The 72,089-nt window shown below is 37.2% G+C and overlaps 2 protein-coding genes across 3 annotated transcripts; both read left to right on the top strand.

Annotated features, from left to right (window-relative positions):
* The first annotated feature begins 48,565 nt into the window (after window positions 1–48,565).
* LOC105041960 (triacylglycerol lipase OBL1) lies at window positions 48,566–54,840 on the top strand. Of its 2 annotated transcripts, XM_010919035.3 has the most exons (5): window positions 48,566–48,968; window positions 50,978–51,207; window positions 52,056–52,089; window positions 53,659–54,278; window positions 54,452–54,840. In XM_010919035.3, the coding sequence occupies exons 1-5, from the start codon at window positions 48,632–48,634 to the stop codon at window positions 54,728–54,730; spliced, it is 1,500 nt and encodes a 499-aa protein (XP_010917337.1). In that variant the 5' UTR covers window positions 48,566–48,631; the 3' UTR covers window positions 54,731–54,840. The 2 variants fall into 2 exon arrangements, with proteins under 2 accessions (XP_010917337.1, XP_073110122.1); XM_073254021.1 differs by lacking the exon at window positions 50,978–51,207 and having other exon boundaries at window positions 53,621–54,278.
* Window positions 54,841–63,472: 8,632 nt separating this feature from the next.
* LIP1 (lipase) lies at window positions 63,473–68,920 on the top strand. The gene is given in 5 exon segments (NM_001317875.1): window positions 63,473–63,861; window positions 65,292–65,515; window positions 66,070–66,103; window positions 67,730–68,349; window positions 68,528–68,920. Coding segments are annotated over 5 exon segments (1,452 nt in total). The 5' UTR covers window positions 63,473–63,539; the 3' UTR covers window positions 68,780–68,920.
* The last annotated feature ends 3,169 nt before the right edge of the window (window positions 68,921–72,089 follow it).

Raw genomic sequence — 72,089 nt, 5'->3', positions numbered from 1 at the left:
GTTTCATGGATGTCTTTGCTGGATATAATCAAATCCGCATGGCATAAAAAGATGAAGAGCACACAGCTTTTGTGATCGACAAAGACATGTACTGCTATAAAGTAATGCCTTTTGGTCTGAAAAATACCGGCGCTATCTATCAACGGCTCGTCAATAAAATCTTCAAGACACAGATCGAACGAAACATGAAAGTATATGTGGACGACATGCTGGTGAAGAGTTTCCAAACTGTAGATCTTGTTCGAGACCTAGAGGAAGCTTTTGACATACTCTGACGGCATCAGATGAAATTAAATTTGACTAAGTGTGCATTTGGGATAACCTCCAAAAAATTCTTCAGATTTTTTGTTTCACAATTAGGAATCGAGGCTAATCTCGAAAAAATCAAAGCCATTATCAACATGAAGCATCCGAGTTTAAAGAAAGAGATACAGCAACTCAACGGAAGGATTACCATGCTCAGCCAATTTATTTTTAGGTCGGTCGAGGGATGCTTGCCATTCTTCAAAACTTTACAGCAGATGAAGGATTTCTCATAGTCGGATGAATGCCGACAATCCTTCGAAGATTTGAAATAATACTTGGCTTCTCCACCTTTGCTCACAAAACTAAGGATCGAAGACACATTGTATCTTGGCAACTTCAGCAGAAGCAGTTAGTTCAGTGCTCATCCAGGAGGATGAGAATCGAATCCATCGACCAGTCTACTACACCAGCAAAGTACTTCACAATGTCGAAGTCAGATACTCAAGGGTGGAGAAAATAATTTACGCCCTAATCATATCGGCGTAATGATTTCGTTCGTACTTCCAAGCCCATCCAATTGTAGTTCTGACAGATCAACTGCTGAAGGCAATCTTACATCGACTTGACACGTCAGGTCAGATGGCAAAGTGGGCAGTGAAGCTTGGAGAGTTCGACATTCCATATCGTCCACGACCATCCATGAAGGTGCAAGTCCTAGCCGATTTTATCACCGAATATACTATATTCGACAATAAGCCAGAAGATATAGATGAAAATATAATAAAAGAGGCTAGCACTCCTAAACCTGACTTAAAGTCGACTTGGGTGCTACACATTGATGGAGCATCTAATGCATAAGATAGTGGAGCTGGCCTCATACTCACGAATTTCGAAGGGATAGTCATCGAGTACGTCCTTCGATTCAACTTTAAAACCTTAAATAATCAAGCTGCATATGAAGCACTTTTGGCCAATTTGAAGATAGCCAAGGAGCTTGAGATTTACAGTTTGAAGGTCTTCACCGACTCACAACTGATCGCTGGATAGGTCAAAAGTGAATTTGAAGCCCGCGACCCATTATGATGAAGTATCTTTAGAAGATGAAAGATTTTACTGCAAGCTTGAAATATTTTGAGATCTTTCATATTTTCAGAATCGAAAATGCTCAGATCGATGTACTTTCATGACTGGCTACTATCTCTTTCAACTCACTAGGTCGGACATTTGTTGAATGCCTTGAACAGTCGAGTATTGATAAAATCGAGGAGGTATTGCAACTCACTATCGAACCAAGCTGGATGGATCCGATCGTTCAATACCTAACCGATGGGACCCTTCCTGCGGACTTCTCAGAGGCTAAACGACTCCGATGGATGGCCTCTCAATATGTAATAATAAATGGTCATCTTTACAAAAGATCTTTTTCTCTTCTCTTGCTGAAGTGTTTAGGACCTACAGATGCTGACTATGCACTTAGAGAAGTGCAAGAAGGGATATGCGAAAATCACTTGGGGGGCAAGTTTTTAGCTTATAAAGTTCTGCGATAAGGATATTATTGGCCCACCATGAAAAACACGCAGTTGAACTCATCCGAAGGTGTGAACCATGCCAAAAGTATGCAAATATACAACATCAACCGGCAAGTCAGTCGATGTCGATTGTAGCACCATGGCCCTTTATACAATGGGAGATTGATGTACTTGATCTTTTTCCCCTGGCATCTGGTCAGAGAAAATTCATAGTGATTGCCATCGACTACTTTAACCAAATGGATAGAAGTCGAACCTCTGATCCAAATCACTGAAAGCAAGATGGAAGATTTCATTCAAAAATTCATCATTTACAGATTTAGTTTGCCACACACCATCATCACCGACAATGGTCGATAATTTGACATCCAAAATTTTAGAGAATTTTGTGCGAAGTTTTATATTATGCACAAACTCACGTCGGTCGACCATCCACAGTCAAATGGTGAGGTGAAAGTAACCAACCGGACAATCCTATATGGGCTAAAAACCTGACTGAATGAAGCCAAAGATCTCTGGATAGAAGAATTATATCCGATCTTATGGGCGTATCGGACAACTCTCCACATACCAATTAGAGAATCCCCCTTTAACTTAGCTTATGGGACAGAAGTAATGCTATCGCTTGAGATCGGATTATCGTCCACAAGAGTGAAGCAATACAGTGAGTCGAGCAATTCTGAATGTCGGAGAGCTGACTTAGATCTCCTTCCAGAACTCCGATAGCAAGCTCAAGTTCGGATGGCTGCATATCGGCAAAGGATAGTCCGATATTACACTGCAAGAGTCAAGCTGAAGGTCTTTCGATTAGGAGATTTGATCTTAAGAAAAATAGAAGTCTCAAAACCCCTGGATCAAGAAAAATTATCCCATTGGGAAGGATTCTACAGAATATCAAAAACTTTTAGATTGGATACATATCGGCTAGAAACTCTCGAAGGATCGGTGATTCCTCGAACATGGAATGCCGACAATCTGAAGATGTATTATCAATAAAGGTGTCGATATGTACATTATTTAAAATACAATCAAAATTTTAGAATCACAAGTCTTTGACAAGTTTTATCAACTGCTGGCTATATGTCGGCTTCTATTGCCAAAGCCGAGCTATCTACTGTACTTTGACATGAAGTTTATCTCAGCCTCCACTATAAAAATCGAAGAATCAACTGCTTCAATGATGACTGTATTTCAGTTCTCATACAAAAATCGACATATCAACTGTAATCTCAACCGACATTGACCACACAGGCTTTCATCGCAAAAGCCGTAATACCGATTATATCTCGATTTTCAATGTCGGCTTTTTATTGTAAAAGCTGACCACAGTCGAAAGACTAATATGCTAATTTAGTCCTAATTAAGCAGAATGAAATGCCAAAATGATCAAGATCGGATTGGAATCATAGTGACTAGGCTACAGCCAGTCGAGGGATATTCGACTTGCCATCGATTATCAGATAATTCGACGTACAAGCTTGACTAAATATCGGGCACGGAATATTCGACTTACAATCATTATCCTAATTTCTATCAAGTACGTTAAAATGACTATACGACTAATGGATATCCTACAAGTCTTACGGAATGATCGGATCATCAATTAATGTTCGATGACTATTTTACATTGCAGACAATATTCCAGACGAACAAAGTTCAAACTTAGAAGAAAAATACTTTCATTCATTGCCAAAATAAGAAGTTATAAAATTGGACCAAAGCTCGATTACAGATATCTGATTACAAAACAAGAAAACAAAATACACTGACTAAACTTCATCATCATTCGTTTGCTCGGGTGTAGCATCGTCGACTGGAATGATTTCGAGCTCAGTCGGTGCCTCTTGTTGAGTTGAAGCAGCTTCTTCTTTAGCAACTCCGTCTTTCAATCTTGGAGGGATGATACTACTCAAGTCAAAGTTTGGATATAATTTTTCAATCGCATCTCGACCATCTTCATACCCGACGCAGTACGAAGTGAAGTCATTTTTTAGGATCTCTTTCCTGTATTCTTTCGAACCTTAAAAATTCTCAACTGCCCGACCCAATGCTTCTCTTGCCGACTCTACTTCTGCCTTGGCCAAATTGGTATTTGCTCGAGCAGAGGATAATTCTTCTTCGACCAGTGCCAACCTTTCCAGGCTGGCCCGATGACGTCCACATTTGGCTTCAAGTTCTTCGATGCATCCGTCTCACTCTAGTCGAAGTCAGTGGATAGAATGCTTCTTGCTCTTGACCTGTGATTCAAGAGCCAAAAAAGCCCCATGAGCCGATGCAAGTTCGGCCCCCGAGGATGCCAAGTCATCAGTTTGTCAGGAAACCTCTTGAAGTTTGGCTTTCCGCTCCACTGCCGACTTGAGTTGTTCAAGTGCAGCTGCTTTCTCAGCATCGGCGGCTGCCACTTTATTCTTTCACACACTGTGGATGTCAGCAAACTTCGTGTAGCCGACCTCTAGGTCAGACATGTTATGGATCAACTGCAGACAGAGGATAAGTCGGGTCCAGAAAAAAAAAAGAAAGAAAGTTTATCAAAGAGACTTACCCCGGTGATGGTCGGATAAAAGGACAAAAATATTTCGACCACCGACCGTTTCCTCTAATGCTCTCGATCGGCCAGAAGGAGAGTCACCTGGCACAATCATTTGGCCAGTACAGAATTAGCCAGGGCCGATTCATCGACGAGCACTTTGAGGTCGAAGTGCACCGTATGGCCCTCTGATGCTGCATCATCCACTGACGCCAACGGAGCTTTCCCCTAGTTTGTTGTCGGAGGTCCCATGTTTGAAAGTGAGGGGAAGCTTGAACTTGACTGCGTCCCAATTGAAGGAGCAACCGGTGCAGCCATAGATTGTTCGGGCTCTATTGCCTCAGCTCGAACCTCCTCAGGTGGTGGGACTACCAATGCTATTTCGGTAGCCCCCCTCACCATCCTTTCCTTGAACGATGCAGCAGGGAGCATTGTCAGAGCTGACAGTGCCAAGACTGGTTCGAAAATCGATGTCGATGGGGCATCGAGTTCCACGACTGATGTTGAAATGCTGACTGGAGCTAGTACTTGTGCCTCTTCGGTGGCCGCGAAGGCCCGACCTCAGATACTGTCCTTTTCTCGATAGTGTGCAGATGAATGTCGGCATTCGATACTCGTACCCTTTGCTGTATGGCTGCAATTACAATGGAGGTCAGTATAATTCAGCAAGTAAAAAAAAAGTCAGAAATAACCGACCAACTATCTATACCTAGACGAGGAATCGAACTAAGGCCGGCATCATAAAGGGCCTGTTCGGTTACAAGCTCTTTCTGCTTTGGCACCGATATATCCTTCAGTCGATGAAAGTCCTCCTAGTCATCGACTTCTATTCGGCTGTTGTCATTGGGACCGATTTGAGGATCGCCCCAACGAGAAGGAAAACCCCAAGAAAGAAAAGAAGAAGCAAGAAAAAACTGATTCTTCCATCGATGAATGGACGATAGAAGACTGATGATAAAGGAAAGACCTTTTCGAGGGTTGAAGAACCACCACCTTCGAGCCTTCAAATGAGGTCGGAGGATGAAGAAGGTCTGAAAAAGAGAAGGGTAGGGCATGGTCGGCAACATCCGACACAGCAAAGCAAAGCTAATTATCAGCCGGACCGAGTTCGATGCCAGCTGAGCCAGATAAAGTCTGTAATAATCCAAAATATTTCGAACAAACTTCGAAATTGAAAATCAATGATCCGTCCGAAGATCTTCGACGTAGAAGGCCATCTGGCCCAAAGGTGGGTTATTCACCCGACCATCGGTCCTAGGGGTGAAAAGTTGAAACTGCTCCGGGATATAAAACTGCTTTTGGAGCCATTCGACATTCGATCTCGAAAGTGAAGAGGACTCCACATCCGGACTCAACTGGGATTCATCAGTCTGATTCTCCGACCGATCTTCCCGAGAAAGAAAAGCTCTAGCCATGAGAACAACTCTAAAGAAAATAGAGACTTTAGAGGAAAGAAGAAAGGACTCAAAAGAAAGATGAAGTTGACCTGAAGGTTGGGAGTGATAACCTTGGACGTTGGGGCAACAATCCGACAGAGTCCCAACAGCAAAAGCAGTGAAAAATAAAAATTTGACTGAGAGTGACCCTATATATAGGATCCCTCAACGACCGAGATGGAGGTGGTCAAATCGAAGATCTACCAGATGACGATACGTGACAACATCTGGGCCGATCATTAATCAGACGGTTCGACGCACCTACTCCAGATTGAGCCACGTCACCTCTATCCGTGTGAACAATTCTGACCCAATAACTTTCGGACACGTGGAACAAATCTACTTGTCAGAATCATATCATCAGACGCCAAATCGACTTTTCAAAATAACACCTGACACTGACAACAGATACCGAATCATCCAGTCAGTGCGACAGATGATTGTACCTACCAACATGATAAAATAGCCGATCACCTATATCTCGAAGAAAATGACATCAAAATCAGGATTCGATGTGACAATAAATAACTCCCTTCGTCCAACGTGACAAACTTTGTGGTAATATACATGTCGACTCACCTTAGATTTAGGAGTGGGGGGCAACTGTTGGGATAAGTCAATCGACCCCCGACGCAGTGCAACCAATTACCGACTCTGACTCAATAATAGCCGACCAACCGGACATACAACTCCGACTCTACATTAACTGAATATGCAGTTTTGATTCTTCATCGATCAATTGAGCGAACCGCACCGACCTATGGCCAGCTGACCGACTAATGATTCGACTTTACCGATCGACAGCAGACGACTTAGACCATAGACATAACAGAACTACTAGCCGACGGTCCCTCATGGATTCTACCAACATATGGTCGGCCAATCTGCTCAACATACCATAACCATCACGAACGGTTATCGATCGCATATCACGGCGCGATCAGTGAGAATTTACAATCCACTACGTGATTATGGCCCGATGATTTAGCATCGTAAAATACAGGACCACATCCGATGGTTATGAAAATCTCATCTATAAAAAGGAGATAAGGGAAATAGGACTGGTAAGCTTACGCTGGGCCAAACCTCTGCTACTGTTTACATTCAACTGCTGTTCACCAACTTTTCTCTCTGACTTAGGCATCGGAGGGTCCCCACCGGATACAAATTCGGTTTGCGTGGATGCTGTTTTGCAGGTGTTCATTTCCAACGACAGGCGACGGAGAGTTGGCTGCAACAGTTTTGGTGGTAGGTCTGAACTTTTGCTGCATGATTGCAGTGATCATGCTCTAAACTGGAATGTCAAAATCGGCACCGAAAATGATGACCTTGGTCTTCCATGTTTGTTTATGGTAAATTTAATTTGATGGCTTGCTCAAGCCTGTAATGGTGCATTTGATGCTGAATTAACCGTAATTTGATAGTGTAGCGAACAGCGGTGTTTATTGACCTCTTTATGTAAGGTGCCGGTGGTATCTTTTGTGCAAAAAATTGATTGATCTTATTTTGTGGTGTGAACTGTTGGATTGCGCTTTGCACAGTTTGTAGAGCATGACGTCTACTTCATGATGTGTTTAGAAGGATATATAGAAGGGAGAGATTGGAGCATTTTGAATGCTGTGTAAAGTATGATCCAATAGTTCATGTTGTTAAAGAAGATCAATCATTCCTTCATGGAAAAGATACAACCCTAACCCCTCTCTCTCCATATATATACACACCTTCTCTTAAGCTTGACCTTGGGGTTAATCTACAGAGGGTAGACGCATCATCGTCGCTGTCATCGTTAATTTGGGTGAGAACAAGGGGTCAAAGAGTTAGCACCCCAACAAAAGAATTAGTACAAGCTAGCTCGTAAAACCATAGAAGAGGAAGTGAGGAACCAGAGAACCAGAAACCTGATTATTATCCAAGTGAACTTACGAGGCAGTCCAGTTCAATCAAGTTTGCTTGCAAATGTGAGGACTTTTTGTTTAAGCAAGACTCTGGATATAATGAGCACAATTTGATGACAGATTTCAGCATTCAAAGTTGTTATTTCTACGCTGTTGTCCATTATTTTCGACTATAAAAGTCGAAGATGGATGCTGGAATAGCTAATGTATACCTTATTGAATCGGTCCAAACTCCTACATTATCTGGACATATAATGGTCATACTGGAGATATCTGCAAAGTAGTAACTGAAACCCCAGTTCAGGGAGCTTTGACAGATTCAATATCCATACCCAAATTTAAAGACAACTCTTGATCGCTGAAAAAAATCAAAAAAATTTGTTTGGGCCTGAAGTCAGACCATGGAAGATTTCAGGCCTAGGTCAAACAGGCATCCACCCTCCAGGTTGTGAAGAATAATATTCGAAAGACGAGTTTGTGTGGAAAATTCTTTTCCATAAAAAATGATTAAATAAACAACTTCATCGAAGTCACAAAATTTTCAAGAGAGTTTAATTGGCCAGGAAAGAGCAACGAGTTTGAATATAAGCATCGACTACAAGAAATCTGATTTTTAATAATAAAATTTTAGCGATGAAATTTTTTTTATCATAAATAAGTATATTTTTATGATAAAAAAAATTCATTACCAAAAATTAAGTATTTATGACGAAAAAAATTTTATCATAAAAATTTAAATCTTTTGTGACGAAATTGTAATTTTCGTTGCTAGAAGTAAATTTTTAGCGACGAAATTTTTTTCGTCACTAGAGTTTTATTTTTTTGAGATGAAATAATTTTTTCATAGTCAAAAATAAAATTATTTGTGATGAAAAAAATTTTTATTGCTAAAAATTAGATTATTTGTGATAAAATAATTTTCGTTACAAAAAATATAGTTTTTGAGATAAATTTTTTATATTTGGCGACGAAAATATTTCATCGCTAAATGTTATTTTGTTGAAAAAAATTGAATATTTTGTGATGAAATTTTAATTTTCGTTGCTAGAAACATATTTTTAACGATGAAATTTTTTTTCGTTGCTAGAGTTTTATTTTTTTTGTGATGAAATAAATTTTTCATTATCAAAAATAAAATTATTTATGATGAAATAAATTTTTTATTGCTAAAAATTAATCATTTGTGATAAAAAAAATTTCATTGTAAAAAATTAGTTTTTGCTACAAAATTTTTTATTTTTGGCGACAAAATTATTTTGTCGCTAACGATTGTTTTGTTGGTAAAAAAAATTATTTTAGGATAAAATTTTGCCTCAAAATGTGAGAGAGACCCTTTCAGTGTCCCACGCCGCCAACATGCCCATCCCTCCCCGATCGCGCTCAACGTCGGCCGTCGTCCTCCCTCTCCAGTCGAGCACACCATTGATCGGTCGGCGTCCTCCCTCCACACCACCGTATCGGTCGAGTCGCCCTCTTGCTCTCACTCACCGCCGCCACTAGTCTTCTTCCTCCCTCCGTCCCCGATCGAGCTCGGCATCGGTCGTCGTCCTCGCTTCCCGATCGACTGCGCCATCGGTCGGGTTGAAGCCCTCCCCGATCGACGTCGTCCTTCCATACCATCGTGCCAGTCTCTCTCGCTTTCTCACGCCGCCACTGTCGGTCTTCTTCCTCCCTCCCCGATCGAGCTTTGCACTGACCGTCGTCCTCCCTCCCCGGTCGAGCACGCCATCAACTGATTTGAAGCCCTCCCCGATCGACATCCTGTCTCCATGCCATCGTGCCGGCCATCATCCTCCCTCCACGCCATCGTGCCGGCCATCGTCCTCCCTCTCCGGTCGAGCGTGCCACCGATCGGGTTGAAGCCCTCCCCGATCAAGTCCACCGTCATTGTCCTCCCCCCGCCACCACCGTCGTCTTCCACCCCAGTTTCTCCCTCTCCCTCTCTCACTTTCTCTCTCTCCCTTTCTCCCTCTCTTACGGTTGTTCCTTCCCCTAGGCCCGTCACCGTCGTTGCACCGCCGTCGCCACACCACCGTCGCCACACCACCGTCACCATCGTCCCTCTTTGAAGTCCATCGGGCTCTCTCTCTCTCTTACAATCCACTTGGTATATATGGCTCTCTGGCTCTCTCTTGCTGTGTCTCTCTCTCTCTCATAGTCCACCTATAGGTCACCGTCGTCGCCGTGCCACTGTCGCCGCCACCGCACCGCCATCACCATCGTCATCGCTGCATAGCCCACATCTGCTTATCTCGGTACCCATCTCTCTCTCTCTATCTCTCTTTGTGTGGGATTCATGGGAGAGTGGGAAGATCAGGCCAAAAAAATTAATTTTTATTTAATTTTTATAATTTTTTATTCTTTTTTTTTAATTGATTTTAGTCGTTAGGCATGATTATTTGTTGTTCTACTCTAAAGCATAAGATCTGAAAATAATTTAAAAATAAAAATAATTATAATAATAATATATTAATTATAGCATAACAAAATTATAAACTTTAAAATTTTTATTTGAGGATAGCATGCATAAACCAATATTTATCCTTTAATGAAAAAAAAATATTGGTGCTCTACACATTATCCTCGAATTGTCCTTGTAGACAGTTTGGGTACGTGAGTGAATTTTATATTGTATACTATGTACTTCTATATCGAAGAGTTTTGTCAGTATTTTCGATCATGTTCTCTGGATATATAGTATAATTTTAGTATTTGTGTATTTGGAGAACTGCGCCGAAATACTGTCGAAATTTTTTTGGTGTAGAAGACATGTATTGCAATATTAAATTCTTGCATTCGTGAATGGGATAGGACCATCATCCTATAAGTAGGGGATATAAGGCGTTAGTCAACTATTATGACATAAGATTGATTGTGTAGTTTGCATCATAAACATGTAGGTATGGATCATGGTTGGATGTCATTACGTGATAAGTTCTGTCTCGAGTATATTGTGGATGTGACGTCTTTCATGAATGTGGCGTCCAATCACACTAGAGAAGATGGAAAAGATCGTTGTCCATGTCGCCAATATAGGAATTTATTCTGATGTACCCTATTGGACATTCAAAATCATTTATACAAACACGGTATAGATGTGATTTACAAGAGATGGACTTGTCATGATGAAGATTTATCGACTAGCTCGAGCATGTTGCCCAGGAGTCCCACAAATCTGTCATTAGTAGGTGGATCATCCAAATGTAAAAGGCAAACACTCGGTGCAGAAAATAGAAAAATTTTGGAAGATCTCCATCCGAAGTTATTTGAAGCAAATATAGAAGCGGGAGCAGAACATCAGCATCCCATTCCGAGACAAGAAGCTGAAGAGGACAGTAACATGCCTGTGAATGATAGATTCGAGCGTCTATTAAGAGATGCACAAAGTGAAGTTTATCCTAGTTGTAAGAAGTACTCTCTGTTGTCCATTGTAATAAAGTTATTACATATGAAGACACTTAGTAAGTGGTCAAATAACTTGTTTAATTGGTTGCTTAAATTTTTGAAAGACCTACTGTCTGAGGGAGAGTTACTTCTGTCAAGTCATTATGAAGCTAAAAAATTATTGAAAGGACTCGGGTTGAGAGTCGATGACTTGGGCCTACGCTGTGAAAAGATACATGCATGTCCGAATGATTGTATTCTGTTTTGGAAGGATAAAAAAGATCTACAAGCATGCCCGATTTGTCATTCAAGCAGATGAAAAGAAAATCGTGGTAAGGATAAAAAGAAAAAGAAAATATCGTGCAAAGTTTTACGGTACTTTTCGATTACACCACGATTACGTCGATTGTTCATGTCAAGGCATACTGCCTGTGACATGCGATGGCATAAAGAGAAAAACAACATCGATGATGATGTCATGAGACATCCATTAGATGGAGATGTGTGGAAACATTTCGATCGTGAACATCCATGGTTTGCAGCTGATTCACGAAATATCAGACTAGGGTTGACAACAGACAGATTTAATCCATATGGTAATCTTAGCACTACATACAGTATGCGGCCTGTTATGGTGTTTCTTTATAATTTACCACCATGGAAGTGCATGGAATCACCTTTTAATCTGCTGGCTTTGTTGATCTTGGGTCCCTGTGCCTCTGGAAGAGACATCGACATATTTTTAGAGCCGTTGATTGAAGAGTTGCTATACTTATGGGAAGAAGAGTGCGAAACGTATGATCATGTTGCAGGAGGTATCTTTTGCATGCATGCGGCATTGCTTTGAATAGTTAATAATTTTTCTGTATATGGTGATATTTCTGGATGGTGTATAAAAGGATATAAAGCATGCCTAACTTGTAATGATGATATTACATCAGACCGTATTCGTGGAAAGATTTGTTTCACTAACCATTGATGTTTCTTGCCGGGTGATCATAGATGGAAGAGAAGTCTTAAGTTCAATGACAAGCATGAACGACGTGCCCAGCCAAGATTCTGGTCTACAGACAATATTTTAAATCAGCTACCTGACCCACAAGATGTCATATTTGGTAAGGGTCTGGCCAGCCAAGTAGGCGTGTGAACAAGTATCGAAAATTGGAGAAAATGGAGTAAGTTGTTCAATCTTCCATATTGAAAAATGCTTCTTCTTCGACACAATCTTGATGTCATGCACATTGAAAAGAATATATTTGATAATATATTTTATACCATCCTCAATATTGAAGGAAGAATGAAGGATACCATGAAGGCTTGTCTTGACCTGGAGGATATGCGGATTAGAAAGAAATTACATTTGATTCGACAGGGGGATTGGCTAGTGAAGCCATTGGCATGTTATGTACCGAACCGAAGAGGGAGAAATGCATTTTTCACATATTTAAGATAAGTGAGGTTTTTTGATGGATACGCCTCAAACTTGAAACGGTGCATCAAGTCGAACGTCGGGATGAAAAATGTGCTTCCACAACATGTGCTTCTACAACATGTGCTCCTAGTTGGTTTGCATGGATTATTGTCGGATAATGTGTGCGATGCATTATTTGATCTGAAAATTTATTTTCGGGACTTATATGCAAAGACATTGAGGTGAAGTTGGATCGACATATTAGGAAAGAAGATTATCATTACTTTCTGTCAGCTCGAGATGATATTCTCTCTCACCTTCTTTGATATCATAGTGCATCTTTCAGTTCATCTTCCACATGAGGCTAGACTGGATGGGCCAGTACATACAAGATAGATATATCCAATTGAAAGATAATTGCATGATATTATAATACTTATTATTTATTATTATATTTTTTTATTATATATGTATATCAATTGACAATTTATTAGATAGGGAGATGCGAGAATACAAGAGTGCCGTCGCTAACAAAGCATGGCCCGAAGGTTCAATAGTGGAGGCACACATTATGAATGAATGTCTGATATTTTGCTTTATGTACCTTTGGAGAGTAAAGACCAAATGTACGAGGCCACAACGGAATGTCGATGTTGACGACATTCTGACCGAAGGATTGTCCGTGTTCTCCAATGTTGCCCGACCATATGGTAAGAAAGATTTTCGAATGTTGACACCACAGAAAATGGACGACATGCATTGGTATATGCTAAACAATTGCGAGGAGGTGGAAGCGTACATGATGTGAGTATACACATTTAATTTTTTTTTGTTGATATATGCATGAATGTACGTACTTGAAGACTCTAAATTAAAATATACATGTTATTACTATATCACTTCAGTGAGCACGAAAGTGAGCTCTGAAGAATCAATCCTACATTAGCAGTGGCACGACATAGGAATCAATTCGCATTATGGTTTGACGAGTGGGTAAGTTATGTTAATGTTCATCATGATTTAAAGGTTCGTTTATATAGTATTTATTTTGTCAAACTTAATCTGCTTATTATTCTTTTAATTGTAGATAGCTCAGCTATGTATAGACAATCCTAATTGTATCAGTGATGACTTAGCCGCACTTGCATGAAAATCTGACAGATGTGTATCGATATATTCAGCATGCATAGTCAATGGTGTGCGGTTCTTAATGAAAAATCATGATCGTGATCGAACCACATAGAATTATGGAATAAGCATAGAGGGCGAGCACAAAGGTGAAATAATAGATTTTTTTTGGTGTTCTGTATGAGGTTATAGAGCTGAGATATAGTGGTCTTCGGCGGATCATGTTATTCAAGTATTGATGGTATGATTTAGGATGACACAGGCCAATTGTTATAGACCCTCAACTCGTCAGTGTCCACACTGGTCACGTATGGTACGAAAGTGATCCTTATATTTTTGCAAAGCAAGCGAGACTAGTGTAATATATTGATGATAAAAAATGAAAGAGCCTTGGCAAGTTGCAATAAGGGCTCAGTATAGATATTTGTTCGATCCCGCACTTTTCACATACTTGAATAATGAAGATCCAGAGAATGAAGTCCATGTAACTATTAAAAATGAAGCATATCAAATGCAAGCACCAGATAACATATTAGTGCCAGATGACACGGTCGACATAGGATAATTGCAAAGAGACGGCTGCGAACCTGAGGATGTTCCTATTGTTGGAACATCGGTAAGGGCATGGGCACGGGCACGATCCAACAATAATTTAGGATCACAATCATATGTGGATGATGACTTCATCAACGACGATGATGATAGCACTTCAGGGTCAATGCCTTCTATGAGTCCTGCTGAGGATGACTATATGGACACGAGTTCAGATTCTGAGAACAATAATTAATATGAATAAGTAATTCAATTTATTTTTTTGTTACATCATGTAATACTTGAATTTTTTTGATTACGTGCTGATTTAAATTATTTTAATCATTGTGGCATCATGGCTGGTCCTAGACGTGAACGTTCGTGGGGTAGACAACAGGCCCACTTGATGATACACATCTCACTTTAGCATTTTGCACGACAAGTCAGAGGATTTAGATGAGACTTAGCTACCCAAGTCCATAGAGCAGACCAGTGCTTAACCAGAGCCTGCTTAGTCGAAGGTCATGGCACAGCAGCATCATCCCCTGTAGGTACATCTCTATCAATTTATAAACTATGTATATTTTTTTATTACATACATCCATTGGTAGATGATATATGTTCATTTCATGAATTTTCATATGCAGGAATACAGCAGCGACGCACAGTGCGTGGTTCTAGTAGGGGCCTCATTTTGGAGAAATACATGCATACGCACAATGAAAAGCCGAAAGTACAAATATTTTAGGATCATTTGGTTGGCACAGAGGCTAGTATAGTCACAAACGAGATCAGTTTGTACATATGGAATTATTTTTCGTGGGCCATCGAAAGTTTCAAGCATGTAGCCCCTCGATACGGCGATGCCCTAGTCTCTCACATCAAGGTAAGAATTAACTTCAAACGTCTTACACATCATTACATGGTCCATTTTATTTTTTGTTATATAGATAATTCTTTATTATATAAATAATTCTATATATTTATTTTTTGTTATGATGAATGTTCATATGTGTAGGATAATATCGACTTTGAGGATTGCACCGACAAATAAGTGACGGCATGTATTCTCAAAATAGCTGCAAATAGATACAGAGATTGGTGATGTAGGCTTCATAAATACTGCAATAAGCTACAGGAGAAGGGGATTGACCCTATGACCCAGCCTTATAGAAATTGGGCTGGGTCTAGTGACGATTGGTGGTGGTTATGCGAGCATTTTGGGAGTGAGGTATTTCAGGTATGTTTAGTGTTTCAAGTTGTTTTGATATTGTTATGTCCTTTATTGGTGATAATTTTATGTATTTTGTAGCGACGATCGGAGGTGAATAAGGTAAATAGGAGTAAGATTGATTCTATTCACATGCAAGGAAGTACCTCTTTTGTACAGGGAATGAAGAGGATGGTATGTAACTACATTTGCAATTATACTTTATAAGTTCTTATTAAATATTTAAATTATTTTGATGTTCTTTTTTTTTTTTTAATTTGAATAGGGACTATTCGAGATTGACGCCTATGGTAAATGCTATTAAAACAAGAGTGACGAGTTTGTGACTGAGGAGGTGAGGCAGCATCATGTAAGTATCATTACTCTATATTTTGAATGCTTTTAAAGACTTTGAAATAAATTTATGATGTTATTTGGTCTATTGTGAAGGAAAAAAGGTTACAATTAAGAGAGCAGACGATGAGGGAGGTTGGATCTGACAGCGATACTAGATCACAGCAGGTTTGGTCGATGACAGATGATGCGATCCTGGATGCCATTCTCGAGCGACAGCTAGGATTTGGACATAGCATGCGATCAAAAAAATCTCGTAGTTCGTCGTCCGATCAGTCTGATGATGCCTCGATGCCAGAGGCAGTTAGGACATCGATGAGCATGATGCAGGATCAAATTACTTACTGGATGAATCGTAGTCAGATGCTTGAGAGAATAGTGGCTGCGATGGTGGGATGGCTCGATATCGATGCTTCCGAGTTAGCACCTCTACAGCCGCATGATGCCGCCTCTGCACAGGCATCGCGACACACATCAGGCCAGAGATCGATGCCTGGAGGAGGGAACGAGGCCAACGACACTGATGATACATAGTTTATAGTTTCTTTAAATTTTAAATAGTATATGAACTCATATTTTTATATATGACAATGATGGCTATGAAATTTATTGCTATTTAGAGTTACTATTTGAAATTTGAATGTTTTTATTGTGTTAATATATTTTTATGTAAAATATATTTGATTTGATGAAAATTTATATTTAAACAGGTGCTTTCATGATAAAAAAATAAAAAAAATATTTTATTTCATTCATAATTTAATTTAGTGATGAAATATTAATTTTATCGTAAAAAATAATTAAAAAATTTTGACAATCCTAAAATTTTATGATGAAATTTTTTATTTCATCGCTAAAATTGCAACAAAATAAATTTTCGTCGCTAAAAATAAATTTTTTCATCATAAATTTTATTTTTTTATTTTTTTTTAGTGATGGAATTTTTTTTTCATCGTAAAATTTGTGATGCATTTTTTTTTCATCGCAAAAATTACGACAAAATTTTTTTCATCGTAATTTTTGTGATGAATTTTTTTTTTCATCAAAAAAATTATGATGAATTTTTTTTTCATCGCAAAAATTACGACAATTTTTTTCATCACAAAAATTGTGATGAAATTTTTTTTTCATCGTAAAAATTATAATAAAATTTTTTATTTCATCGCATAAATTATGATGAAATTTAATGTTTCATCGCAAAAATTACGATGAAATTTAATATTTCATCGCTAAATTAGTGAAAATTTATTTTTATCGCTAAATTAGTGACGAAATTTTTTTTCGTCGCTAATTTTTGCGACGAAATATTATTTTTCGTCGCTAAAATTAAAAATAATAATAATAATAATTTCAAATGAGTAACAATTGATTTTTGACGATGAATATATTTTTCATCGTAATTTTAGCGACGAAAGTTTAAGCTTTTGCGATAAAAATATTTCGTCACTAATACTGTGAACTTTTCCGTCGTCCGGTTGATTACTTTTGACGACGAAATAAAGTTTTTTCGTTGCTAAGATCTTTTGCTATGAGATTTTCTCTACAAACTTTTAGCAATGAAAATTTTTGTTGCTAATAGTTTTAGTGATGAAAATTTTAACGATGAAAATTTTATCTTTAGCGATGAAAAAATTTCATAAAAAAAAAAATAAATTTCTTGTAGTTTAATTCTGCCATGGTTTCCAAGCACGTATGAATACGGAGGAAGAAGAATAGAAAGCTGCAGCTAAGTGCAAGAATTGTTACATTTGTACTTCTCCATGTTGGTTCATTGGACTGCGTTTGACAAATAAAAAGTTGTGGAAGAGAATGGTTGGCCCCCTTTGAGAAGATATAGAGGAGATTAGCTTTGCGTAGAGGTAATTAAGCTGCTTTTTTCCACTCAATGCCGTTTCATCAGTTTTACCAGCTTATTATATTGCCATTTTTAAGCTTTCAAGCTGGGTCCAAAAGCAGATAGATGGGTTAAAACAAGCATTTTTATGGAAAGATAAGGATAAAGTCAGCAGCTTCAATTGTTCAGTAAATTAAGAAATCATCTGTTAAGCCCAATTGAAACGTGTAACACAATGGATCGGGGAAATCTTTCTTTTGCATGAAATTAAGGACTTCCTTTCACATGAATCCACCGATGGATCATCTGCTAGTTGCTTCAAGATCTGTGCAGCAAAGGAATTATAGAGTTTGTAAGTGCTTTGAAAGCTCTGCAGTGGGTGATCCAATGGTGGATTCATGTAGAGGAAGGTGAATCCTTCTTTCATGCGAAATATACACCCCCGACCTGAATATAGCCGGCATGAATGCCTTCTTAGCAAAAATAGGCATGGAAATTCCTAATTAGAAAGAATGTACAACGGAAAACAAATCATATGTGAAGAAGACTGGGATTGAGAAGCAGAAAATCCCTTCTCACCCATTTGGAAAGATATTGGCAAGATTCTTGCAGCATTTTGGAACTGTACGTAGTTCAAACTGAACAGTAGAAACGCAATCAGATTCTAGGAGGATGGATGAATAAATGGCGACCCATTCATGGCAGCTCTTCCTCCAGTCTATGTCCACGCTATCTAGAAAATGGGACGTCTCTATTGGTCTTCCTTTGCAGAAAATTAACTGACGTGGACAAGCAGGATTATTTGTGTAGGTTACTCCAATTGGTGTGGCAAGATCGACCCTTTTGGTAATTCACCATCAACTAGTCCTTCTTAATGAGTTCTTTTTATCAGTTGCTGAATTTGGGTGGTATTCTTTATCTATGTTGGCAAAAAGAAATACCATGCTAATATTTGTAAATAGTAAAATATAAATAAATCTAAAGATCTTGATAGAATCTATTGATATTATAATAAGAAAAACAATACATTTTTTAGAATCGAGGTGTGGAGGAGCATTGCTCTAAAGAACATATTTCTCTCCCATTTGTAGATATTCGGTACTATTATCCTCAAGGTACATTAAACTTGGATTAGCTTGAATCCTCTCATCAAAAAGATGGTTGCATGAGGTTTGACCCAAAAGACTCCAATTATCCACTAAGAAAGTAAAAAGAGAAAAGAAATAGAGAGCGGACATATAGGAGAACCATCTTTATCGGCCGATGGCTTGTTGGTTATAGGCATCAACATGCCACAAACATGCACAATGCAGCCGATCGAGCCAAGCCAAGTCGAGCTTAGCAAGCATATATGTGATTATCAACACAAAACCTAAAAGTTAAGCTCTGAGCTACTGTACTTTATTATAAATATAAGTCTACCTGCACTGCATCCAATATGGGATTGTTCAAATTAATTAAGCCATGAGAGGTTTTAGGGTTTGAATCTTTTTTTTTTTTCCCTAAAATCACAGTTAAATTTCAGAAAAATAAAAATCACCTGTCAGTCCATTCAACAAGATGCTTTGGAAGTCAGCTGCACTAGATAAACATAACATCTTCATGCGATTGGGGCTTAAGAATCACACTCATATTGCTGAGATGTTGCGAAAGAAAAGTTGGGCAATTGCCTCAACTTCTTAATGTGTGCAATGCTACAAGGAAATCAGGATCACACCACTTTCTTAATTTCTCTTTTAGTAAAAGTATTTGGTTTACCATCATATCTTGTTTGAATATCAGGAGTCATTTACATCAAAAAAAAAAATCAGGAGTCATCCACATATTCTGTTATCTCTTTGGACAACTTGGAGATTACAAAGAGTGAAGAGGATCTGAAAGCGGGTTGGGATCAATTGGTGTCAACAATTTACTGTGAAGTTTGGCAAAGAAAGAAGATATTCCAGATTTTTTTTCTTGCTTGGTAGAGCTCCACTCGATTTCAAATCATGGAAAATACTGCACAATTCCAAAAACGAGCTGAGTCATGGAAAGATGGCAGCTTCGCTAGCTTCTCTCCTCCTCTGATTCCATTGTCTTTCTTTTTCTGTTCTGTTTTATTTTCTTTTGATTGTTTTCTCTTTCACTCTCTTCTTTCTCCTGTAAATTTTTTGATCTTGTAATAGATTTTCTGATGGAAGGGCCTTCGCCTCCCTCCATATTCTTTCTAAAAGAAACGTAGATAGGACACTAGTTCCAAGTCTGGGTATCGGCCATCATGTCCTGTCCATTTAGTAAAGTTGTAGAAAACTGAACGGAAGTGCAGAAAAGAACACTACTTTGGTTCCCGATATTTCCATTGATCATGACCAGTTGGTGAATGCAAGTGCCAACCTCATGCTCAAACACTGTCTGTGTCGTGGCTAATTCTTATCTTCATTATTTGCTCCTAGTGGAAGTGTCATGTCGGGTTAATTTGAGTGGAAACTGGTCCTAAGATTGTGTATGCTTTATAGATTTTAGCTTAGCCATCCAAGGTGTGGTGTGGGTATGGCAAACAAGTGTGCATCACGTTGATAACCCTTTTGTTTAGGGGAAGAGATCAAAGTAGATCCAAATGCTAAGGCCTTGTTCCCTCGTAACAGGGCCAAACAACCTGCTTTGGTCGCCAAGCCAATGTGGAAGTCACTACAACATGTGATACGAGGTGACAAGAGAGCGATATACCCACCGGATTGATGAAGTAACAAATTTTGTGGGTGACATTCACCTATCGCCAAGCATGTAGAATGTGGGGAAATTCGGGTGCAATAATTGGAATATAGTTACCTTTTTTTTTGCGTCTAAGAGACGTGTGTGGTCACGCTCACAAGTCATTTTTTTTTTTCCCCTTCAGTCTAGTATCTTGCACAATGGAATGGATACTTCTCAAAGAAATTACTGGCGACAAAACTAAAAGTTACCAAAAAAAAAAAATAATGCGCATGCATCAAACACAGCAATACTCAATTTTGGAACATTGAGTGCCATCCGGCATTTGATTACTATAGAAGGTAATGTTCCATAAATAAGGAGGTTTGATTCCTTGTATTTAAAGTGGGTTTGGAATAGAAGTGTACGAGTTTTTAATTGATTGAAGTTTGAGCTGAAAATTTAATGATCCAAATTTATATCATATCCAAATACTATAAAAAAAATAGACTATTAGCGATAGCTACTGCCATCATTAATAGTCATTTTGCCGTCCATATGGCACGCGGTACCATTATTAGAGACGGTAAATTCGCCGTAGCTAATAATAAAAATTAGCGATAGTATTAGCAATAAAAAATCATCGCTAATAATTTAATTTTTTTTAATTAAAATGTTAAAAAATTATTGACTGTCTCTACTGCCGTCGCTAATAATTTTTATTTTTTAAAAAAATTCATAATTAAATATTTTAAAACTTATTTTAATCATATTAATGAGAAATAATATTTTTTAAAATCAGTTATAAATAAAATAATAATTATTTAACACAATTATAAATATAAAATTAATTATATTATATTAAAAATATAAATTATATAATTTTATAAATTTATACTACTTTACAAGTATCAAAATTATATACATATCAAAAAAAAAAAATCATATAAGATCTTCTTCATTATCCTCCTCATCCTCCTGCTCCTGTACGTCCTCTCCAGCAGCTGATAGATGAGAGCTGGATATCCCAACATCCTGTAATAAAAAAATAAAATATTATTAATAAATTTTGATATGAAAGCATATATATCAATATGAAGACGTATATTTCAATACATTACTTCGATTCTCGAACAGATTGTTTTTACATATTCCATTTGATAATACGGAGTTATAGATACCCTTGGTCCATCGTTTGGATGGTTAGATTGAATTTTTATCCCCTATATTTTCTTTCCAGACTCAAGTCTAAATATGTGAAACTTCTAAATATAAAAATTTAAAACAGATAAAAAAATTATTAATAGACTTACCTACTGTAATGACTGTGACAACAAGACCAGCTGATCGTGCAAATGTAGATCTCAGAGAATCTCAATGACCGTTTCATGGATGGCATCTCAAAAGCTTTGAGGTTGCTGGCTCCAAAGCCTTTAGACGACCTCTTTTACATGTCTGTTAGCCCACGTCTGGGTCGTCGAGCCCTAAGAGAAGTATCGAGCTACTGGAGGGTTGAAGCTGTGGCCGAATCTTATGATCTAGCTGCTACTCACTCCTGTAGTGACCATAAGCCATCCCTCAAGGTCAAGGAGGGGCTGAGAGGATGGGTCTTCATCGTACCGCGATACGACATACTCTGTATAATCCACCTATATAGTTTAAAAATTCATTAGCCCATATATATCAGTATATATAAAAGTTTAATAAATAATATTTTAAGTTATTACCGTAATCTATCAAGATCGAAGATCTAAGTAATCACCAGTCCTCCTAGACTGGTGTGTGGCCTCTCATATCTGTAGTTGCTCTGGTGTACGATCCAGCTGCCATATCTATAATAAATAAATAATAAAATTAAATTAATTAAAATATATATGATTAATTTAATATAAAATTAATTTAAGTATAAAATTTTTATCAATCTATTAGCTACGACATATGTGCCAATGGAGCCGTCAGTGTGCTTGATCGAATGCTGCTGGGCGGACCGATTTTGTCGTGCCCTTTGTCACCTACCAAAGTACTCCTCAGTATTCCATTGGTTGTAGAAGGCCTCCCATATGTCCGTCCACATCCAGTGATCTATGTAAGATTTTCAGTCTGATGGTGACTTGGAACTAGAGTGCTCTATAATGGACTGCTGAAGGCTGTACAGCTTAACCTAGAACCTTCGCGTGGCCACCTCTTCGAAGGTCCGATGGCCAGTCTTCTCATCCTGGAGAGTCTCGAATCGATAGTATCTTACAAGTAGAAGCAACCATGTATTAATAAATAGAATATAAATCTCCTATGAATTTAAAAATTAAACATCTTTGACTTATCAAGAACATCTTTCAGGCTGCATCACGAGCCTCCGATGGCCAATTGAAGAACTCGTACACCAATCCCAGTATCAATCATCGAATGATCCCAATAACCACATGAGACATCTCAGACTCGATAAATATACTGCAAAATTGATTTTGAATAACAAGTGTTAATATCTAAAATGGCTAAATTTTAAATATATTTATTTAAGATATAGTACTTACGAGCGATTCTGAATGTGGATGAGCTTTCTATTCTCTGACTGAGTTGAAGGTGCCACAAGCTGGGTGGATCCTCTAGCACGCCGCTGAATTTGAGAGACGGATGCTGCTCCGTGTGAGTGTGGGGTCACTAGTGACCCCACGTCGTCTGAATTTAAGAGTATTAAGATATCATAAAGAATATTATATTCGATAATAAAAGATAAAATATACTACAAGAAAATAACTTTTTTATGATGAAATTATTTACGATAAAAATATTTTCATCATCAATAATACTATTTATAAATAAAAATATTCACATAAATAATTTAATATTTATGATGAAAAAAATTTTCATCGTAAATAGTCACGTATCAGTGATGAAAAAAATTTTCATCTTAAATATAAATTATTTGCAATGAATATTTTTATCGTAAATAATATATCATTTATTTTAATTTAAACTTTTCAATATTAGTGATGAAAATATTTACGATGAAAAACTTTATTTTATTATCAATAAGTTTATTTGCAATGCAAATATTATTGTCGTCAATATTTGAAAAAAAATAAAAAAATTAAAAAAATTAAAAAAATATTAATTATTTATGATAAAATTTTTTCATCATAAATAATTAAATTTTATCATAAATACTTAATTATTTATGATAAAAATATTTTCATCATCAATATTTAAAAAAATTAAAAATTTTTAAAAAAATAGAAATTACTTATTATTTATGATGAAAATTTTAAAAAATAAAAATTTTAAAAAAATAAAAATTACTTATTATTTATGATAAAAAAATTTATTATAAATAATTAAGTGGTTACGATGAAAAAATATTTATGTCATAAATATTTGATTATTTATGATGAAAATGATTTCATCGTCAATATTTAAAAAATTAAAAATTTAAAAAAATTATGAAATTTAAATTTTTGATTTTGTGTAAGGCAACTGCATCTATTTTTTATAGTAGCTGTATACATCTTTTGTCTTTTATATAGTAAAGAAGTAAATATGAGTTATGATCCAGACCAAACTTTTTGTATGAAAAAATTATATGAAAGTTTGTGATATTCACGAAGTAGAATGAATAGATCTTTTTGAATAAAATGAATTATACATTTATTTGCGACGTAAAATTTATCTGTTCATCGTTGTCGTTGTTACTAGTGATATCAATGAATTTTTTTGATGGAGTGTTTGCCTTAAGCTGCATGAAAGGATCCTCCTTTCATACAGAAACCATGTAGTTGAGCAGCGCATTCCAGCATGACTTTCATGATCTCGAAAGGTACCATACTTTTCACATTGATCGATGCTCAAATGTATCTCTGTAGAAATTTCAATTATGAGAAGACAAACAATACGAGCACTCATTTTTCTAACAATGCAAAGCATAAATATGAGCTTATGTTTTATAACACAACTTGCACTACTCACAGGTCTGCTTTGATTCTGATTAATTGCTCTTTGATGCTCACACAATTCCTCTTGAATTTCTCAAACTCGATCTTCACATGTAATATATGAGCTTCTGGACCTCTAATTTTTTATTCCTATCCTATTCTCCAAATTTCAATCTTGATGGATTTCTCTCACGATCTCAAAATTATTACGATATTCTCATACTTCAACTTTCAGAACAAAAACTCTAAGAAGAAGACGGGCTCCTTGGAGATCGAAGATCTCAAAACTATCGATCTCCTATAGTACCCATTCCATTACGAAAGTCGAAGAGCTGTTCTTATAACAATTATTAACGATGTAAATTAAATTTTTTATGATAATTATATTTTTTATATAATTTTTTAGAGAAAAAAAATTTTTTGAAGAAAAAATCATAAATTAACTATTTATATAATTTTTTTTATTAATAAAAAATTAATATTTTTGATGAAATTATTTTGAAAAATTTTTTTAGACCAAAAATTTTTAAATTAAAAAAAATTAATTTTATTTTTCATCATGAATATTTTTTTAATATCATTTTTTTGTTAAATTTTTTGGATGAAAAATTTTCTTCATGAAAAAATTCTAAAATTAATTTTTTATAAAATTATTATTGGTAATATTTTTTTAGACTAAAAAAATTTGGGAGTAATTTTTTTTAATTATTAGCAACGTAAACCAAATTTTCATCCCAAATAGTCTTTATTTTTTTTAAAATTTTTTTATAAAAATTTATTTGTGATGTAAATTTATTTTCCATCGACAATCATGTTTAAAAAATATTATTTTAATCAATTTTTGTGAAGAAAAATTTGATAATGAAATTTTTTTTATTAGCGATGAGAAAATTTTCATCAGTAAAATTATTTTTAAAATACTTTTTTTTATTTTTTGAAGAAAAAATTGTTAGAGGAAATTTTTTTTTGGGTGGTATTTATTAGCGACGAAAAATATATTTTCATCGCTAATACCCTTATTAATGATGCATATTTTTATTTCCATCACCAATAATTTATTTCATGAATTTTTTGGATGAAATTTTTTTAGAGAAAAAAATTTTTTAGTGAAAAATTTTTGGATGGGCCTTATTGATGATGAAAATTATTTTTTCATCACGAATAAGCATGTTAGCGATGAAAATTTTTATCGTTAATAGTTGTTCATTTATTACAGGTCAAGTCGACATCGCGTTCTTTCGCACGAAACCCTCTCCCTCTCCGAGCTCTTCCCCTCCCTCTTTGAGCTCTCCCTCTCCGAGCTCTCCGAGCTTCCACCTACCGGCTCTGCCGTCGCTTTCTGGGCTTCGTTGTCGCTTCTATCGATCGTCATTGATGACTCTTCTTCCCCCTCAAGTACAATCTGCCATCGCTTTCCACTTTTTTTTTGGTTCATCGGGCCATCAATGAGTGATGTTCGGTGGGGGGGAGGGGGGAGGGGGCGGGGAGGGGGTCCGATCATGCGGAAGGGGGGACCATGGGGTGCGAAGGGGTGATGCCGATGGGGGTGGGGGGAGCCGTGGGGTTCGTCGGGGTGGGGAGGAGTGGGGGGGATGGGTCATAGGGGTCCGTTTGGCGATGATGGGTGCATGCACTGAGCTGAGGGTTGGGGGGAATAGCACCGGGGTTGGGGGGACGGCGGTGTCTCGGAGGAGGTTCGGATGCCGTGGGATTAGGGGGACGATGGCACGGAGGGTCGAGTGCCCAAAGGGCGGAGGGGGTTGTAGGGGGCTTGGGGGCCAGAGGGTGGAGAGGGTTTCATGGGGTGGGGGTGGGCAGCCGAGGGCGACACGAGGGCTGGGGGGTCGGAGGGCGAAGGGGGTGGCACGACGGGTGGGGCGAGGCCGTGGGTGGCACGCTGGAGGGGGTGGGTGTGGGTCAGCCGGTGATGGAGGGAGGTCGGTCGGGGAGGGGAGGGAGGAAGGGAAGGGAGAAACGAGGGGGAAAAAAGAAAAAAAAAAAAGAAAAAAATGAAAAAAGTAATAAAATATTAATCAAATATTTTATTATTTAATTAATAATAAAATATTTTTTCTTCTTATAATTTGATGCATATTTTTTTTTGCTTGTTACAATTTAATGTATATTTTTTTATAATTTAATGCATATAAAATATTATGATTATGATTTAATATTTTAGCTAGGATTAGTCGAATCTTTTAGTAAATTTTTAATGTACATGAACTGTCCCATCCAGGATCCAGATTGGGATCCAGTTCAGATCCAGATCATGATCCGAATTGGATCGAGGTCAGGATCTAGGTCGAGATTCCGATCCGAATTGGGATCCAGATCATAACAAGATTAGATTTGGATTGGGATCCAATCCAGGTTGGGATTATGATACGGAGTGTGTCACGTTCTGCTCGACGTATCTTGACGATATCGAAACAAGATTCAATCATACAGATCGTAATGCAGACTGTGAATGGGGTGATAATGAACCGACACTGTCCATATTTAAGTAAACAATTCGACCCATTGGTGGAAGAAGATATGAATTTACGGACGTGAATGAGCTATCCAAGGCCAGTTCTATATTTTAAATAATTATGAAGAAATTAAAGATTTTATTAAGTACCATCTTAGCATACTGTTTAATATTCTAAATAATTTTTTTATGTCGATATAAAATTAAAAATCATGACTTGTTGCAGTGAGCACAAGAGTATACTATCCAGAGAGAATAATACGGATGTTGATGATCGACATAGAAGAAAATTTGCAAAATAATTTGGAGATCTTGTAAGTTATATTAGTAATACATTATTTTTAATAATTATAAAAATAATTATTTAAATCAATATAATTTTTTATGTTATGGTGTAGATGAAATATAAGTATTTCAATAAAGAAGAGGATGCGACCGATGAGTTGTATGATTTAGCATGTGACCCCGATCGAAGGGTTAACCACTACGTATTCTATATCATTGGAAGAATGAGATTTCACATAAGGAAGTTTGAGATGCAATGACGAACTCAGAATAGTGAAATTGCTACGATAGGATATGAAGGAGAAGAAAAGATTGAATATTATGGTGTACTGGTGATATCATAGAACTGAAGTATGGGTCCAGTAATTCTGTATTCTTATTTCAGTGTGAATGGTGGGATATTAGTAATAAAAAGATCGATATTCATATTGATCTATATTTTATTAGTGTAAATTTTGCACGAACATGATACCAGAATGAGCTGTATATATTAGCAACTCAAGCGAAACTTGTAATATATTTGAAGGATCTAAAGTATCGAGGTAATTGACATGTCGTACAAAAAATAACACCTAGAGATGTATATGACGTGCTAATCCGACTAGAGATGGATAAAAATTCAGATTTACATAAAGAAGAAGCTTTTCAAGAGGAAGAACAAATATTAATCGAGCTTCTTGTTGATGAAAAACTTATAACAGCTCCTTTGAATAGGGCTGATCTGCTGTCCAACGAAGTTTAGACTAATTTTATATTTAATCTTGATGCATTAGAGGGTGATGATCCATTCATAAATGACGATGAGATAGAAGATGATACATTAGTCGATTATTGTGATTCGGAGGAGGACCTACACATCGAAGAAGATACGAATATTGATGAGTAGATCTATATTCTTTGTTGAATCTTCTCTTACAATAATGATATATGATATAATTCTATTCATTAGAATGTAATTTATTTTTTACTATTATTGTTCAATATTGTATTCATTTATATATTAAGAATTGCAGGTGTAGCACCAAGAGACAGACGATGATGTTCGCATTCGCAGCTTACCCCTGAGGTTGAGGTGCCTTCATCCATTTTCACTGCCGCACCAGCAAAGTCACCAGAGGGTCCTGCATCGGCAGGTCCCAGTGAGGCAGATCCGAGTGAGGTAGATCCGAGTGGTATTATTATATTTTTTATATAATAAAATTTAAATTTTTTATTTGGATAGCTATCATACTAATGATTAATTTATTATTATTTTAAGCTAGTCTCCACTAGTGGTGAGGTGAGGGCGAGGTCCATCGAAGAACCTCGCTCTAGAGTATTGGAGATGCGAGCACCCAGGACAGTGTCTCCGTATTAAGATACCATCCGACTATACCAGGCCCACTAGGGGATGGTGCGAGCTGTGGCAAACTAAGCTGGGCATCATATGCTGCAGCTATGCCCCCGTAATACTTTTTGATTGGCATCATATTATACGGGCTCAGAGAGAGATTTTCTACATCCAGTTATAGGTAAAATAAATTATACTGTGAATATTTAATTAGCACGATATTCTTCTCATATTTGTTATTGACAGGGTGTATTTGATATTGTTGATTTTGAGGAGGATCGCATGTGGCGAGCTATGGATGCTCATTTTGTTGAAAAATGTATCTCAAAGTTAATCATCAGTCTGTTGACAGTTGTGCTATTTGATACAATTGTATATGAATTAATAAAATATTTATTTAATAATTTTCATTATATGCTTGTACATCTTCTATATCGAACTTTTGTGTTATGATGAAAGTCCTTAGAACTATTTTAAATCGATAAAGGAGGATTTATTGTTTAGTTCTTAAATGAGTTCGCGACCAAATGATATGCTATTACTAAGACGATAGACATATCAAGTGTAGGTCATTGTGTGCCATATAGATTGGTTGTCCTCTTAACCAAGGAGCGTGGAGATATTAGTATGGCATGCAGGTAAAATATAGGAGTATATTTCACTAAATGTGACCAACTTCAGAGCACTCTGCTATCAAAAGTCACTCAGAAAGGATATAGGTATAAGTGTCCCTCCGATTTGAGATCACCACGGTGACTTGCAAGCAACTCACTGTGCTTTGGTACCGGACTACCTGAATTTTTAATTCAGAATCAAAAGATTTTTGGGCACAATCAAGTACTTTTGAAGTCGGTGCGTGAGTCAAAATAGAATTGATCATTCCAAGAGATTGGAGAGAATGCTTTGTGTTTCAATTTAGTAAGACCTTGGCCAGGGCAATCCTTGTGAGGAGTCACAGGATTTATCAGGTTAAGACACATAATGGATGTACTATTAAGAGTTGATAGTTTAAACTCTAAGTCATCCTAGCATCAAAGGTCAAAAGGATGAATTATATGGTAACTATATTCAAATAGGTTCTTGAGTGTTGCTTTGCATACATTCGGCCTATTCGATCGTCAGATACCATTGCTACATGGTTACTCCGATTGGTATAGAAATCAGTTTTTGTGCTACCGACTTAAGTTCAAACCTATAGAGTCATACACATTAGAAGTTTCTCTTCGATCACATGGCTAATCTGAAGAGTCCCAGTCAACGGAGACTCTGGTGAAGAGTCCCACTAGATGGGGACTCTGCTTAAGAGTCCTACTAGACGAAGACTCTAGAAAAGAGTCCCATTAGACTTGGACTCTATCATTAATAGAGGACTAATTAATGATTAGATAATTAATTAGCTCAATTTGATTGAAAATTAAAGTCTGAAAGAAGTCTGATTGAATTTGATTCAATCAAGTCGAGTCTGATTAGGTTATGAGATGACCTAATCGGTAAGGAAGAAATGATCCTGATTTGATCGGATCTATGGCTCAATTAATTTATTAATTTGATCAAATTTAATTGAGATTCAAAGAGCCTAATTAGATTAGGTTCATCATATTTTATTTGGATCTAATTGGATTGGATTTGAAAAAAATTTAATTGGTTAAATCCTAGAGTCCCAAATGAATAGGACTCTATCCCTTGCGCCACCTAAATTGTATCATGCCTTTTCTCATCGTATAAAATTAGTTTGTATGTGAAAAAATTAAAAAATAATTCTTCTTTTATCTCCCATTAAGGATAGAAATTGGTTAGTTTTGATTTGAATTCAAATTAGTTTGAATTTCAACTTAAAATCTTATCCATATCCTTCCACAAATTGGCTGCTTTTGAAGGGGTCTATAGTGTACAATAAAAGGAGGTCTTCCTAATCGATTTTCATATCTAATTTTCTCTAGTAAGTTTCTCTTTAGGTTAGATAAGGGTGAAAAAAAGTTAGAGTCAAATTGAAATTCAAAAGAGTTTGAATTACAATAAACTCCAGCCCTTATCCTGATTTATCAGGTTTGTGCGACAACCATAATAAAGCCACAATTTTGTGTCCAAATGATGGGAACCTTTTACCGTAAGAAATCAGAGAGAAAAAGGGTCAAAAACACTATTTTGGGATATGAGGATTTGGTGGTTTTCCTTTCTTCTTGGTGTGAACAAGAGAGGAGACCGTTCTCCACTTGGTGAGAGACCTAGAACTGTTCTAGATTTTTGGGTGAGAAAAAAATCAAAGAAAAGAGTCTTTATCTTATTTTTTTTCACCATCTAGCATCCTTCTCTGATCCATCTTCATCATCAAAAAGGTTCGAGATGATTGAAGAAGGAGAACAAGTCAGATCTGTCATCAGAAGTCGACTGCACGAGCTAGCACTCCCGTAGAGGGCTGATCGGTTGAGGGCTTCATGTGAACCATCCGTAGAGGTCGGATGCTTGTGCAGCTGCGAGCGATCAGAGAAGACTTTCAGATCTATATTTTTAATCATGGAGTTTGACTACCTATACTCAGGTATTAGGTTCGGACCTTAGAAATGATAGATTTGATCTATCACTAAATGCTGTCTTTTGAGTTCACATGCTTCTTATTTTAGATTCAGATTTTTATGCATATAAATTTATGTCATAGTTTTATTTGTAAGAGTTTTAAAATCAGATCTTATACATGTATTTATAAATTAAATAATTTAATTTAATATTCTTTCACTGAAAAATTTTGAAATACATGCATGAAACCCTTACGCATCCCAACACATTTATGTTTGTGTTTCAAAGAGTATCGCCACCGCATGCATCAGCACTGGTACTATATGATGCAGGATCATAGGGTGGAGATAGCATGGCAGTGGCCATATGATAGCATCACTATGGATGATTGGGCTCTCGTATACTAGTATTACGAGGATCCAGCATATCAGGTTACATCCAAACTTTTTTTTTTAGAGTTTAATGATTAAATCATTTATTCTTAAATTCAGTTTGTTACCTACTAATTTAACTGCTAACTATATATAGACAATGTGCCCAGAACATCGTGAATCGGGTGAGACAGATTGTATCGCATTATGGGGGTTCGAGGTCGTTCGCTTGTCATATGGAGCAGATGGTAAGTAATTTTTAATTAGCATATTTTAACTCTCTAACTATTTAAAAATTTTTTAATTAATTATTCTCAAATTACAGATAGTTGCAAAGAGTGACGAGCTTCTTGGTAGAATCGATATCTACTAACGGACCTACCAGTGACGATCAGGGAGTGGACGATGGGGAGCCAGGAGCTTTTTATAAATTTTTTTAATTATTTTTTTATTCACAGTTTGATTTTCAGTATAAAATTAAAATAGCTATAACTTTAATTCTTAAGATTGTATGATAGGCATCAGATCCGAGCCTACCCCTAAGAGCTCGACCGTACCCATAGATGATGAGATCTGTGATCAGATGCTTGGTACGAGACCCTGTTATGTTAGGGATCTAGGGTATGGAATCAGTGCTCCCTCATCCTCACGCTCGTCTAGGGTTGACATCTATACTGCCTGCGATGCTCGACTGGCGGAGATATAGAGGTAAACTACTGAGGATCGACAGCGGGCTGAGCAGTGAGCTGATGAGTTGGCTGCACGCGTCGATGAGTATCAGCTGCTCTAGACCCAAATGATGGAGCGGATAGCGCAGATGAAGCAGATAGCATAGATGATGAGACAGCAGCAGGTCGGTCCGAGCTCTTTCGAGCACTCCCTTTCCCCAGCCCGTTTTTCTTCTGCAGATGCCAACACTTGACGACCTATTTATGTTGCTTTTTTTTTTATATTTTTTATAATTTTAATTTAATATAATAAAATGATAAAATTTATTTATAGATTTATTGTGTAAATTTTTTATTTTTATTTTATAGATTATAAATAAAAAATATTATAAATATAAATTAAAAATATATATTTATAAATTATTTTTAAAAAAATTATGTGTAAATTTTTAATGATGAAATTATTTTTGATGACATTTTGGCCACCAAAAAACTTATTAGCGACGAAAACAATTGATCGTAAATAATTTTTTTAATAAATTTAAAAATATAAAAATTTATATTAAATTATTAGTGATGAAAATAGTTTGTCGTAAATAATTGCTAAAAATTTTTGTTGGAAATTATCGTATTTGTGATGAAACTTTTACGTTGCTAATATTTTTTTATACATCTGAATTTCATAAAAATTTTTAATTAAATTAATAGCAATGAAAGTATTTTATCATAAATAATTTTTTAAATTATTTTTATTAGCAATGTAATAATTTGTCACAAATTATTTTTTTAGGATGAAAATTTTTCATCGCGAATAGTTTTCGAATTTTTTTTTTAACGATGAAAATTTTTAGTCGGTAATATCGATTATTGATGATGAATTTTTTTTCATTGTAAAAAATTATCGATGATACCATTATTTGTGACTAAATATCAGTGATGATAATTTTGGTGCTAATAACTATTACCGACGAAAATTTAGTATCAGCGATGAATTTTTTGCATCGCTAATATCCTGTTCTGTTGTAGTGATAACATAAAAGAGAATATTTAACATATTAAAGTTTACAGCATTGTATGTTTGGTGCAGAACCATGCAAGCTGGTTGTATTAGAGCTCTCTCTTCGGCAACGACGGCTCCGACCTCTATATGACATGATCTATAATCTCTGAAAATAAAAATAAATAGATTCATCGATTAATTATATAATTATGGGTGCCAATAACCCAATGATCTGTAAGTAAGTTAATTGAATCTGAAAAACTATTGTAATTGATACGTCTCAAGCCTAAACCGGTACGGATAAATATATTTTAATATACTGCTTCGATTCTTGAATGGATTATTTCTACATATTTTATTCGATGATATTGTTAGGAAATACGTCCTGAAGCCAATCGTTTGGATGATTATGCTCTTTGTAATTGGTATATGAATTATGAATGAATAATTTTTTTTTTAATATTTTCATCACAAAGTGTGCATCTTCTTTATTAGAATTTTGTATTGTGATGAAGTCTTTAAAACTATATGACAATCGATAAAGGAGCTTTTATCAAATAGTTTTTAAACATGTTCGTGACCAAATGATACGTCATTAAAAGACGATGACGTTCATCGAGTATAGGTCATTGTGTGTGCCATATAGGTTGGTTGTCTTCTTAACCAATGAGTGTGAAGACACTGGTATGGCATACAGGTGAGATGTAAGAGTTCATCGTCACTGAACAAGTGACTCACTTGTGGAGCGCTCTGCTGTCATGAGCAGCTCGTGAAGTATATGGGCATAAGTATTTTTCAGATCTGAGATCATCACAGTGACTTGCAAGTAACTCGCTGTGCCTTGGTGTCGGACTATCTGTATTTCTAATGCAGTGACGAAATGCTACTGGATATAGTCAAATACTTGTAAAGTCTGTGCATCGATCAAAATGGAATTGATCCCTTCGGATTATGATAGTTAATGCATCACTGTATTTTAATTTAGTAAAATCTAAGTCCAGATAATCCATGTGATGGATGTGAAAGGTTGAAATACTATGTGGATGACTCATTCAGGGTTGACAGTTAAATCCTAGATCATTCTTGAGCATTCGAGATCAAAGGGATGAATTATATAGTAACCATATGCGTACGTTCTTGAATATTGCCTTGCAAATATTCCACCTATCCTGACATCGGAAACTATTGCTAGATGGTAACTTCGATTAGTACAGAAAGCTATTCCTTTGCTATCGGCTTAGTGTTCGAAACTATAAAGTCACGCATAAAGTCAAGCAACATAGGAAAGAATTGATCTAATTCTATAAGTTCAATTTGGAAGTATATAATTTAGTTGAACAAATAAATTAACTTAATTAAGAATTAAGTTAAGGGTCATAAGGGATTAAACAAGTTGACTATATCTAGCTAGCACTAGACATGAGGTTCGGATTTAATTTTGGAGATGTTGATGATCTGATCAATGATCCAAAGGATTTATGAGAGATTGAATTTATGTTTTAATTAATTTTAGATTAGAGCTGATTTAATTAGACTTGAATTGAGTTAAAAATCTAAGTTAGATTTAGATCAGAATCCTAATTAGATTAGGATTGACAGACTCTTCTAATTTGGATCAAATCGGGTTCGAATTAGATCTAATTGAGTTGAATCGGAAGTCATTTGGTTTAGAACCAAAGAGTCCCAATTATGCGGGACTCTCTCTCATAATTGCCAACCAAAGAAAAGGATGAGGCGCTGGTTCTTCCGCCCCAAGGAGCGCAAGGGTCTCGTGTGAAATAATTTTGGATGCTCTCTTCTTTCTTACCCGGTTTTCAACTTATTAAGGCACTAGGTATTAGATTAGATTTATAGGACATCAACTATAAAAGGGAGGGACCACAACTAACTGGTGTGTGTGAAATTATTTGTGCGGCAAAAGAAAAGGAAAACCACCGGTGATTTGTGAAGAGGAGCTGGTGAGCGCTAAGAAGGTAGCGTCCCTTCTCCTGGCGTGAAGTTTTTTAGGTGCTTCTCTTCCAGGTTGGAGGGCTTCCATCCTAGGCATTCAATGCGGGGGGAGTAGGTCTCCTCTCTCCCTTGCTACCTCTAAAAGAATTGGTGCAAAAAATATCATTCCTCTTCCCTGCAAAGCTTGGCGTGCGTGCGAAGTAGAAGGCCTGTGCTTTCAGACCTCACAAGACATTGGATTCAAAAATCCCCTGAGGATTTTGATCTCTATTCTACTGCATATCAGGTAACATAAAATTTATGTTAGCTTATTATAGAAAAATTACTTAAATTACACCCAGACGATCTGATCAGATCAGACGAATTTTTTCTTCAGATATGGAGCTATAGATACCTTCAGCCCATCTATCAGATGGTTAAATTGAATTTTAACCCTCTTGTACCCATCCTTTCCATCTTAAGTCTAAACCAGTATGGAGGAGTATATCGAATCAGCATGGAGGAGTATATTTCAATATACTCCTCCAATTTTTGAATGGATTATATCCTACATATCCCATTCGATGATACGGATCTACACCTCCATCCTATCCATCGAATAGGAAGATTGATTTTTGACCCCTAGATCTCCTTCCTCTGACTCAAACCTAACTATGTGAAGCTTTTAAATATAAAAATTTAAAGCTGAATGAGCGATAATGAGCTTAGTTGCTTGACTTATCTACTGTAATGGCCGTGACAACGAGCTTAGCTGAATGAGCGATAAGTAACTGAAATGTTAACCTTTACATACGAACACCCTCAAGATAGGAAGCATAATATCTTGGAGGTTTTAATCTTTCTTGTTTCTTGACTTGATTCTGCCTTTCAAATGTGCATCTCGAGTCCAAATATTGCAGGTTTCCTCGTGATAAGTATGCAAATGAGTTTGGAATCATGGTTATAAATAAGCTTGATGTAGTTGATGTCCGGATTTTGCCACCTCTAAAGGTATGTTACACTTGTATTCATCATATTTATCTGGAAGTAGTTTACCTACAGTAATTTAAAATCATATCTTTCAAATGCTTCAGCTAAAGTATCATGACTCTGGAAGGCTCAAGCCTAGTCCGAACCCATTGAAATTTTTTTAAAAAATAAAATAAAAACTTAACAATAGTACTTAAATAAGAGACCAACAAAGTAACAAGAAAAAAAGAAAAAGAAGAAGGCTTAGACCTGTCATTGAAAAATAAGGTATTGCAAGTTCCTCTGCACTTTTAACCATGAGGTGGCTGCAAGCGGTTGTCTATGATGTAACCGACCATCCAAGCTTACCCCACAACTATAAGAACAAGAACAGAAATGCCTCTCCGAGCTCCCAGCCACCTCTCCGAGCCCCCCACCCCTACCCGAGCTCCATTCGAAAATTTTTTTCGATTTTTGGAGCAGATTTAGGTCCGATGATTTTAGAAAAAATCAGACCCGAACCATGCCCTGACCCAAACTCACTAGAGAGCTTCCCGGAGTGGTTTCACCTCCAAAAAATAATATTAATTTTAATAATATTAATAATATTATTATTAAAATTAATAATATTATTAAAAATATTATTAAAATTAATAATATTATTAAATTAAATTTAAATATTATGAATTTATGATAATCAAATAAATCTAATTTTAAATATTTAAAATTTAAAAAGATGGGAATGGGGTGTGACGCCGGCGACGATACGGGTCCCACGTCATACCTTCTATCTCTGTTCTTTTCTCCATAAATTTTTTCTGATTTGAGTATCACAGAATTTTTCATAAAAAAACCCCTATTTTCTTCTCTAATGTTTGTAGGCTTGTTTTTGTAGATCTCTGGTGTCCCGGTCATCCTCCAGCTGTCGCCGCGAACCGTCCACCTCGACAAAACCGTCGCCAGCAGAATCCATGAGGCAGCAACATAAACTTCTACCATGTATAGTTTCCTAGCACGAATGAGTACGGAGGGAGAAGAGTGGAAAGCTGCAGCTCAGTGCAAGAATTATTATATTTGTACTTTACCATTTTGCTACGTTGGACTGTGTTTGACCCATAAAAAGTCGCGGAAGAGAACGGTTGGCCCTGCTTGAGAAGATATAGAGGAGATCAGCTTTGCGGAAAGGTAGTAAAGCTACTTTTTTCTTCCCACTCAATGCCGTTTTATCAGTTCCACCAGCATATTATCTTGCCATTTTTAAGCTTCCAAGCGAGGTCCAAAAGCGGATAGATGGGTTAAAACAAGCCTTTTCATGGAAAGATAAGGACAAAGTCAGCGGCTTCGATTATTTAGTAAATTAAGAAATTGTCCGTTCAGCCCAATTGTAACGTGTTTTGCAAGGGAAGAGCATAATGGATCCGGGTATCTTTTGCATGAACGAAAGAAGGATTCACCTTCCTCTTTCACATGAATCCACCGATGGATCATCTGCTGGTTGCTTCAAGATCTGTGAAGCTAAGGAATGATAGAGTTTGTAAGTGCTTTGAAAGCTCTTCTCAGTGGGTGATCCAATGGTGGATTCATGAAGAGGAGTAAATCAGCGAAAGATGCAACCCGACCTACATATAACCGGTATGATGCCTTCGTAGGCATGGAAATTCCTAATTAGAAAGAATGTACATAGGAAAAAAATCATATGTGCATTGTATTATTCAAGAAGAAGACCGGGATTGAGCGCAGGAAATCACTTCTTGAGAGTCTTACCTATTGTAGTTCTAATAATGTGGAGGGCACCAATAGTCTCACATCGGTTGTGAGTCAAGGGAGACTCGCGCTTATAAGGAGAAAATTTTTTTTTTCATGTGAGACACCTTTTAAAGGGCAAAATCGTGAGACCTATGGGCCAGAGCGGATAATACCTCATGTGACGGATCGAGGCCTTGTGAGAAAAAAATTCTTCTCACGTGAGGCATCTTGCAGCATTATCAGATTCTTGGAGGATGGATGAATAAATGGCTGAAAAATGGGACATCTCTATTGCATCTAGAAAATGGGACATCTCTATTGCTCTTCCTTCGCTATAGCTTACTCTGATTGGTGCTCTTCCTTCGCTATAGCTTACTCTGATTGGTGTGGCCGCAGAGATGTCTCTTCCTTTGCAGAGAATTAACGTTGGCATCTCTATTGCATCTAGAAAATGGGACATCTCTATTGCTCTTCCTTTGCTATAGCTTCCTTTGCAGAGAATTAACGTTGGTGTGGCTGCAGAGATGTCTCTTCCTTTGCAGAGAAGCTTACTCTGATTGGTGTGGCCGCAGAGATGTCTCTCTTCCTTTGCAGAGAAGCTTACTCTGATTGGTGTGGCCGCGGAGATGTGAAGATCGACCCTTTTGGGAATTCCATCATCAACCAGTCCTTTAACGAGTTCTTTCTATCAGTTGCTAAATATGGGTGGTATTCTTTATCTGTGTTGGAAAAAAGAAATACCATGCTAATATTTGTAAATAGTAAAATATAAATAAATCTAAAGATTTTGATCGAATCTATTGATATTATAATAAGAAAAACTATACATTTTTTAGAATCAAGGTGTGGCGGAGCATTGCTCTAAAGAACAAATTTCACTATCTTTATTTTTTTTTCTGAGGTGAACGGAGGAAGTAAGCTACTTGCACCGTATATTAATATAGTAACTAAGTAGTACAAGTAAGAAGATAAGAAATGTAGTGGTCTCGTCTATACAATTGAAGGTCCAACATTCTAACAGGCTGAAAACAGATTGTTAACAGGCTGAAAACAGGGTCTAAACAGTTCTATGCGAACTCCAAAACAAAATGCTAATAGACTTATTGCAGAAGCTAACTTGATCCAGTGCTTCTTAATCAGTTTATAAACAGACCGACTAGCCGGACTATTTTGAGAGGACAGCTGATGTGGAGTTGAACAACGGCTTCTACACAGACTTCAAGATCGAACAATTTCTGATTAAGGTCAGGCTTCAAATTGAAATTGTTTCAGAACTCCTACTACAGTCTTCAGATTTCAGGTTTCAGTCGAAAAATAATAATGCACACTTCAGCATTTTAGCATCATTCTGAACCAAGATTCGGATAATTTCTAATATATAGTGGACTTGAGACTTTAGAGAATGATTTTTAATCATTACGATCTCATTCCAGTCTGTGAACCAAAATTGACAAGCTAGCTGCACCACATCTAATTCTGTTGAAGCTAGCTGAAACGGGTGAGAGCTGATCAGTAAGGAAAACCCATCAGAACCTGTGTTTGCTGATCTAAAAACATACAGATTTCTATCAAAACCTATAATTTTCTGTCCAGAACCTGAGATAACCATGCACGAGCGAGAGGAGTGGGGAAGGCTGAATTGCTTTCAACAGTTGACGCCCAGAGTAGCATGAAGAATTTTTCTTAGCTCCAGTGTTAGGAAAAACGTCTCAAGATTCGGTCCACATTGAGCCCACAGTGAGGTCCAAGACGAAAAATGGAGTCCAATGAGCTCAAGATCATTCCAAACGGAGTTCGGACGGAGAAGTTACGCATGAGAGAAGACGGCATGGTATACGAGGCGAAGGCGGCGGCCGGCAGTGGGCCGGTGGAGACCGACGGAGTGCCACCCTGCCTGGCGGAGATGCGCCCAGCGCACAGCCGCACGTGGCCCAGGCGTAGGCGGGCCCAAGCACGGGCGGGCCCAGTGCGGGCAAGCGCGTGGGCCGGCCCAGCGCATGCGGATGCCCAGCCCAGCGCTCGTGTGGTCCACCATGGACCGCGGGGCACTGGCAGTCTACAGGAGGCGCATGGACTGAAGTTGCGGTCTACGCACGGTTCAGATGCATTTTTGCACGATCGGACAACCCATAACGCAGTCAGTCGCGATCAAACGGCTGTGAGCGAATCCGAGCATGATCAGGTGATCAGTGGAGCTGTTTTGCATGATCGAATGGCTTTGATGCGAGCCGGTCACGATCGGACAGCCACGGATGATTCCAGGTTTGATTGGGACTCTGTTTCCTACTAAAATAGTATTTTTGTAATTCTGGAGCCTATATAGCTCCGATTGACGAATCGTTTATTACGTTGGAAAGTTGGTGACGTCCTGGAGGTATAAAAAGGCTTTAATAGAGATTTTAGAGATTTTTTGTGAGAGTTTTAGAGTTTTTTTATGAAAGACTCTTGTACAAAGGTTGAGTGATAAGTTCCTCTTGTATTGATCTTATTTTATTCTCTCATATTGAAGCTTGCACGCCCCGTGGAGGTAGGCTTGAGGCCGATTTATATATTTGTATTGTGTTTCTTATTTTATTTCTTCTTTCTTCTTGCTGCACCGCATGGTACCAGATCCTGATGGTCGCTATAATTGGTATCAGAGTAAGGTGGTGCCAGAGCGTAGGTTGCAGCGATGGTGAATGAGATAGAAGATGGAGAGGACAAGCACAATGAAGGTGGAGATCAACAAATTTGATGGAAAGAGCAATTTCTTCTTATGGCAAGCAAGGATGAAAGACGTGCTCATCCAACAAGGATTGATCGATGCTCTCTTATGCGATGAGAAGCCGACCACCATGGAAGTGCAGGATTGGAGGTAGCTCCAGATGCAGGCGGTGAGTACCATCCGCTTATACCTAGCGGATGAGGTGGTGATCCGTGTGCTTGGCGTGACTTCCCTGATGAGGCTGTGGTTGAAGCTCGAGGAGTTGTACATGGTGAAGTTTCTCACCAATACTCTTTTTCTCTGGAGGCAATTCTACCAACTGCGGATGGCTGAGGGACAGAGCGTGCAGGAGCATCTCAGCCACTTTCAGAAAATTCTCACCGACCTCCTCAGCATTGGTGAGAAAGTTGAGGAGGAGACCAAGGCGGTGGTCTTGCTAGCGTCGCTTCCCTCTTCGTATGAGTTTTTGGTGACTGTTCTTCTAGTGGAGAAGAGCACTATCAAGATGGACGAGGTCACCTTAGCAATTCTTCAGAACAAGATTCTCAGGAGGGAGAATCCAGCTTCGAGCTTAGGTGATGGCAGCTCGACTTTGATGGTTTTTGAAGGAGTAGGAGGCGGTAGACAGAGCGACAGGAGATCGCGACGAGGGCGATCCAAGTCTAAGATGAGAGACCTGAGCAAGACCAAAAATTACCAATGTGACGAATTGGGACATCTAGCCAGAGATTGCTCTCAACTCAGGGATCGGACGAGGGCTACTGCAGCGACGGCCAGTAGCAATTTAGAGGGTGATGCCCTGGAGATATCTGATGAGATATCTACTTTTTTCTAGTAGTAAATTTTAGATTCTGCATGCACCTATCATGTATATTGCATAGATGAGTAGTTTGACTTCCTGGAGAGCAGTGAGAGCACTGTTTATCTGCTGGATGGATCGAGCTGTACGATCAGAGGCATTAGGATGGTCAGTTGGAGGACACATGATGGTGCAGTGAGGAGATTGAGAGAGGTCCGATACATATCCAATTTCAGACAGAATCTTATCTCACTGAGCAAACTGGATTCGAGAGGCTACAGGACGGTAGTTGGTGGAGGAATCCTAAATGTGTTGTATGGCGATAGAATTATTTTGGAGGGGAAGAAGAGAATGAAAAAATATTACTACCTGACGAGAAGTCTAGTACGAGGTGGAACTTCAAGAGCCAGGAGGAGCCTAGAACGAGATGAAGCTCCAGATGAAGGTGGATCGGGCACTAGATGGGAGACTCTGGAGGATGAGAGGCGATGTCTCAAGGTGAGATTTCTATTGCTGCAGGAGACTTCTCCGAGCAGATCTTTGGTCAGAGTGGACACAGCCCATGAAAGAGGTGGGATCGAGCGGCCTGGCTTGACTCCCACATTTGCCCATCCATGAGACAGCAAGCATGCCCCAGGGCATGGGGGTGAGACAGATCACAGGCTCTCAGAGATAGGTAGAGGTTGAATATCGAATCGAGGTGAAGATTGTTAGAAAATATATCTCAAGATTCGATCCATATTGAGCCCACAGTAAGATTCAAGACGAAAAATAAAGTCCAACGAGTCCAAGATCATCCTAAACGGAGTCCGGATGGAGAAGTTACGTGCAAGAGAAGATGACACGATGTACGAGGCAGCGGTGGGCCGATGGGGACCGACGGAGCGCCATCTTGCCCGATGGAGACGCGCCCAGCACGCAGCCACGTGCGGCCCAGGCACGGGCGGCCCCAGCACGGGCGAGTGTGTGGGCCGGCCCAGCACGCATGGGTGCCCAGCCTAGTGCTCGGGTGGTCCACTATGGACCGCGGGGTGCTGGCGGTCTACAGGAGGTTCATGGACCAAAGTCACGGTCTAGGCACAGTTCAGATGTATTTTTGCACGATCGGACGGTCCAGAATGTAGTCGATCGTGATCGGACAGCTGTGAGTGAATTCGAGCATGATCAGGTGATCAGTGGGGCTGTTTTGTATGATCAAACGACTCTGATGTGAGCCGATCACAATCGGACGGCCACGAATGATTTCAAGCTTAATTGAAACTTTGTTTCCTACTGAAATAATATTTTTGTGATTTTGGAGCCTATATATCTCCGATTGGTGAATCGTTTATTACGTTGGAAAGCTGGTGACATTTTGGAGATGTAAAAAAGCTTTAATAGAGATTTCAGAGAGTTTTCGTGAGAGTGTTGGAGCTTTTTTATAAGAGACTCTTGTACAAGGGTTGAGTGGTAAGTTCTTCTTATATTGATCTTATTTTATTTTCTCATTGTGAAGCTTGCACGACCCGTGGAGGTAGGCTTGAGGTCAATCCATGTATTTATATTGTGTTTTTTATTTTATTTCTTCTTTCTTCTTGTTACACCGTGTGGTACCAGATCTTGATGGTCGCTACATCTAGGAAGTCATCCTCGGTAATGTGTGATGTCCAACTATCAAAGAAGAAGATGGTTCGCTTGGAGAGCTCGGAGGCAGAAAGAGCTTCAAACATAAATACCATGTGGTTCCTTTCTAACCAGATACACCAACAGCAGGTGGCCAGAAGGGAGTCAAAGGCTTTGTTCACAATATGTTTAGGAAGACCCGACCTCCAATCACCCTAGATATCCGACAATCCGGAGGGACGACGGTAGCTGTTTATACATTGAAATAATTGGGTCCAAATAGAATAAGAGTAGATGCATGAAACGAGTAAGTGATCCGTTGTTTCAGAGCGGTTGACACAGAGAGGGCACGAGCTTGGACCACGAATTCCTTTCTTTGCTAAGATGTCAGCAGTTAGAATCTTGTTTTGGAAGCTTAACCAGCTGAACACTTTAATTTTTTCTGAGATAGGCAGCCGTCATATAATTAATCCAATTTGAGATCTCATATCACTGTTCTTGAGGAACTGATAGTAGCTTTTGACTGTGAACCTCTTGCTAGAATTCCATTTTCAAAGCCTACCATCTCTTCCACTAGATAGGTGAGTTAAAAGATAGATTAGAGTTAAGAGAATAATCTCATTTTGAGCTGATGAAGGCAAAGGAGATGCAAAATTGTTCATAATATCTCTATGGCTTAAAAACTCCAAAATTCACTATCTTTTGTAGATATTTGGTACTATTGTCCCCAAGATACATTAAACTCGGATTAGCTTGAATCCTCTTTTTGATGATTGCATGAGGTTTGACCCAAAAGACTCCTTCAACTATCCAAAAAGAAAGTAAAAAGGGGAAAAAATAGAGAGCAGACATATAGAAGAACCACCTTTATCCACTAATGACTTGTTGATTAAGGCATCAAGATGCTGCAAATATGCACAACACAGCCGATCAAGCCAAGTCAAGCCAAGACAGCACATATGTGATTATCAACACCACCTACAAAGCTAAGCTTTGAGCTATTGTATGTTATTAAATATTAGTCTACTTGCACTACTTTATCCAATATGTGATCGTTCAAACCCATGAAAAATTTTTAGGGTTTGGATCTTTTCGTTTCTAAAATCATAGTTAAATTTCAGAAAAATAAAAATTGTCTGACAGTCCATTCAACAAGATGCCTTGGAAGTCAGCTGCACCAAATAAATATAAGATCTTTATGCGATCGGCACTTGAGAATCACTTTCGTATTGCTGAGAGGTTGGGACAGAAAAGTTGGGCAATTGCCTCAACTTGCTCTTAATTAGGGCAATGCTACAAGGAAATCAGGATCACACTACTTTCTTAATTTCTCTTTTAGTAAAAGTATTTGGTTTACCCTCATATCTTGTTTGAATATCAGGAGTCATCCATCTATCCTGTTATCTCTTGGGACGACTTGGAGATTACAAAGAGTGAAGAGGATCTGAAACCGGGTTGGGATTAATTGGTGTTAACAATTTACTCTTAAGTTTGGCAAAAAAGAAAGATATTCCAGATTTTTTTTTCTTGCTTAGCAGAGCTCCACTCGATTTCAAATCATGGAAAATACTGTATAATTCCAAAAACGAGCTAAGTCATGGAAAGATGGCAGCTTCGCTAGCTTCTCTCCTCCCCTGATTCCATTGTCTTTCTTTTTCTGTTCTGTTTTATTTTCTTTTGATTGTTTTCTGTTTCACTCTCTTTTTTCTCCTGTAAATTTTTTGATCTTGTAATAGATTTTCTGATGGAAGGGCCTATAGGACACTTGTTCCAAGTCTGGGTATCGGCCATCATGTCCTGCCCATTTAGTAAAGTTGTAGAAAACTGAACGGAAGTGCAGAAAAGAACACTACTTTGGTTCCCGATATTTCCATTGATCATGACCAGTTGGTGAATGCAAGTGCCAACCTCATGCTCAAACACTGTCTGTGTCGTGGCTAATTCTTATCTTCATTATTTGCTCCTAGTGGAAGTGTCATGTCGGGTTAATTTGAGTGGAAACTGGTCCTAAGATTGTGTCTGCTTTATAGATTCCAGCTTAGCCATCCAAGGTGTGGTGTGGGTATGGCAAACAAATGTGCATCACGTTGATAACCCTTTTGTTTCGGGGAAGAGACCAAAGTAGATCCAAATGCTAAGGCCTTGTTGCCTCGTGACTGGGCCAAACAACCTGCTTTGGTCGCCAAGCCAATGTGGAAGTCACTACAAGATGTGATACGACGTGACAAGAGAGCGATACACCCATCGGATTGATGAAGTAACAAATTTTGTGGGTGTCATACACCAATCGCCAAGTATATAGAATGTGGGGAAATTCGGGTGCAATAATTGGAATATAGATACCTTTTTTTTGCGTCAAAGAGACGTGTGTGGTCACGCTCACAAGTCAATTTTTCTTTTCTTTTTTCCCTTCAATCTAATATCTTGCACATTGGAATGGATACTTCTCAAAGAAATTACTGGCTACAAAACTAAAAGTTACCAAAAAAAGAAAAAATAATGTGCATGCATCAGAAACACAGCAATACTCAATTTTGGAGCATTGAGTGCCATCCGGCATTTGATACTATAGAAGGTAATGTTCCATAAATAAGGAGGTTTAATTTCTTGTATTTAAAGAGGGTTTGGAATAGAAGTGTGCAAGTTTTTAATTGATTAGAGTTCGAGTTGGAAATTTAATGATCCAAATCCAATCCATATCCAAAGCTGGTCATGCCTTCGAATCCCAGCTTAGATCAGTTCAGGTTAGATGAATTAATTTTGAATTGGTATGTGATTGGAAACAGATAAATCTAATTATTTAATGATATACAAAAGATTTATTTGTCCTCACGGGTGGGTCTTTTATTAGATTTTTTTTTCTTTTTCCTCTTCCAACAAAAATCTTTTACTAGAATAATGCCAAGTGCACTTATGATACAATCTTTTTGAGCGAATTTTGACAAGACTATTTCATTATTTAATACTCAAAATAGTAGATCTCTCTTGTTTGCATGAAAAACAATACATTCTACCTTTCTCCCATTAGAGAATCATAGAATTCCTAAATAATGGTACATAACTATCTAGGGTGGAAGAAAAAGAATTTAGGCCATGTTGTATTTGCATTTTTTAAACATGAGTATTTGTTCACACCCAAATTAAAATTAATTACTCCTCAATCAATGATGGTAAATGGTCGAAAATAAAAGACCAATCAAGATTTGATTAATCATTTATGTGTGATACTTGAAAAATCATTTTTAGCCATGTGTACGTCAAATATACAATAAGCCATATTTAGATAATTAAATACTAGAATTAACCTTCTAAATGAAGTTATTAGGATAAGAAAGAGTTATTCCTATAAGAAGCATCTGGAGGAGATGGATAAAGCTTTAAGGTATTGTTTAGATACCCAAATTTTATTTTTCGAGTAGAAATACGAATTCTCGAAGAATAGCTATTCATCCTTGTAGATTTTTATTTGGTTGGAAATTTGGTATTCCACTTTTATTTTAGTGTAATTAATGCAGTGTTATTCCAATTGGTGTTCAATATGACCTAGAATTATCAATTCTATGATCTATCATGGAATTGGTATTCTAGAATTAGGGAAGATTGATCGGAGTTGCTAGACTAGGATGGTCCACCATCATTTTTTCATCTGTTTGGGAGAATAAGGTGGAATAAATCTTTATTTCACCCAGAATTACCCAACTAAACAAGAGAATTCCATATCCTCAATTCTTAATGGTTCATCCCATTCTCAAGCATGATGACCATCTGACTACTACAAAGTACACTTGTCCTTGTTCTCAATTATATTTCCTCTATGTAATCAATTGGTTCTCTAAATGTGAGTTATTACTTCTTAATGTTTTCCTTCTTTACAATATGGCATCGTACTAGAAACTTTCAGCCCTTATTAAGGCACCAAATTTGCTTTCTTTGATGGACCACATCTATCTAACTGACCTAATCTATGATCTGGCGTGCCTCAATCCTCTATTTGTTGATTTGTGTTTTCCAAGAAATTAAAACCAATGTAAATCTAAGATTGCATATGCTTCTAAGCTTCCAATTAATTATCTATGAACTTAAAAAGCAGTACTAAATTAAAAGAAGTCAGCAGAATCAGTTAGAAGTTATCAACTAGAATCTTAAGCCAGACTAAATGGTTTGGCTCAAGTACAACAAAGTGGACATGCTTTTCTACAAAAACTTAAAATTAAGAACTGAAGATTGACCATAACAACAATGAATGAAGACAAAACCTCTTTGCTTTGAGAATAAAAAGATGGGAGTTTGGATAGCTAATTAGATGAGTTGTGGCACCCATTCCGCCACTTCTTTTAAAAAGAGAAGAATTAGAGAATGAAAAGATGCAATATTTTAAGATTCTTCTCTGTGAAAAAAAGAATAGCATCGTGGACTCCTCTTATCCCGTAATATCTTATCCTTTTTTTTTCTTGGGATAAATTGAAATAACTCCCCAGCCCATTTTGAATTGAGGATGGGGTTGCTATTTCACATGAAAGACCGTAGGAGTCTTTCGTGCATGCACGACCGCTCGATCATGCTTTGAGGTATGTGATCACGCCTAATCACATACCATCCACATGATCACATATCTCAAAGCTGTTTGGTGATGATCTTTCTTGCAAAAGACCTAAACCGGCACCTTTGAATTGATGGTGAAAGAGTCATCTCAACGAGCGTGGTTCCCATTCTTTCACTTGAAGAGCCTCTACATCGTAAAAGGTGGTTCCCAGTCTAACATGGACTTTGGGCCTTGGATTTTATTCTGTAGAAGTTCAAATATCACCATCAAGTCATGACAAGAGGAGCCGTCTGAGGTGGTCCTGCATTAATGTTGCCTAAAAAGATGACTTGACCTCATTTTTTTCTAAGGCTAAATATGTTATAGCATATAGTTTATTTGTTTAATATGAGAGAGCTAACCTGCAGACTTCTGGTTTTATATGATTCAAAAAAGAAGAGAATGAAGTGAGCTTTCTCCCCTCATTTTTAGGCAAATACAAGTCTTTAACATCCCACGTCGAGTATATTGCAAAGCTGGTTTATTTTGTGTGCAGGATGAAGTACAATAAACGAGACGCTTTGCAATCCTAATGGATGCAATCATTTTCATACGTACTTTGGATAGCTTTGGTGAGGCAAGCATAGGTAGGTGGGATTTTTCTTTCTTTAATTTTAGTAAAGTTAGATGGTGTTGTTTACCATCTCAAGAGGATATTTGATTCGTGACCATAATTAAAATCAAAATGCATTGAAATAAGTGTTGAAATGATCATATCTTTCAAATCATTTGGTTTGTGATCGAAATCAAAATCAAAATAGAGATTTGAATTCTTAAGAACTTTAGGATTGGATTTTAGAGGGATTAGATCTTTTCTATTTTGCTCCAAAATTAGAATTGGATTAGAGCTCTCCTCAATCGAATAGTTAGAGTATAAGTCATCCATTTTCATTTCTCATTTCAGATCCCAAAATCTTTTAATCAAATACCTTCTAAATTTCATGGGACGTGATACATGCATAATATTAATAAATAAACAACTATATTCAACAACAATATTTATATAGCTTTTAAGTTGGATGGAGACAAACATTTATTACATGGTGACTTTAAGACCTCGTCACTAAAATTAAAATGGTCATGGTCCCGACCTGCACTTGTATTATTAATTCCTGCTCGCGCGAGGACTTGGGCCCATTCTCTTTCGTTTTTGTGTGGAAGACTTGGGGTCATTCTTCGGCCAAAGTCCTCCCAATACAGTTTCCTACCGCCCGTCTTGCACGTACACTGCTACCAATATTCCTGCACGCGTGAAGACTTGGGATCCTTTTTCCACCTAAAGTTCTCCCAAAAAATTTAATATTAATTGCATGTAGCTCGTGCATCTGTGCATGGCAGCTTCTCAGCAGCTTATCATCCAACCAACGCATGATATGTACCCTGACATCGTTATCTGACTAATTAAAACATACCATTACTTGGTTTTGCTGTACGTGTGGTGCAACTCATTAAAGCTAAGTTTCATCCGCTTTCTTCTCTATATAAAGTGCTCCAATATCCTCAGGGTTGCTGCACGTCTCCATCTTCTTTTATTTGTCAATACCATTCTTCCTTCCCTCTTATTTGTATTCCACTTCGCCAATGGCTTCTGAAACTTCTGAATCTTCTCGTGATGATGAGTGCATGAATGAGTACATGATATACCGGCATGAGAACATAAGTCTGCTCGATATACTAAGCCTTCTCATCTTCAGAAGACACCTGATCAATTATAAGTTTGTCGAGAGCAGCAGCTCAGTGGCTGGCAGGCTCGAGGGTGTGCCGACCGACTGGATCACCGCTCTGACATTTGTTCTTCAGAAGATATTATCGGAGACCAGAACGCCACTGAAGTGGATTGGACGAGTCATCGAGTTTTTGCTGAACTTGGTATCCCTTAATGGTGGAGTTCGAGGCTTAATTTGGAATATCATCACAGGTTTTCTCTCATTGGCTTGCTTATTGAATTGCTTTAAAGGCATCAAGATGCCTCTTTCGTATTGCTTAATCATAAAGAAAATAAAGGATCGATTCTCATATCCTTCATTTGATCAAAAAAAAAAAAAGATCCATCCTTCTTCTTCGTCGTTGCTGCCATCTTCTTTTCACTTTTTTGGTCCTTAGCTTTCTTTATTATTTTAATAAGACTTAGTCTCTCTCTTGCGTGCGGGGAAACGAGAAATTGTTAGATGGACGAGGTCCCGTGCCCCGGGGTTTAGAATGGTCCACTTGACTTGGTCCATCTAATTATTTCTCTTGTGGAAGGTCCATCATTTTACTTTTCATCCTAGAATAGCTCGCCACATTAGCTTTTTTTTACGTCTTTTTTCTTTTTTTATATTTTGGAGTATTTATGACGTATCTTAATCCATTTCCGCACGTTGAATGACACATCTTTAACACATATACATACATACATACAAAACAAAAAAAATATGTTATAAAAACATGTAAATGGAACATAACTTCCATCCGTATAGGACTGAAATTGGATCATATACAGATTGAATACCAGCATATCCATATTCATATTTATTTTATTTGAAGAATACAAATATGGATATAAATATTATTTAGATTCAAAAAAACTTCATATCCATGTTTGTTTTAAATAGATATTGATATAATTTGGATATTAAAAATATCGATATAATTATAAATTAATTTTAAATAATTAAATATTATTATATAAGATTATATGTAAATTTAAATATTCAAATATGGATCAGATAGTTGTCTATCCATATCAATATCCATTTTTTGTTGATGGATATAGATATAGATACAGATATTAGTTAGATCTTCAAATTTTTGTCCATATTCAGATTGATTCAGATACAAAAATAGATTCGCATGGACAATATCCATGCCACTTTTATCCTTAAATGAGTTTCTACAAGTGGCGGCCCTTCATTATTCCAGAAAAAAAAAGAGAAATTTTTCTTATCACTTGAGAAAGAAATTCATAAATGGTGGCACGCATGTACTATGAGTTGCTTTCCAATAAATTTGATCTAATTTCTAGTAGAGGTGTAAATGATTCGAGCCATTCGTGAGCTACTTGAGCCCGACTTGAGTTCAAGCTCGATTTGACTTGGTTATTATAGGCTCAAATAGTTCAAATAATTTTTCGAGTTAAGTTTAAATAGTAAGATATTCGACTCGAAAGCTCATGATTCTATTCGAATTTATATATTTTAATAATATTATTTTTATATATATATATATTATTAGCAGACTAAGTTTTAATTTTGAGCTCGAACTTAAACTTAAATATGGCTCGATTAATATTCAAGTTGAATCGATTTTAAATTTTATCTATTTTTTATCGAGCTAAACTCGAGCTTGAGATATTAAGGCTTGATCGATCTCGAGCTAAATTCGTCTGAATATTTTAAGTCGAGTCGAACTTGAGCTTCTAGCTACTTAACTCGGCTCAGCTAAATTGCACCCCTAATGTTCAGCATTCAGTGAAATAGAAGAACTAGAAAATATATATAAATAAATACTTACATTTGAAACCTAAATCCTGAAGAGAGAGAGAGAGAATCATCTCAAATAGTTAATTTCCCACAACTCTAATGACATAGCTCAAGCTAATACACTTTAATGTTTTTCCTATACATAGATTCTTATTATACTAGGGGGTCATATTTTGTATATTGTGCTGGTAAAAAGAGTGTATTTTACTCATCAAACTTGTCTTTTCTACATTTCTTTCTTCCTAAAATCTCTATATTTTATTTTCAATTTTATTCATCCAATCCTGTGTTGTTACATATTTTCGCTTGAATTATATGAAAAGAAAGGTCACCTTTCTAATGTATCCCTAACTTCTGATTCTCTAGTAGGTCGTGTCTTGTTTCTTAGTAATTGTTCCTCATAAAATATGCCAACCATCTAAAATAAACTTATAACCAAAAAGGAAATCCAATTCATATCCTGCAGTGTCTGTTGTAATCCCCACCCGTGGCACGGCTAACTTCCGATCAATCATCGCACACCTCGATGGACGAATTGATCTCCGCAAGAGTAATTCCTGGCTCCATTATCTCCCCTTAATGGATGCGCCAGCAGGGCTTGGTGAAATAGATCCCTTGGATCTCTCCATGATGGCTGCCAAGGTAGCTTATGAGAATTGTGAGTATATCAAGGATACAGTAACCAACCATTGGAAGGTAAGAAATATGAAACTCACCAAATCATCTATGATACATGTTCCTCTTTGCTTGGGTTGATGTTTTTATTAACCAAATCAATCAAGGGAATATTTGATTGAGGGAGTTAGGGCCCGGAATGAGAATGAAAATAGGAATGGATGACTCCTATTCCAACTGTTTGGTTGCGAGAATCTCATTCCAATTCCAACTCTGAGGTGACATGGGAATAGCCCAATCACCCTGGAACCCAATCTTATCTCTCCTCCAGGGCTTCAAATATCTATTCTAATTCTGATTGCTATTATGGTCATAAATCAAACGTTTGAGGGGGATATGGCTATTTAATTTCCATTCCAATCCATTCTGATGCTAATTCTAATTTTGATTCTGATTATGAATCAAATATCATCCAAGAGTAATGATTTTGAGTCGGCATAGGGATCATGATTTTGTTCTTTTCTGCCATCTTGCCCAAAAGAGAATGTATGGATCACACTGGGTAGCAACTTGATGCTTCTGTAGTGCTCCATAGGTCTAAAATCTGGCCTTCTATTCTCGTATTTGTTGTTGGTCAAACTCTATACATGGGAAATGAGCAGTAGACTCATGAATTCAGGTTCAATTTTTGAGCCTGCATGGGTATGAGCTTTGGTAAATTAATCTGGACTGGACCTGTGGAGAGCCGATTGAATTTGACTACAAGTGATCGAATTAAACTCAGCCAGATCGATCAAGCAAATGACTTGAATTTTAATGTAGATCTTGAATCAGAAACTAATTCTTATTGTCTTTATACTTGCAATTAATAAGCATTCACAATCAAATATATACTAGCTAACTCTGGTTTCGTTGTTGATTGGATGCAGATGCACTTTGTGGGGTACTACAGTTGCTGGAACAGTAAGTATCATTACTCTTCTTATTAAGCTTGACACATTTTCTCCAACTTCATTACCTACATTCAGAAATTAGAGTTGGACCAGAGACATCATAGTTTGGCAACAAAAAATTGCATTTCTTTTGGCAAAGGAAATTATGATTTATAGAAATTATTTGTCTTGAGCTGTTCTGTAGTCTATACCAAAACTATTAAGAGACCAAGGCCAAGTCTGGATAAAACTTTTCTGACCAAAACTTGAGGCTGGTGAAGTAACAAGCAAAACTTGGTCCGAGTCCAAACTATATCTCGTTAACGTAAATGATAGAAATAGAGACAGCTGCCGAAGGTTGATTGTAAACAAGTTTTCCCACCTGTAGAGACAATAATTGAGGTTCATGACAGGAATGAGCTCCATTTACAAAAAGCGAATGCACCAAACTAGATTTATATCTTGGCAAAACTTTAAAAGGAGCGCGAGGCCTAAAATTAGGTAGTCAAAGCGTGTCCAGCTGACGCAGCAAATCCACACTCATATGGAGAAGCATATTTGCCCAAATTCTATTTTTATTTATAGCCCAACATTTTCGCCTCTTTATTTTTTTTTTTTTTGGATGTAAAACATGTTGCTTGTTTTGCCATAAAAAAGCATCGTCTTTCTAATGTCCCCTAAATCTTGTTTTCACCTTGTCCAATCAAATTAAGAAAAAATTATAGAAACATCCCGTCAAATTTGGACAAGTTACACTCAAATCTTAAAGTATTATATTCTTTATCATTTATTTATTTATACATATCTTAAAATACTCCATCTTTTATCATTCATTTGTCTGCACAGATGTTAATTAAAATATTTCATTATTTGTCATCTATCCATCTATATGGATATCAAAATACTTTATTTTTTATCGTCTATCTCTCTATATAGAATTTAGAAGTTATTCTATTTTTGGTCATTCGTTCATTGGCATAAATCACAAAGTGTTCTATCCATACGAGTCCTTCCATCCATTCCAATTTCTATCAAAACAAGAGCTTCTTACTAAGTCAGTGGGAAGAACAATTTTGGAATCTGACAAAAGTTTAGTTTTCAGATGATGCTCATATGATAATATTTTGTAATAAAGATAGACGATTGGATCATATATAAATTTTGATCCTTTGGAATTTAAACGTAAATAGTTCAAACTTCTAGGAATGTCTCTATAATCTTATCTTAAACAAACAAATAAAAGAAACAGCAGAGCTCAATTATTTTTCGTCCTTGGAGCTGCCAATAGCTAAACAATATTTTCATGCGCTAGCTATATCCTTTGTTTTCTCCATTGCAATCTTTTGTTTTGCCCATGAAGAGCGTGATAAATAAGAATATAATCTAAGACTTGGACTAATGAAAGATTTGACTGATGAGAATCGTCCTTGGAGCTCCCAATAGCTAAACGTTATTTTGATGAGCTAGCTATATGCTTTGTTTTCTCCATTGCAATCTTTTGTTTTGTCCATGAAGAGCTTGATGACAAATAAGAATATAATCTGAGACTTGGACTAATGAAGGATTTGGCTGATGCAAATGACGCGACATAATCTTACAGAGTTCCTTCAAGACAAAGCGACCCAAGCCTTCATCTTTTGCAACAAGCCGCAGGAAGCCGACCTCATCGTCTTGGCCTTCCGTGGCACCGAGGCCTTCAACGCCCACGACTGGTCCACCGACGTCGACCTATCTTGGCTCTCAATGGGAAAATTGGGCAACGTCCACTTGGGTTTCTTAAAGGCTCTCGGTCTCCAAGATGAGACGGACTACCAAAAAGGCTTCCCAAAAGAGCTGAGTTGGAATGACCCTGGCAAACAGGTGGCATACTACGTTCTTAGGGATACACTAAGAACCTTGCTAAAGAAGCACAACAAAGCAAAGATACTTGTGACCGGGCATAGCTTGGGTGGAGCACTTGCTGCTATTTTCCCAGCTTTGTTAGCTATGCATGAGGAATACGATATTCTGGATTCTATATACGGTGTAATGACGTATGGGCAGCCCAGGGTTGGAGATGCTACCTTCAAAAAATACATGGAATCCATCCTGAGCAACAGATACTATCGGATGGTGTATCGGTATGATATCGTCCCTCGAATTCCATTCGATATGCCACCAGTGGCATTGTTCAAGCATTGTGGGACTTGCATCTACTACGACGGATGGTATGAAAGACAGGTAAAGCAGACCTTAGTCTTCTGTATTCCTTTTTTATTTATTTATTTTGGTAGTCTATAGGTATTCTTTAAACAGAAGGGAAGAAGGAAAAAAAAAAAAAAACTTAGTGCGACTAACTTATTTTGAAATTGTGACATGATTTTTTTTTATTATTGTTCTACGATGAGTAACAGGCTATGAATGACGATTCGCCGAACCCCAATTACTTTGATATAGAATATACAAGTTCGGTGTATTTGAATGCTTTGGGTGACCTCATCAAGGCTCTCCTCCTAGGGAGAACCCAAGGTAAGGACTTCAAAGAAGAGTTTTTCTCGATCCTCTTCAGGGCATCTTGGCTAATCTTGCCTGGTGTTGCATCTCATAGTCCCAGAGACTACGTCAACGGTGGAAGGCTTGCAAAGATAACCGGCAAAGACTCTTTGAGTAGTGGTTTGTTTCATCAAAAATGAGTAGTGGTCGTATGTATGTTTTGTATGTTATAATGTGCCAAAGACCCTAGAAATGGTAGGAACTTTAAGAACTTTTCCGAAGAAATTAAGCATTGCATGTGGAATGGCTACTTCGTCTTCTTTGTTTGTTCCCTTCTTTGATGACGTGCTTACGCTCAAAAGTCACTCAGCTGCCCTCCATCCTTCACGTTGCTACATTATGCGGCGCAATTCATGATACATACATATGAAAGAAGTGGTGACTAAAATTTTGATGACAAAGAATATTTCATCGTTAAAATATATTTTTGATAATAAAAATTAACTTTGTCATGCTACTAAAGTTAATAATTTATTTCATAACCAAATTATTTTTATCAGAAAATGACGTCACCTAATATTTGGCATCAAAATATGGATGGCTATTGAACAATATGCATCATGCATGTACGATACAACATATGCTTGCAGATTATTTTATTTCATGGCCATTCATCTCATGGTAACGGCTTTACAGTGTTTTGTATACGGGGCAGAGAATTTATGCTCTTTTGAGCTATATTTTTTAGGTTACCAAAGCATTTTTATTCGGCACTTGTTCCATGCGAGTGGCAAAGTGTGGTAGAATATTATTTAAGCAATGCAATATTCATGCGGCTGTCATCCAAATTAACTTTTGTATAAATTCCAACTTTCTAGGAAACTTTGGTCTATAATTAAAGGAAACTTGATGGGATGTCAGCTAGGTTGGCTCAATTGCTCACTTTCCACTCTGGACTTGGAAATGTCCAAGAAAAAAATGATAAGATAAGAAGAAGACATTTGGGGCCTAAATCGTCTGGCGTTGAGCATCCACATCAATTGAATCAGATGGACACTTCTCAGCCAGAACTGTAGACAGACAAGGTCCCACTGGACCGTTTTACGTATCTGGCCCACTCCAGCCCCATGGCTTTGGGGCAGGCTCGGCCCAAGGTTCAAGGCCCAGTGGGCTGGGCTTGGCTGGAAAAGAAACCTAGTTCTTAAATGCACCGCAATTGGACCCGCGGATTTAAGCTAGGCTCAGGGGCAGCGTCGCCAAAGACCTCGGCAGGTACCCGTCTCTAATATTTCTATCAATTAGTTTGTACTTGGAGTAAATTTTGCTTGTTAACCAGGCTCAACAAGAAGGTGTAAGTTTTAGAGAAATTCTAAAGGAACCCAACTTGTTAAATAAGAATTTCTCTGCCAAATTATATGAAAGTTTCTTTCAAACCCTTTCTCTAGGGTCCACTTCCTCATGCTTCAGAAGTCCCCCCAGGCCCAACACACATCAAGGCAAAAATGGGGGGGAAAAAAGAGGCTTTTCTTGTTCTCTTTGCTTAATCGGCTCCATGGCCACCTATGTTGAAGGTCATGTGTAAAGTTTAACTCACATCAAGTAATGTAAGAACTAAGGATTGATATGCATGGTTGTTCTCAACTTAACAGCTTAAGTTTTTGGGTTATGTTGGCTTTCAACATTAATATCAGGGCCTCTTGCGTCAGACTCTCTATCTCCTTGCAAGTGGTATCCGAGCTTATAACAAACATAGTCATTAACAAGAAGACCTATCTCAGTTATTTGTAATTGTAACTCCATTAATAAATTAAAAAATTTGGCTACATATTAGTAAGTTGTTGTTGTAGTCCAAATTTATGGCATTAAATATAACTACCCATATTGTTTCCCTATTGGTTAGGTGCCCAAGGCAAACGTGCGATTGCACTCACATTAGCCATTCCTATCCCATGTTAAATACTTCAAGACTTCTTTTATCTTTAGATTTGTAAAAGTGCTATGTGGTTGAAGATTTGAAGGTTCAAGGATAAGTTCAGGAAAAAGGTGAAATAATAAGAGATAGAATGGACGTGAGGGGAGTAAACAAGGGGTTAAAGTTTACATCAAAAATATTATTTCAACTTGTAGATAAAATAATATTAACTCAATTAAGTTATTCTGCGGGTGCTGACCAACTATTTTTAACTAATATAAAAAAGGGACTATGTTAAGGGTGTTAGCTCAATTACCTACTACTATATATCCCTTAGATAATCCATAATCAAATGCTACCCAAGAGACTGTATTTGTCTGGTAAATGCTAGCAAAGAGATAATAAAATGATATAAGTTACATATGAAGTTATATATTTAACAATCTAAATAGTAGCACTCCAAAAGGATCCTTAACATTAGTTTTTTTTTTCCCCACAATTGCACTTCCATTTTTTTTTTTTGCCTTTTTCCACCATGACAATGGGTTTTGATTTTTTTTCTTTTTTGGTTCAAAGGGATTAAAGATCAAAATCAAAAATACACGACACGAAGGGCATTAGCCATGATCACGTGATTCAATTCTATGGAAAAATGATTTGTTCTCATAGCTGCTGCTTGGTTTATGCAAGCCTCCTCTGTGAGGTGATCAGCTATCTAGTTACCTTCTCTAAGGATATGGTCACAAGAAAATTGAAGTAATCAAGATGTCATAACTCTTATACTCTTGATGGTTAGGTGTGAAGAAGGATTTTTGCCATCAACTTCTAGCAACTACATATAGGTTTTGATTGACTCACCAAGTCCTAATCTAAGTGTACTTGGATGCTTTTAGTGATCTCTTCAATTCTCTTCTACTTTTAAGGTGTGGACAGGTTGATCATGTCAATCCATCCAGTTAATCTACAAGTTTGTGTAGATCAAGTCGGCTCCAAATTCATAAATCCCAAAAACCTATGCGATTGGCGGACCAAGGTTGGTCAACTTGCAACTTGCCAAGCACTCCCATGTTTCTTTTCTTTGTCTGCGTCCCTCAAGGCTATCCACTAAAACACCCACTGGGGGACACTGCTGCCACTGAATGCCCATCTTCGCGCGCTCTGGCACCATCTCAACGATATATTGTTCTCCTACCTTCTCCTCTCTGGTTGTTGTACGTCCACGAGTGGATGTTTCTTTAGAAAGATAACATGCAAGAATGTTGTATATTATAACGCCGAGCAAGACTCATGCAAGAGCTAATCAAAAGATTAGTTTTAGCGATGCACAATGCCCGCGGAGACAACTTGTGGTTGCCGATGACGGTTGGCATCTGCCTAATTTTTTTAGGAGTTCAAGTTACGCTGACAAGTATTGTCCTCATACAAGGGGATTGATGTTACACGCCGGTTTGCAAGCCTAACGTGCAAATGAGTCAAGTCGTTCGTGAGCTATTCGAGTTCGACTCAAATCTAAATTCAAATTAATTCAATGATTATCGAGCTAGAGTTCAGTTCGAGTAGTTCAAATAATTTTTCGAATCGTGTTCGAGTAGTAAGATATTTCGATTTGAAAACTCACGAAGCTACTTAAATTTATATATATTTTTAATAATATTATTTTTATTTATAATATATATTAATATTTATATTATTAATAGATTAAGGGATGATTTCGAATTCGAATTCGAATTCGAATTCGAATTCGAGTATGGTTCGATTAATATTCGAATGATCCATTTAAATTTTAATTTCTCCCGCAACTGTGAATTGTGATTTATAAAATTTCAACCGCGTGATCGATACATGACCACCCGGATCTTTCTGTAATTTGTCGTCTCATTTTATTTTTTTTTAATTTTAAAATCTAAATTCTCATCGTCTCACCCTCTATTGCCTCCCTCTTACATGCCGATGGGTCGAAATTTATTAGTTCCTCCGTACCATCGCCTTCATAACCATTTATTTTCATCGATTATTCGCATCAGTAGTTGCTGCCATTGTTGATCGCCGGAAGGAGCTCGATTAGCTCCATCTACGGTGATCCATCCAAACCATCCACACGCGCGCACCCAAAAAAAAAATTGTGGATCTTGGCTAACGTACCTTTTCTGCCGGTGCATCTCGCAGTCCTGGAGACCATGCCGTCAGTGGAAGGCTTGCCAAGTTCTACAAGTTGTGGTTGCTTCGTCGTTACATGGATCATGGAGGGGACCCGGCATGCAGCGCTTGTCCAACTTTTTATTACGAAATTATTGAACACCAAAAAAAAAAAAAACTTTATTGAGAGAAGACAAATTCATTTATGGATAGCCTAGCTGGCCAGACTGGCCCCCTCGTGGATGTTTTGTCCTTTTTATTTGGCGTTGGGTCCTTGAAGTCTTTCAACCAGTCGATTATATCGAACACTTCCCTTGTGTTTGCTATTTAATATAGATGGGGACAAAGCAAATAGGCCCAGCCTTTTATATTTATTTTTTTGTTACAATTCATGCCTGCATTCCATGTGAGTATTTATGCTACTTAACATCAATCAATCAATGCAATCATGAAGCTTTTCACCAAGTTAAGGTGCATGAAAATTTAATTTTTAATTCCTTTGCTCCAACAATTAAAGCAAACTTGATGTGATGCACGGTTGGGTGGTAGCCGTGGATAAATCTTCCACATTCGACTCCCCTACCTGCGACGGGACGAGGAGAGAAGAAACAAAAATAAAGAGGAGACCGCAAATCCGAGTGGCCGGCGTTGGTTTCCAACTGCCGACGCGGCCAAGAGGAGAGAAAACAAGGAGCAAGTCAATAGGGCACATTTTAATCCCTTATGCGTATATACTCACGACTCTTCGATAATAACACACTAATTCCATGTGAACGTGTGATTTTACCTGTTTTCTCTTCATTCTTGAGGGGGCACCCATGATTACTTCAAAGAACGACTGAAGAAAAACTAAGGTCATAAATTGATGGATTATGGCCACAAGTTACATTCTTATGACCAGGTCAAGACAAGGGAAAACAAAGAGCAAGTCAGTAGGACACATTTTTATCCCTTCTGCACACATGCAATGTACCGCCGCTTTTTGATAATAATACTAATTCCACGTGAGTATGTGATTTTATTTGTTTTCTCTTTATTCTTCAGGGGACATCCATGATTATTTCCAAAAATGACTTGAGAAGATATGATGAGGTCATCATAACTTGGTGCAACATGTCCAAGAGTTCTCCGAATAAAAGAAGGGCACACTGCTTGTTTAATTAACATATTGTTATCTTATTTTTCAAACTTTGGATCTTCTTTAGTTTTTCATTTGTCCGATCCATTTAAAGGGTATTTGTTTGAAGGGAGTGCAGGCTTTGAATAAGACTGAATGACTTCAATTCCAGTCATTTGGTTGAAGGAATTTCATTTTGATTCTGAATTTGGAGGTTATGTGTGCTGCAAAAGGTTCAACCTTCGCATTGTGAAGTATTTGCCTAATCTTTTCTCTAAAAAGGTGCATTAAACCATACATGATGGTAAATTCTATGTTCTTCAAATTCCATATTCTCCATGTACTGCACCAAATTAAAGTTTCCTTTACGCATCAAACACATATCCTTGTCTTCTAATGGAGGAGGGGAAAAAAATTGGCTGGTGAGCGTGACCACAAACGTCTCTTGGATGCAAAAAGGTGATTATATTCTAATTATTGCACTCGAATGTCCCCACAAGGATATGAGAAGAATGCATTGCCCCATGAATAATTTAATGTCACGATAAATTAGTGGGTCCATATGAAACATGTGTGGAAAGTGTCTATAACCATCCATTGGCTATTTGATTTCCTTTGAAGCTCTCTCCATTAGCCAATTGGATGTTGTACATATTACGAGTGCAAACAAGTCAAGTTACTTGCGAGTTACTTAAGTTCGACTTGACTCAATTATTATTAAGCTCGAGTAGTTCGAATAGTTTTCGAGTCGAACTAGAGTGATAAGATACTCAGCTCCAAGACTCATAAATTTATATATATATTTAATAATATTTTTTTTTATCATATATATATAGTAAGCTAAGGTTAGAATTCGAGCTCGAATATGGTTTGGTTGATATTTGAATTAAGTCGAGTCGCTCTTGAGTATTATCTTTTTCTTATTAAGTCAATCCTAAGCTTGGTATATTAAGGATCGATCGATTTAAGTCAAGTTTCAAATCTGAGTACTTTGAATCGAATCAAGCTCGAGCTTCTAGCTACTCGACTTAGATTGGCTCGGTTGCACCCCTAGTACATATTGCGTAATTAAGTGTACATCTAGCCCACAATGTCCTTCTATATACATGGCAATAGGTGTGTGACACCCACAAAATTTGTTACTTCATCATAAGGCTACAAATGGGTCAGGTTGACTCGTGATCCGACCCGACCCGACTTATGGAGATTCGATCCGAACTGTTCAAAAGGGCTTACGGATTTGGGTCAGATTTTAAAATTAGATCCATTCTATTTTTTGGATTGGATTTGGATTTATTGAATTTTGATCCAATCTGATCCGATTCGATCTATTTAAATTTTTGAATTTATATGGATCTTATGCTCAATGACTTGATCCAATCCAAACTCGTTATATGATTCGAATTCATTATATGTTAGCATGGGCTGAGCACAAATTACAGCGGGTTGCCTATCTATACAATATTATCTTCTTCCCTTTCTACTTTCACAATTGAGTGGCATTCACTCACGTTCAAGCTGATGGAGTCTCCAACAAATATTATCTTTTTTCTTATCCACTTCCACGAGAAATTCTTCGCATCAAACCTGCACAACATTTCTAACTTAAGAAATTTAGAGGATCAGTAGAAAATAGATATTTCACTTTTAGTTGTATCCGATGACTAAACTTGGAAGCTCACATCCATTTGGCTTCTATATGTACATGAGATACATCTTGGTAGCTTCCTTTGAATGTAATTGTCATATATTGATGACTACTCCAAAAATCATTATACGCTGCGATCGTCATTATTAGGTGGTAAACTTGTGAAATCAACCTCAACTCTACTTATAAAAATCGATTGAATAGGTATAGCTATTGTTTGTTCATTAATTTGATCCACGATCCAATCTAGACTCGATCTGGATCCAAACCAAATCTATATTTTATGAATTAGGGCCGGCTTATATATGGATCCGACTTGATCCGAAGACCCATTAGGTCAAAAAATTTGAGCAAGGATCTGACCTGATCTTTTTTTGGGCTAGGTCTAGATCCAATATCAAGATCCGATTAAAGAATCAAATCGAGCCGAGGTCACTCATGATCCGATCCGACCTGATCCATTTGCACCCCTACTTCATCGATCCTATGGGTATAGTGGTCTTGTCACATCTTATCACATCAACTTCGTCATTGGCTTGGTGACCAAAGCAGAAAACAAAAATCATATAAAGTGGGCACTAGAGAAAGGAATATGGGGTGAGCTTTCGATTTTGCCATATTTATTTTAATACTCATCTTAAAGAAGAAATCTAAAAGTCAAAAAAAACTCTTACTCTCAAAGTTTAGTCCAGTGATTAAACTAAAAACATGCATTCTTTTACTTCTTTATTTTCAGAATACAGTTTTTATCAATATATTCTACATGGCAAAATAATACATGCTAAGTAAATTAGTCGTCTAGTATATCAATATATTCATTTAGATAAATCGATATATAGTTTCTAGAATATGTGTTCACCAACATATGATACATAACGAGATAATACATACTTAACAAATTAGTCATCTAGCACGACACAAAATTTTCAGAATATCATATTCCTCAACACACCCTATATAGTTAGATGATATATACTTATCGACTTCTTGATACACATTGCAAGTTTTTTTAATACATACCTAGTAGTGATCTAAGACGTATTTTTAGATAAAAAGCGATACTATATATCAATTTATCTGAAGGTGTGTATTGGATTATTGTTGAGTGTATATCAAAGAAACTTGTAGCATATATCAAAAAATTGATAAGTATGTATTACTTGACTATATAGTATGTACTGATCAATATAATATTCTGAAAACTATACATCAGTTTATTTGAAGATGTCTATTCGATTATTAGATGACTATTTGCAAAGTGTATATCATATAATCATATATATATATATATATATATATATATATATATATATATATATATATATATATATATATATATATATATATATATATATATATATATATATATATATATATATATATAGTATATATCGATAAATATCATATTCTAAAAGTTATGTATCAATTTATCTACATATGTGTGTTAGCTTACTGGATGATAAAATAATTTGCTTGGTGTATATTATTTACCTATATAATATGTATCACTTTAGAAATAATAATTAAAAAAAAAGATAACACATGCAATTTTCTTTCTTTCTTTATTTATTTTTTATTATGGGATTGACAATTCCGTTAGGAGAAATCCCTAACTTTTAAACTTCTATTTTAAGATGGACATTAGAAAAAAATATGGTAAAATAAAAAATCTTCTATATTTCTTTCTCTAATTTCTGCTCCATGTGACTTTTGTTCCTCAAATTTCATTTCTTTGCCAAGATCTGAAATTAGGTACATAACCCAGTCTAACATGGACTTTGGGCCTTGCATTTCATTTTATAAAAGTTCAAATATCTGCTTCAAGTGATGAGAGGATAAGGAGCCTGAGGTGGTCCTGAACTAATATTAATTGCCTTAAAAAATGACTTCTGAGTTGGTTCATCATCCAACCGACGCATGATATGTACCCTGGCATCATTATATGACTAATTAAAAGATACCCATTGCTAAATTTCGGTTTACCTGAAAAAAGAAAAAAAATGCCATTACCTGCTTTAATTTGCTTTGTGGGGGCCAGCTAATTAAACGAGTGACACGCTATATATTAGGTACGTCTCGCTAGCTTTCTTCTCTCTATATAAAGTGCTCCAACTTCCTTAGGGTTGCTGCACCTCACCTTGTTCTTCTTTTCTCTGTCAAAACCCTTCTTCCTTTTTATCCAATCCAACTTTGCCTATGGATTCTAAAACTTCTGAAGCTTCTTGTGATGATTACATGATATACCGGCATGAGAACATTAGTCTGCTCGATCTACTAAGTCTTCTCATCTTTAGAAGACATCTGATCCATTATAACTTTGTCGAGAGCAGCAGCTCGGTGGCCGGTAGTCTCGAGGGTGTCCTGACCGACAGGATCACTGCCCTGACATGTGTTCTTCAAAAGATATTATACATGATCAGAACGCCACTGAAGTGGATTGGGCACATAGTTGAGTTTTTGCTGAACTTGATATGCCTTAATGGAGGAGTACGAGGCTTAATCTGGAATGTTATCACAGGTTTTCTCTTATTGACTTGCTTATTGAATTGCTTTAGGACCAAGGTGCATCTTTCATCTTGCTTATAGCTATAATGAAAATAAAGGATGGGTTCTCATCCCTTACCATTTAATCAAAATGTATCTTTCTTCTTTCTTATCAGCATCATCTTCTTTTCAGTTTTTTCAATGCTAGCTGATCAAGTCTTTAGTTTTTTTAAGAACTTGGATTCAAAGTTGTGTAAGACTTATTAGTCTCTCTCTCTCCCCAACGTGAGAAACGGGAAATTTTTTTTGAGGAAGATGGCACGTGAGAAACGGGAAATTATTAGATGGACCAGATCCCATGTACCTGCCCCGGGATTTTGACCGGTCAACTGGACCTGGTCATCTAATAATTTCTCCCGAGAAACGGGGCAGAAGGTCCATCTTTTTACTTCTTGTTCCAGAACGGTTTGTAACTATAAAATAATCTTTTTCTACCAAAAAAAAAGAAAAAAAAAAAAAAAAACTACAAAATAATCTTTCATGTATATAATTAACTACGTACCTACTTCTTTTTACTTTTTATTTTTGGGAGCATTTACCACGTATCTTAATCCATTTCCGCATGTTGAATGACCCATCTTTTTTACATATGCATACATATGAAACTAAAAAAGCATGTTAAAAATACATGTACTAGATGAAAACATATATGTAACTTCAGTCCTTATGGATCAATGACATCGTGCAGGTGGTGGCCCCTCATTATTCTTGAAAAAAAATAATAAAAATACTTTTCTCATTACTTGGGGAAGATATTCATAAATTGGGACAAGCATATGCCTATGAGTTGCTTTCTAATAAATTTGGTCTAATTTTCAGCAGTCACTATAATATAGAGGAACTAGAAAATACATGCATGTAAATGAATACTCATACTTGAAATCCAAATCATAAAAAAAAAAATCATCCAAAGTTGTTAATTTTCCATGACTCCAATCACATAGCTCAAGCTAATGCTATACTATTTTTCCTATATATGATGTTTCATTATCCCACGAGCTCTTGTTTTATATGCCAACATTATGGCCAGTGCAAACGGTGTGATTCACTCATCAAACTTTTTAATAACACATATTATTGTACCTTGGTGGCCGTCAAGAGCTTACCACTAAAACTAGGGATCCAAATTATGTGTCGCTCATCAACTTCTCTTTTCTACATTTTGTTTCTTGCTAAAAAGTCTCAATGTTTCATTGTTTTGTTGATCCAATCATGTGTTTCATGCTTGCTTTTACTTAAATTATATGACAATAAAGGTCACTTCTCTGACATATCCCTCAATTCCGACTTTCTAGTACGTCTTATGTTGGGTTTCTGAGTAAATATTGTTCTTCATGAAATATGCCAAATTAACGTCTAAAACGACCTCTTAATAAAAGGAATTAACCAATCAATACCCTGCAGTGTCCGTTGTGATCCCCAGGCGTGGAGCAGCTCACTTCCGGTCGTTGATCGCACACATCGATGCACGACTTGATCTCCGCAAGAGCGATTCCATCCATCACATCCACTTGGATAAGCTAACATGTCTTGGCGAAACAGATCCCTTGGATCTCGCCATGATGGCTGCCAAATTAGCCTACGAGAATGGTGAGTATATCAAGGATGCAGTGACCAACCATTGGAAGGTAAGAAATATGAAACTCAAAGGCTCACCAAATCATCTGTGATACATGTTCTTTTCCACTAGGGTTCATATTTTTGTCAGTCAAATCAATCAAGAATGGCAGTTTGGAGTTGGGAGAGGGGTCATGACTTTGTTCTTTTCTGCCAACTTGCATGAGAAAAATATGACGTGCATTTAGGGTGGGCCGGTGGGCAGTTGGATTAAGTTCATATGGGGTAGTGCTACACAGATCTAAAATTTGGCCTTCTATGCTCCATATTTGTTATTGCCCAAATTCCATGTGCCAGTGAATTCAGGTTCAATTTTTGAGCCAGCACGGGTATAAGCTTTAGTAAATTAATTTGGACCTGACCCAATGAGAGCCGATTGAATTTGCTCGGAAGTGATCAAAATAAGCTCAAAACTCGACCGGATCGATCGAGCAAATGAGTTGGGTTTAATGCATGCAGATCTTGAATCAGAAACTAATTCTTATTGTCTTTATAGTCGTTGTTACAAGGATTTGTTATCAAATATAAACAGGCTAACTCTGGTTTTGATATTCATTGGATGCAGATGCACTTTGTGGGGTTCTACAGCTGCTGGAACGGTAAGCATCATTCTTCTTATTAAGCTTGGCAAATCTTCTCCTGCTTCGAAACCTATACTTAGAAATTAGAGTTGGACCAAAGACCCCATGATCTGGCAAAAAAAAAGAATGGCATTTCTTTTGGCATATAAAATTATAATATTTTATAGAAATTGTTTGTCTTGGTTGTCTATACTGGAGCTATCCTTCCTTGACGTTTCCAAGCGTGGCCATGGGGCTGTTGAGAGAACAAGACCAAGTCTGGATCGACAAAACTTTTCTGACCAAAACTTGAGCCTGGTTACTGCTCACAATCATGAGCGTCGTTCATAAGCAAAACTTAGTCCGAGTCCAAACTATATCTGGTTTATGTAAATGATAGAAATAGAGAGGGTTGGTTGGGAACAAGTTTTCCCAGCTGTAGAGACAATAATATTTGAGGTTCATAAGAGAGATGAGCTCCATTATTTACAAATAGTATCTGCAGCAAACCAGACTCACATCCGGCAAAACTTGACAGAGAGCACGAGGCCTAGAATTAGGCCGTCAGAGCGTGTCAAGCTGACGCAGCAAATCAACGCTCAAATTCTATCTTTATTTATAGCCCAACATTTTGTCTCAATTTTTTTGGATGTAAAAACATTTTGCCTGTTTTATCATATAAAAAAGCATTGTACTCTCCTAATATCCTCTAAATCTTGTTTTTCACTTTGTCCAATTAAACAAAAAAAAATTATGGAGACATCCTTTCAAAATCGGGCAAGTTACACTTACACTTCAAAAATTCAAAAAATTTTAATTGATTACAAAAATATTATTTTCATCACAATATGGTCCAATCGTCTATCTATATTCTAATATTATTAACAGAATAAAAAAAATCCAAAGATATTTTTGATTTAAGGAGTCTGAATCATGACCTTCATATGATTTCAAACGCTTCATTCTCTATCATCCATTTGTATGTATAGATATCAAAATACTCTATTTTCTATCATCCATCTGTTTGTACCAATCTTAAAATACTCAATTTTTTATCATTCATCTATCTGTATAAATTTCAAAGCACTCCGTCATTTATCATTCATCTACTTACACATATCTCAAAATATTCCATTCATCGTCATCCATCCATCTATATAAATCTTAGAATAATCTATTTTTTATCATTCGTCCACCGGCATAAATGTCAAAGTGCTAGATTCATACAAGTCCCCTCCCGCTCTATTTTTATTTTCGTCAAAATAAAAACCCCTTGCTAAGTTAGTGGGAAGAGTAGTTTTAAATTTAATAATTAAATATTTTTTTATATGATAATATTTTATGATGGAAATAAATGATCAGATCATATGATAGGGTTTAAAATTTTGATGATTAATTAATATTTTAAAATTTTAAAATTTAAATATAAATAATTTAAATTTTCGTAAATGCCTTTATATTTTTATCAGAAAAACAAAAGGAAAGCGGACCTCAATTATTTTTTCCGTCCTTGGAGCGAAACGTAATTTTCATGCTCTATTGTTTGTTTCTCCTTGGCAATCGCTTGTTGTGTCTTAATGAAGCGCTGGACACATGAGAACATAATGTAGGACTTGAAGTGATGAAAGATTTGACTGATGAGAATGACGTGACATAATCTTACAGAGTTCCTTCAAGATAAAACGACCCAAGCCTTCATATTATGCGACAAGACCGAGGACGCCGACCTAATCGTCCTGGCCTTCCGTGGCACCGAGCCCTTTAACGCCCAGGACTGGTCCACCGATGTCGACCTTTCTTGGCTCTGCATGGGAAAATTGGGCGGCGTCCATTTGGGTTTCTTAAAGGCTCTTGGCCTGCAACATGAGATGGACCGCAAGAAAGGCTTCCCAAAGGAGCTGAGTAGGAATGACCCTGGCAAACCGGTGGCATACTACGTGCTGAGGGATACACTGAGAACGTTGCTAAAGAAGCACAACAATGCAAAGATACTGGTGACCGGACATAGCTTGGGTGGAGCACTTGCTGCTATTTTCCCAGCTTTGTTAGCTATGCATGAGGAATACGATATCCTGGATTCCATATACGGTGTAATGACGTATGGGCAGCCCAGGGTTGGAGATGCTACCTTCAAAAAATACGTAGAATCCATCCTGAGCAAAAGGTACTATCGGATGGTGTATCGCTATGATATCGTCCCTCGAGTTCCATTCGATATGCCACCAGTGGCAATGTTCAAGCATTGTGGGACTTGCATCTACTACGACGGATGGTATGAGAGACAGGTAATTAAACCAGACCTTAGTCTTCTGTGTTCCTTTTTATTTATTTAGTTATTTATTTGGTGGTCGTCTATGGATATTCTCTAAATAGAAGGGAAGAAAAAAGGAAAATCCTTATTGCCACTAAATTATTTTGAAATTGTAACATCATCTTTTTATTCTTTTCCACCATGACTAACAGGCTATGAATGAGGATTCGCCGAATCCCAACTACTTTGATGTAAAATATACAATTCCGGTGTATTTGAATGCTTTGGGTGACCTCATGAAGGCTCTGCTCCTAGGGAGAACCCAAGGCAAGGACTTCAAAGAAGAGTTTTTGTCGATCCTCTACAGGGCATCTGGGCTAATCTTGCCTGGGGTTGCATCTCATAGTCCTAGAGACTACGTCAACGGTGGAAGGCTTGCGAAGATAACCGGCAAATACTCTTGATGAGTAGTGGTTTATTTCATCAAAAATAAGTAGCGGTTATAACTATGTATGTTTTGAATGTTACAATATGCAGAAGAACCTACGAGTAGTAGGAAAGTTTAAGAACTTTTCCGAATAAATTAAGAACTGGATTTGGAACGGCTACTCTACCTTCTTTGTCTATGCTTTCTTCACTTCTTTGGTGACGTGCGCCTGCACTCAAAAGTCACTCAGCTCTCCTCCACCATTCGCGTTGCTGCACTGTGGCCCAATTCATGATGCATGCCAAAGAAGAAACGAGAATACAATGCTACAGCTAAGTGAATTTTTGAGCTCAACCAGGATCTCATCGTAGGGTGCCATACGTGCATTTCTGAATGACCGTCGTCAGGAGATAGATAGCTATCGAACAACATACGTCATGTATGACATAGCATATACTAGCAGATTGTTTTGTTTGATGGGTTTATGGTGTTTTGGATGCATGGCGGAGAGCTCCTGTGAGCTATATTTTGTGGATTGCTATAGCATTTTTATTCAAATTAAGCAATGCAATTGTGAGGCCGTCATGCAAATTAATTTTGTATAAATTAAAACCTTCTAGAAGTCTTTGATCTAATAATTAAGAACCAAACTTGATGGGATGTCTAGCTACGTGGTCGGCTAAATTGCTCACTTCCCCACTCGGGACTTGCAAGTGTCCAGGAGAAAAAGGATAAGATAAGAATAAGATGTTTGCGGCCTAAATCGTCTGGCTGACGTTCAACCTACCCGCATCAATTGAATCAAATGGATACCTCTCAGCCAGAACAGTAGACAGACAAGTTCCCACCCAACACGTCACTACACACACACACAAAAAAAAAAAAAGCATGGTTGGAGACTACCGATGCTTTTTAGATGCGTCGGTGATTTATGATGCTTAAAAGCGCCGGCAAATTGCGATACAGAAAAGCATCGTCGGAGACTACCAAGCATTGTTAAAATTCAGCATCCCCGATATACCCATCCCTCCGTCCTCAATTGAAAACTTAGACCCCTTCTCTCCCGATAGCCGACTTTCTACCTCATCGCTGTCAATCCCATGAGCTCCCCATCCTTCCATCTCTTACCAATATCAGTCCACCACCCCTCCCACTCTTTCTCCTTCATCTCAAGCCCCGATAGCCGTGCAGTTGTCGGTGCCTCCTCCTCCATCGCCATCGCTATCACCATCGCCATCGCTGTCAATCTCATCGATCATCCTTAGATATGCCTCCTCCTCCTCCTCTACCCATGTACGGCTCGTCACTACCTCTCGTCTCCTCAATCGAAACCCTAACCTCCTTCTCAAATTGCCCTTCTTGTCCTCCGCCCCCACAGCTCTCCAATGTCTGCAACTTCCAATCGTATATAGATCTTTCCAGTCAAAACTCTAATCGAAGCATCCAACCTCGAATCGCTGCTCTTCTTGAGGGTTGTTTACCCTGTCATGATAAGTAATGTACTGCATATCATTGGGTATACTGCTTAGTAATTAATGTAGAACATCTACTTGCATGATAAGATTGAATTTTTTTTCTGATTGTGTAAGAGGCTGATAAGCTTCTCATGGAGTCACCATGCATTTCGTTTATGGAAGCATGGAAATGAAATCTATGACCTCTCTCTCTCATATTTGCTATTGTTCTCACACTATTAAATATCAACTTGTAATGTGGTCTAAATTTTGCTTGTTCTTGCTCTCATTAAGATCAGTGATATTGTAAAATTATAATTTATCTAGTCTTGACCTTCTACAAGCTTAGACAAGATTTTTTTTTTTAAAGAATAATTTGTAGCATTGATAAAATGTAATGTCTGGACTTGTCATATAGCTATCTACTCTCTTGAGAGCATGCTGCCTGGGTTTGTATTCGAGATTGCTATTACTTGAGATATCTAACTGAAGATGTTGTAAAGCATACATATTTGAAGCTTGGTCTTTTCTAGAATTTTGAAATTATACTTTCTTTATCATTTTTGAAGCTCAATCTTTTCTAGAATTTATCAGATGGATATACATTTCCAATGTGATTTTGGAAATGTTTAATATCCATCTATATCAGAAAGTATCTAATTCCTAATGTACAGAGAAAACAATGAATGTTGGAATTACAGTTTGTTGTGGTGTAGAGAGGGCCTCTTTAGTCTCACATCGGTTATGAGTCAAGAGAGAGTATGGCTTATATAGATTGGAACCTTCTCTCCTACGTGAGGCATCTTTTAAAGAACAAAATTGTGAGACTCTAAATGACCAAGGTCCATTGAAGTCTAAGGCCCATTCAAGCTTAAAGGCCCACTGAAGCCTAAAGACGGTCATGAGTCAAAGCGGACAATACCTCATGTATGCGGAAGCGGAGGCATAAGCCAACCATCTGAGTCATTCGACCCCTTGACCTATGACCACAACATTGGCGCCATCTGTGGGAATACCTCCTGTCCACACGTACTCCCTCTTGACTGGGGGTAGTGTTGTGGTGTAGAGAGGGCTTCTTTAGTCCCACATCGATTATGAGTCAAGAGAGAGTATGGCTTATATAGATTGGAACTTTCTCTCTCCGTGAGGTGCCTTTTAAAGAACAAAACCGTGAGGCCCTAAATGATCAAGGCCCATTGAAGCCTAAAGGTCCACTGAAGCCTAAAGATGATTATGAGTTAAAGCGGATAATACCTCACGTATGTGGAGGCGAAGACATAAGCCAACCATCTGAGCCATTCGACCCCTTGACCTATGACCACAACATAGTTAATAAAATACATAAGTGGTTCTTCTTATAAGATAGAGTTAAACCTAAAATTTACTATTTGTTATCATTTATCACTGAGTTAAAGAAGTTACTGATAGTTGATTGTTAGATGGATAAAATCTATTTTTTTTTTGTTAGTTGTGCAAAAGATCTGTGCCCCTTCCATTTATGACTAAATATATTTAAATAGAAATAGTATAAAATATCTCTGTATGATATGCAATCTGAAACCACCTGATTTTGCTTTATGTTGAACATGGCATGCCAATGACGTCAATGTGTTTGCAGTCTTTTTCAATCTGCTTATTTTTAGTTTTAATGTACTGATAGGATCAAGATGCTGTCATTAGGACACCATAATTATCAATTAAATTTTGACTTCAATAAAAATTAAAAATATATAGAAAGTAGTGAGTCGGGTTAAATCCACAGAGAAAGCAGGATTTTGATTTGAAATCTTTAATTTTATTAAAAAAAATAGAATTTTGGAGAAAGCAATTTAATTTAAAAAATAAAATTAAAAGTATGAAAAATAAATCGGATACTAAGATCTACTAACTACA

The sequence above is a fragment of the Elaeis guineensis genome, chromosome 3 (genome assembly GCF_000442705.2).
Source record: "Elaeis guineensis isolate ETL-2024a chromosome 3, EG11, whole genome shotgun sequence".
Lineage (NCBI taxonomy): Eukaryota > Viridiplantae > Streptophyta > Magnoliopsida > Arecales > Arecaceae > Elaeis > Elaeis guineensis.
The sequence above is the reverse complement of the archived record's forward strand: the minus strand, read 5'-3'. Positions and strand labels throughout refer to the sequence as shown.

Coding starts and splice junctions, on each gene's coding strand:
- LOC105041960 (XM_010919035.3), top strand. CDS start 48,632: ATGGCTTCTGAAACTTCTGAATCTTCTCGTGATGATGAGTGCATGAAT. Junction 51,208..52,055: donor CAGTAACCAACCATTGGAAG/GTAAGAAATATG, acceptor GATTGGATGCAG/ATGCACTTTGTGGGGTACTA. Junction 52,090..53,658: donor GTACTACAGTTGCTGGAACA/GTAAGTATCATT, acceptor ATAATCTTACAG/AGTTCCTTCAAGACAAAGCG.